General features: G+C 42.8%; 1 pseudogene; it reads left to right on the plus strand.

Annotated features, from left to right (window-relative positions):
- Positions 1-9396: 9396 nt before the first annotated feature.
- Positions 9397-58976, plus strand: LOC120930388 (annotated as a pseudogene).
- Positions 58977-72089: the final 13113 nt, after the last annotated feature.

A 72089-nucleotide genomic window follows, 5' to 3' on the forward strand; every position in this document is an offset into this window, starting at 1 on the left:
CGGTTCCGCCTGTTCCTGACATCGATACATTTGGCGGAATATAAATTGAACACCATTATATTTGCCTGCTGCATTTTGCACAATTTTCGACGCAGGCACTCCCAGACGTACCTAGCCCCCATGGGCTCTGAGGCAGGACTACCCTCAGAGAACATTCCTGGCCTGGACACTGGTCGCGCTGGCTTGGCCCCCCAATCTGCTCGTGAGGTACGCGACAAATATGTTGAGTACTTCATGGGTCGGGGGGCCATTGCTATGCCAGATCATATTTCTTTCTAATTCGGCCCCCAAAAGAAAGGAATATTCTCAGAACTAATAAATAATTAGACCATTGGACTTTATACAGTTGTTTGTCATTACTGCTTTTTCTCTATTTTTCTGTCTTCCAGGTTCTCTCCAAAAATAGTGCACTTCTAGTGCCAAATTTACTTACTCAGATGTATTAACTAACCACATTTGCACATTATTCACTCATCTACAAACTGGGTATTCAGTCTAGAAATAAGAAGCCACTCATTTTTCAGCTTTTGATGTCACAACTATATTTTTTTATTTTAGTCATTTTTCCCCAAAAAATGTGTCTTTTTTGGATGAATATATTTTTTAGGAATTTTCTGTTGTAAATATTTTCTTTTAATTGTTTATTTTTTAGTCTTTATTGACAGTGATTATCAAGAATCCTTATCAAAACACAATGTAATAATAATTTCACTGAAAATATACGCCAGAATTTTTTGGCTTGTCTCCTATATATCTATCTCTATATATATATATATATATATATATATATATATATATATATATATATATATATATATATATATATATATATATATATACATATATATATATATATATATATATATATATATATACACACTTCAAAACATATATTTTTACTACTTTTGCTCAAACTTAAAGGTATTATTTAGTTTGGTTTTCAGTAACCCAGAACAATTTATATGTTTCTTTTTTTGGGGGGTGTTTTTTAAAATATTTTTTCCCTTTTTTTAAAAAATTTTTTTTTTTTTTAGAAGACATTTATTTACATAAAAAAAGTTTTGGGTATTGTTTTTATACAAAACATTTTTGTGCTTTGTATTTTTTGGTGTATATTTGTTTTGGTAAATTTTAACACAACCAAAAAGTTTTGTATTTTTTTAAGATAATTAGTGAACTTATTTCTTTCGGTGATATTTCTTGTTCGTTTTGTGATCTGAAACTGTAAACATTTACAACCAAAAAAAGATCAACACCAAACCAAAATCTAAAAAAAGAACAGCAGTCAGTCATGGATGGTGTGCTTTCACACTGGAACACGCCAAAATTTCTAAATGCACACATTCAGTGAAAAATCGCCAAATGTCATTGGTTAAACAGACAAATGGCCACATGTGCTATCTGACATCATGGGTGATCAATGTCTGTGTTTTGTGGGAGCAAACCCTTCTTCCTCTCAACTACTTGAGGATCGAGGAGGGGTTTGTACCCACAAAGCACAGACAATAGATAGTCTGTGATGGCAGATAGCACATATTGGCACACTGTGTGTGCATTTAGAAATTTTGGCATATTATAAAGTACAAAAATTAAAAATGGTTTTGTGGGCGGGGGATGGGCGGGGGATGGGCTTTTGTGTTTCAGTCTTTGACACGGCCCATCATGTCAATGATATTTTTGAAATTCTGTTCGATGACTAGCATCCTTTGGCGCATGTTGTCCATTTCCGTGCTGCACTCTGAAATGACATTTCGAACATTCTGCTCCATGACGACCATCCTTTCCCGCATATTGTCCATTTCCGTGCTGCACTCCATTACTTGCTGTACAATTATAGAAGCACTTGCACGTGAAAAATGTGCTACACCATCTTCATCCCCTAAAAACAAACAAATTGGCATTCAAAATATGTAAAGAGTTTCCGGCCTATCTGCATATGTTTGGCCCTATTAATGTTGGGGTGACACTGACCTGATGGCCTGATAATTTCAACATCAACAATTTCACAATCTTCTATGACTCCTCCTTCTTCCACCACCTCAGCCTCATCCTCCACGACTCCTCCTTCTTCCACCACCTCCCCCTCATCCTCCACGACTCCTCCTTCTTCCACCACCTCCCCCTCATCATCCACGACTCCTCCATCTTCTTCCAGAACTCCTTCTTTATCCATCACTACCCCTTCAAAATCACGCAATTCTGCTTCGTCCAGTTCCGCCTCATCTTCACCGAATTCTAAATCCAGAGTTAAGTCTTCCTCCTCTCTTCCTTCCACATCCTCCTCTCTTCCTTCCACATCCTCCTCTCTTCCTTCCACATCCTCCTCTCTTCCTTCCACAGCCTCCTCCTCCTCCACATGTGGAGGTGTATGATTTTGTGGGTGTCTGGCCCTCTCTGCCTCCTCCAATTGCTGGCGTCTTCTTTCCCCTATAAGAAATATGAAAAAACAAAAGGTAAACTCATCAGCACACAGATATTGTATATCATAAATCGCACACATTGCATAGACGATACATTTATGATGATTTCTGTGTGTTTATTCTTTCAGCAATCCTCCATTTTTGGCGTAGTTCTAGGCCAAGCTCTGATCCTGCCCCTTTTTTGCAAAGAAGTGACACACATGGATGTCCCCCCAAAACATTAATTCTCGTCGACCCTCCAAATAAATATCCTTTGATTGTTGAGACACAGGTGCTTTGCATTTCCAGATGTTAAAACATCATCTTTATTTGCATTTTGGAGAATGAATCTTGTTTGCCTGTCACATGCACTCAAGTAAATTTCTGTGATTTTGCTATTCAAAAATGTTTGCAAACAAATTTGTGGCCAGTCAGCCATGTCCAGGTGTGTTGTTCCTGGACTAACCTCGCATTTTTGCGAAACAATGTCATATTTCGCTTGTTTACTATTTCACGAAATTTGGTAAAGGTTGTTATTTTACATAAACACAATACAGTATCTACACGGGTTCAAAAGTACAAGCAGGCCAAGGAGGCAGATGTCAAAAACTACATGTCAACACATTATTGCAGACATTTCCCCCCCCCCCTTAAATAATATGGACTTACTTTTACGCAGAATTTTGAGGATCTTCTTCATGTGATGTGGCTCCCTCAATTTTAAATCGGACCAACGCTTCCGGAGTTGCTCCTTGGACCTGGTGACACCAAACATTCTCCTCATTCTTAGATACTGTATCTAAACATTTGTGTTCAGCTGCAGGACGTCCCTCCCGGGACCCACCCTTAATTGCTTTATTATTGCTTTCACCTAGCGCAGATTCCCCTATCCCATTTCCCTTCCTTATACCAATTCTCCTCATTCTCCTTGCCACCTTGTCCATTATGTGTGACTTTCTACGGTTCGGTGTTTTGTAGGGCCCACATTCACCATCATAATCCTTCCTCCTCATGATGTAAACCAACTCCACCATTTCTTCAAACGCCATATTAGTGGCTTTATATCTTTTAGGCCTGGATCGGGACGGTCCTGCCTCTGTCCCTTCACTTGCGCCATGAGAGCTCCGTGCCCGCTCGTGTGACATCGCCATCTTTCCTTCCTACAGAGATTAGGGGCGTGGAAACGAGGAAATGTCCCGTCAGGGGCGGAGATGAGGGCGGGGATTCTTGCATATGCGGAGTGTCGCGAATGCCAACAACGTATTGACGTAGGTTACGCGGAGAATATTCGCGCGATTCCAGAACCTACACAGTTAACGCCATATTTACATTTTCAATTGATTAGGGGCATGGCAAAGGTGACGAGGGCGGCGTTTCATACATACGCGGAGTGGATAAAAGGCGCATGACGTGATTACGTTGGTTACGTGTTCATTCATCGAGCGTAACAAACGAGGATTTTGAGAGAGGCAGGTAAGAAATTTAAACATGGGATCAGCAGCGGGCTATCAAATGTACAGCCATGGGATGGGGGTTTGGTCTGTTGGTTGCACAGTTTTATTAAGCTATTATGTCTCTTGGATACCAGAATGTGATTTCCGTACCCAAATGCTTTTGTAGACATCACAAGATATAGATGTCAAAAATGCCGTACCTCATTACAATTTGTGTAGGGTGTATTCAGATCAGGCCAAGTATTGTTCTGTGTTGGTTGGACAGAGGTCATTAGGAAGTGTCTTTCATGTAATCAATGCTGAGGGGCAGGATATCTACACATGCAATAGTGCCTTGATGAATGCTGTCATTTGTAATAATTGGGTATGGTTGTATCTTTCTATTATTTCCTGCAATGGAACCAAAGGGGCGGCATGTATTTAAAAAATGTTAGCTACAACCAACCAATGGGGCAGAGCTGGCCAGCATTTTGTAAACAAGAGACACTGTGTTTGTATTTCTATATAGGTTCCACTTTTTTAACAACACATTCTATCAATGTAAATGCTGAGCCTTTTTTAAATCGAGTTTTTGGTTTCTTTTTCTTTTTGTAATCTAGACTAAAATTACTACACAAAAATTGGGAAATGGATCTAATGCAGACCCAAGACATAATCCAGCACTTGCTGGATAAATTTAGGGAAATGCCCATCCTGTGGGATTCAAAGCAGCCCACCTACCACAACAAGGACGTACGAGCGGCAGCACTTGAACAGCTAGCAGCATACATGAGGACATGGGTGCCAGAATGCAGTGCCAACATGGTGAAGGATAAACTTGCCAACCTCAGGGGCACATATAGGAGAGCATACAAAGCTCACCAAAAGCAGCTAAGATCTGGAGCAGCAGCAAGACCACCAAAGGAACCCAAGCTATGGTATTTCAGCCAGATGTCATTTTTGCGGGATCAACTGGAAGGCAGGCCATCTATGTCAAGTCTGAATCCCAACCTTCCCTCCATGCTACCTTCCAGCGGGACTTCCCCAGATCACCACAGCCCTGCAGAGTCGGATGAAGAGGGCCTGGCTGACAGAGAGGCAGATCTGCGCCTCTACGATGATGAGGTATAGTAGTTTCATAACTATTTATGGAATAATATTAATTATTGTTTGATTCTTGACTTGATATTGGTTAATAAAATACAAGCTGGGAAGCAAAAATCAAAAGTCGTGGGCAAACAAATAGGTGTCAGGGATGACAACTGCAGGGGTCAGAGGGTGAGTCTGTTTTCAAGTTTAAATTAGCGGCAAAAAAGAAAATTCAAGCATGAAAATGTGAGTGATTATATTTAGAAATATATTACAACATGTCCCTTTTTTTTACACAGGAAGAAGAGACCAGCCAGGAGGTGGCAGATCCTCTCCTCACTGACAGCCAGGCCGAAGGGGTCAGTGGCAGCCAGGAGGAGGCCGGGCCCAGTGGCGTTCAGCAGCTCCCCAGGACAACCACCACCAGCCAGGCTCCTCCCCTCCATATTAGTCCACCAGGCCGAACAAAGAAATTGGGGGCAGTGGAGGAAGCCAGCCTCCAAATGATTAAGGAGGCGAGTGCCATCATGAGGGCCCCCCTCAACCCCACTGAGGCCTACAGTGCCTCCCTGGCACATGATCTAAATAAAGGCACGGAGGAGCAGAGGCAACTGGCAAAGGGTGTGATCAACGAGGCCCTTTGGTGGATGCAGAGGGAGCTGCTGACCCCAGACACTGGGCTATGTGACCCGGCCCGGCTTGCTCAACACCATACTCCTGCTGCCACATCATCCCCACCTGCAAGGGCCCAGGGAAGACCCGCTGTAAGGCAGCCTGGAAGGAAGGTTGCAAGGAAGAGGAGACGTTGATGCCCTGCCTTCCATTTGATCCCCCACAAATGGCATCTTGTTTGGACTACCACAGCTTGGGTTCCTTTGGTGTTATGTGCTGCTGCTTCAGATTTTAGTTTGTGTGCCTCCTGAGGTTGGCTAGTTTAGCCTTCACCATGTTTGACAATGCAAGTTTGCATGTATTTTGCTAGCTGTTCAAGTGCTGCCATTCTGTTTTTGTTCCTTTTTATCATTTGCTAAAATAAAAGCCTTTTTGTTGAATTTAAAAACGTGCCTATTGTTTGTAATACTGTGGGGATTATTTTAGGCATCAAACATTACAAACAAATAAAATGTTTCATCTAAAATATTCACTAACTCATGTGGGGGGGGGGGCATTTGGTGTGCCAACATGGTAGACAATTTAAACAACCTTCAAAATAATCTAGTTAAATATACAAACAAAAGCAAAATCCTAACAATTTGCTATTAACAAATTCTAAATGGTGACATAACTCTAAACACATAAATAAAGTGGGAAAGATAAACATTAAACATTAAAATAAAAAAATTATACATGTGGAGGACCACTAAAAATATGATACGTCGGGCCAATAAAAGATTGCTAAAATCTTACTACATCACAGCTAACAAATGTCACTTTTCAGTATGGAACAACTCAGTTGAAATAACATGAGCTAAATAACTGATTATTTCTAGCAAGAGAAGAATGAATAAAACGACGGCATCAAGTGTTGTTTATTGTGTGGTTTGCTTCAGTGTTCTATTGCTAGAATTAATCTTTCTATTGACGAATGTGCCATATCCCAAACAAACGTGAGTTTTACCTGAACGAGCGCTCCCGTGGCCTCATTTAGTCTGAGCATGCGCGGGGTTTTTGCACGTTGGTTTTGTGTACTCACCACCAAACATGTCCGTTCGGACAGGATTTGAGCGGACGGTTTTAAAACAAGTTTGGAAATAAATGTCTGCTGAAAAACGGCCCGGCGGGCAAATGTACGGTGAAATTCTGTACGCTCGTAACTACACACGACCAAACATGTCTGCTGAAACTGGTCCGCGGGCCAGTTTCAGCAGACATGTTTGGTCGTGTGTATGGGGCCTAAAACTTCCCAGAACCAATCAGACTCATTTTAAAAACAAAACACTGCCCTGGATTTGTTTGTTTTTGTTCTGTGTGTCTCTCTACTTCACAGAAACATGAAGCCAGTTTAAAAGTGAAAGTGAAACTAGAGGCACATTATATGATTGATTTTATCTACTTTTAATCATTTTTAAAAGGAATCCGTTAACTTTTATGTCTCTATACCCTGTAAATAGTCATTTCAGCAAAAACATTTTTTTCCTTTAGTGACCCTTTAAGTACATTTCTATTTTTTTTGAATTGTAAATATATTATATTATTATTATATATTATTATATTATATATTATTACCACCAATACGTCAACATAGTTTTATATGTGTACAAATATAAATTTATATAGATATCACATAATATTTTATGTTCATATTTTATTTAACCCCATAATATCATGACAATGTACAGACAGGGATACATATACAGTACAGATGATAGCACACAAACATATTTTCTGACACATACAGAAAGTGATGATATGCAGTACAGTTTGCAATGAAGGAGGAAGTTCATCTCCCAAAGGCATCTGCCGCAGGCAGGTACATGACCTGATGGTTTCAGCAGCATCTCTTGCAAGGACAACTTAGAATATCATGCTTTTCAGTAGGGAGAGAAGGAGCGAAGAACAATAGAATGGGGTCTTGTGGCAGAATGTGACAGAAATCATAATATATAGGTCAGGAAACAAAAAATAACAATGATAAATACTGCCATGTGTCTTACTGCTTTTTTGCGAGTTAAAAGGCCAGAAGATTTCAAAATAGAGTTTATTTAAAGACCATTAGAAATAAAAATGAAAGCAGAGATATTTTATGAAAAGCTATTAATATCAAACACAGCTCGATATGGAACACCGACATGGACATGTAGTATTGTGCAACATTTTAGGCACTCGTGACAAAATGCTGTTCAGTGAGAATACTTAAAAAAATAAAAATAAAGAAATTCATATTTTCTATGCATCAATTAGCAACCTACAGAGTGCATAAAGAGAAAAAAAAACTAAATCAAATGAATATTTTTGTGTTCACCCTTTGCCTTTAAAGCAGCATTATATCTACTAGATACAATTGCACACAGTTAAATGACGTAAAAACATGTAAAAACAAAAAAGAATGTCAATCTATTGAAATAAATAAAGCTGCAATTATTTTTTTTAAATAACTTTATATACCTGTAGCGCCAGGTTACTTTCAGAACCGTTACATTTAGGGGAGAATTCAAAGAAGTAGTTAGCTCTGAATTAAGTTGATAAATAATTTTTTTTTTAAAATGGCATCAAAAAAGCGCTTTCCTACAAAGGCGCTTTTGGATCAGTTGAGCGACAGCGGCAGCGACACAGAGGTGCTCGCAGAACAGAGCGATAGTGAGTCATGGGGAGATTTGTCATCTGACTCTGACACTGATCCAGAAAGTGATAATGGCGATGATCCTGCACCTGACCTCAGCGATGTGCGCACTTAGGGCCAGATCCACAAAAGGGATACGCAGGCGTATCTACTGATACGCCGTCGTATCCCTGTTTCTATCTATGCGGCTGATTCATAGAATCAGTTACGCATAGATATTCCTAAGATCCGGCAGGTGTAATAGTTTTACACTGTCGGATCTTAGGATGCAGTACCTCGGCCGCCGCTGGGGGCATTTCTCGTCGAAATTCCACGTTGGGTATGCAAATTAGCACTTACGGAGATCCACTTAGCTTTTTCCCTTCATTTGTTTCCGTAAGTGTTAGTTTGCCGTCGCAAAATTAGGGCTGCTTTTACAAAGTGTAAACTTAGTACACCATGTAAAAGTAGACCCTTCTTTCCCGCGTCGCTGTCAATTTTTTTTTAAATTTTTCTTTTTTCCCGCCGCAACTCTTTTTTTTTCTTTTACACCCATCGCGATTCTCGAAACTCGGCGCAACGTAAATCCGCGCAAAGCACGTCCGGAAAATAGCGTCGGGAGCATGCGCAGTACGTCCGGCGCGGAAGCGCGCCTAATTTAAATGGGACTCGCCCCATTAGATTGGGCACGTCTTGCGCCGAACGGATTTAAGTTACACAGCTGCAAATTTCTAGGTAAGTGCTTTGTGGATCGGGCACTTAGGTAGAAATTTTGCGGCAGTGTAACTTAAATAGGAACATTTAAGTTAAGCCCGCTGGCTGTGGATCTGGCCCTTGGTGCCCTATAGACAGCGATACGGACCAGGTGGCGCCCCCGAGATTCCGATTCACTGGATCACTTGGGATGAAGGTAGATGTTGAGAGTGACAACCCTCTGGCGTACCTGCAATTATTTCTCACTGAGGAGGTAATTTTAAAAATTGTCACAGAGACCAACCGCTACCAAGAGCAGCAATCCGCTACGCTGCATGCCAGGTTTTCCAGAACCAGAAAATGGGAACCGGTGACTAAAGAGGACATCTAGCAGTTTCTGGGACTCATCATTCTTCAGGGGGTGGTGGGGAAACCACTTCAGAAATGGTACTGGACCACAAATAAGTTACTGGCCACTCCATTTTTTGGCACCGTGATGTCAGAATACCGTTTTTCGCTCATCATGAAGAATTTACACTTCACTAACAATGAAGAGTTTGATGAGGCCACGCACCCTGCGCCCAAACTAAAAAAAATCTGGGAGGTATGCCAAATGATTGTGACCAATTTCCAGCAGGCCTACTTGCCAGAAAGGGACGTCAGTGTGGATGAAAGTCTGATGACCTACAAGGGACGCCTAAGCTGGATACAGTTTATTGCATCCAAAAGAGCGCAGTTTGGCATCAAATTCGACATGCTCTGTGAGTCATCCACCGGATACATCTGGAATTCGGTCATTTACACTGGTAAAGGCACGAAGTTCAACCCCAGGTACAGCCGCTATGGGATGGTCACATCATCTGTCCTTACACTGCTGGAGCCATTGCTGAACCAAGGTTATTGTGTGACAACGGACAATTTTTACACGTCTCCGGAACTGTATGAGGTTTTGCTGCAAAAAAAAACTGATGCGTATGGTACCGTTAGGCCAAACCGACGTGACATGCCATCTATGTTTGGCAAGAAAAAACTAAAAACCAGAGAAATGGTTGCCTTTCAGAAGGGTAAGATGATGGCAATGCGATGGCGAGACAAGAAGGATGTGTCTCTCATGAGTACCGTGCACAATACCTCCACTGCCATGGTCCATAAAAAACATGGGAAAGATGTGCTGAAGCCGCAAGTCGTGATCGACTATAACAACACAATGGGAGGTGTCGACAGAGCCGATCAGGCAATGACATTTTACCCGGCGATGCGGAAACAGCAAAATAAATATTACAAGAAGATTTTCAGGCATCTTCTCATATCCTTTTTAGAGCAAAGAGTGACATACCTCTTGTTCATTCTGAGTTTATCTGGAAGGTGGCTGAGCAGATTTTTGTCAACCACCAGACACCATCAGTAGCTGCGAACAGACCCGGACGACGTGCTGTTGACGTTGTCAACCCAGAACGCCTGACAGGTCGTCATTTTATGGACTACATACCACCAACCGCAAGAAAGGCAGCACCTACCGGGATGTGCATGGTTTGCTGTTCAAAGAGAGATGGCAATGGAAAGAAAGTCCGAAAAGAAACAAGGTTCCATTGTCCTGATTGCGAGGTCGGACTTTGTCCAGTTCCATGCTTCAAAATGTTTCACACTCGGGATGCTTATTGAATTTCTTTGTTTGACAAATTTCATTATTTTTCATTACATTATTGAATAAAATTATATTATTTATTAGATTATAATTCATGAGTTTGTGTTTCAAATTTATCACATCTGGGATGTCTACTAGAGTCTTGTTTGGTCAGGTTTAAGTAAGTAATTACTAAGAATTGCAGGCCTATAATACATATCACCAAATTTTCATGCAAAAAATTGTACCGCTTTTGGTACAAAATTCCAGACATAATCATACCGCCAAGGGGGTTAAAGGCCCCAAAACATTGTAGTCGGCTAAGGAAACATAGTGCTGTAGTGGAAAGTCACATCATGATGACTTCTCTCCTTGCATCCAAAAAATGTCTAGTGGCACCTTCAGCTCAGACCTGGCAGGAACCAATGGGACCCAGATACACAAATCTAGGGAGAAACAAGGCTAAGTGACTCACCTTTGTATTAAAACACACAAAAGCTGGTGTGCAACAAAATGGCAGCTGGTTTTCCAGACTGATGACTCCAAATTTGAACAATTTGTTCCCTGAAGGCCTGGAAAGTAGGTAAAAGGACAAATGTCTGCACACAAAGTTAAGTATGATGGAGGTTCCTTGCAAGTTTGAGGCTGCATTTCTGCAGATGGAATTAAGGGTTTGGTCAGAAATAATGGTCTCTTCAATGCTGAAAATACAGGCAGTTACCTATTCATCATGTAATACTTCAGGAAGACATCAGCCTAAAATGAATTCTGCAGCAAGGCAATGACTCCAAATATATAGGCAACGTCATAAAGAACTATCTACAATGGAAATAAGAACAAGGGGTCCTTGAAGAGATGTTATGGCCTCCACAGAGTCCTGATTTCCACATGATTGAATCTGTCTAGGATTACATGAAAAGACTGAAAGGATAAGTTCACCTTTTCGGGCAGAATTTCACTTTCATTTCATAATAAATAGAAGAATTTTCTAATGCCATTTCTGACCCAGCCATTCCAATGTGCTTTTCTCTCACCTGCCTTATTTACAGAGGTTTAAAATCTTGTCAGTTTTTTTAATTTTTAAAATGATTTTCAGATTCCATCACTTCCTGTAGATCGTCTCCCAGCATTCACTTCCTGTAGGCCATCTCCCAGAAGCCTTCACTTCCTTGTTGCATCACAGAAGAGGGTGTGATAGTGTGTGTTCACCGCTCTGGACCACACCTCCCTTATTACAATACTACCTTCCACCCACTTCCTATATAATCTGATTGTACAATCTTCTTTATATCTCTCATCAGCTATGTAGTACAAGGGCCTGTCTGATTTGATACAAATGGAAGGGATTGTTCATTGTGTCTTCCTATTCCGTAGTTCTGGTAAATCTAAAGGAAATTCTGCAGAGATTGTACAATCAGATTGCATAGTCTGTGGCCATCTTTTTACAAGTACATAGGAGGGAGTGGACGGAGTCATTCAGTTGTCAGGCCTCTATGTAGCCAAACCTCACATTCCCGCATGCATTTGTTTTGGGTGTTTTGGAGCATTTTCACTCGTCAGGCGACAATCACCCCAGAGAAGCTCAAGAACTTTTTTTTAACATGTAATGACAACAAAAGCACGTTCTGTGTAATTTGCCATGCATTCAGAAACACAGATGTGAATAGATCTTCATGCCCCATTCACACCTAGTGGGAGTGCATGTTTTTTGGCTCATTTTTCCTGTAAAACACATATGGCAGCCTGTTAATTTTATTGGGCTGCGCTAAACATGGCAAAGTAGCTAATGGGACATTGTTGCTTGGTGAAAGTTACACATTTTTACTGCTGCGTTTGTCAGCCATTTTTTCATGTGGCAAAATATGTGTTTGGTGTCCCGTCAACAATTAATGACACTGAAAGTGCAACTAGGTAATTTTAGGTGTAAAAAAGTGGCTATATGCTATACAATCTGATTGTACCATTTCAGTACAATTTCCTTTAGATTTACCAAAACTATATAATAGGAGGACACATCATCTATCCAATCACTCTGTATCCAATCAGGCAGGCTCTTGCAGTTAATCAGGGGTGTCCTGTGGGCTGCCTATACTAAAGTGGTCAGGAGAGAGGCCGTTTTAAACAATTCTCTCCAGGGCCAAGGGTTCTGACCTCTTCTCCAGAATATTCACAAATACTTGAGAAAACAACAAAAATTAGGGAGTTTAGAATGCGGCCTGAGCCCGTCTATAGGGCGGCTGGGGAAGCCAGGCACATGCAGGCATGGAGAGATGCCAGGGATGTGAAAAAGTGTGATGGGTGAAGGTGTACTAATAAGGTCAGCTGGTAAACTCCTTCCTGTGTCTTACTGGTTTCTCAATCCTACATCTAGTGTCAGTTGTCTAAGAATAATATCAAGGGCTAAGGTAAGGCCCTGTTCTCAAAATAAAATAAATCTTGTATTTTTCTGCAAATGAGTTACATTAATGGTATAATGGTACATAGGCAAGCTGGAATTTAGAAAAAAAAGGTGAACTTGAATCAACAGAGACAGACAAAAATGACAGGAGAACTATGGTAATTTCTCCTAGATCAGGGGGTCTCCAAACTGTGGCCCGAGGGCCAGACGTGGCCCTTTGCTAGCTTTTATCCGGCCCTCGGGCACTATCCCTCTCACTGGTATGAGGTACTATTCCTTCCACTGACACCAACAAGGAGGCACCATTTCTTCCACTGATACCAATGATGGGATACTATTCCTCCTACTAATAGAGGCACTACTCCTCCTCCTACTGACCACCAACCCTGAGGCCATATTTATTCTCACTGATGCCAAGCCCATGACATTTTCTGCCCCCGCTGGCCACAGTCTGGCCCTTCTAAAGTCTGAAAGACAATAAACTGGCCTTGCCTTTGAAAAGTTTGGAGACCCCTGTCCTAGATGTTTGGAATAATCAGCTGTAAAAAAAAACTGTGCAAGTGTACACACGAGAATTAAAGTGGTTGTAAAGGCAGAAGTTTTTTTATTTTAATGCATTAAGATAAATAGCCTTCTGTGTGTAGCAGCCTCCCTCAGCCCCCTTAATACTTACTTGAGGTCCCTCTAGCTCCAGCGATGTGTTAGGTATGTGTTGGCCATCCGAGACTCCCCTCCTCATTGGTTGAGACAGCAGCGTGGTGCCATTGGCTCCCGCTGCTGTCAAAGTCTGCTGCTGTGACTCGGCCTGGGTGCCCCCATAGCAAGCTGCTTGCTGTGGAGGCACCCAACAGGAGGGAGAGGTTAGGAGAGCCAGTGAGGGACCTGAGAAAAGGAGGATCTGTGCTGCTCTGTGTGAATCCCCAGCACAGAGCAAGTAAGTATAACATGTTAATTTAATTAATTAATTAAATACTGCTGAGGAGAAAAAGTATTTAGCAGTTTACTTTTACTAAAACAATTGCATTTCCATGTTCTGTTGGGAGGCCAGATATAGTGAATGCGGGATACTGGGTTTAGTAGCACTTTAATGCTGCTTTAAAGGCAAAAGGTGGACATAATTACTATACATTTTATTATTTTTAAAAGCATCCTCACTTTACAGCATTCATTTACAAGAGCCTAACATTTTAGCATTACTGTGTTTAATATTTGTATTTTGCTTTAGGAGATTGGACAGAAAGTTAATTGTGTGTTTAAAAATTGTGTCCCTGATTGTCCACACTGATGCATCCGGTGTCGCAGGGGGGTTTGGCGTTTCCGGACTGCCGTAAATATTTTCTGGCAGTCCAGCTGGTCACGGCAGTTTGGTGGCTGGTGCCGGACGTGTCCAACCCGGCGGCAGTTTTGGAGGCGGCGGTTGTCAGGTCTGTAGAGGCCCTAACACATTTACCCCTTCGAGGTCCCAAAGCTCCATACGATTTGACCGCCTCCATGCACACGACTCTGAGGGCCTGGAGGGCGGGACTGGGACTTGAGAGGTTTCCATGGAATGCAGTCTCCCCACACTACCCCCTATGGAACAACCCTACCTTATCCCACATTACTCGCTACCAGACCCCAAAATATGGGCCAAATGTGGTATTAAACTGTTATCTGATCTCACCACCGGCACGGCTATACACCCCTTCAATCATCTAGTATCCCACAGCAATGTGCCTCCCTCGCATCTATTTCGATACATGCAACTGTCTCATGTGTTTAAAGCCCAAATAATATCCAACGACACGCAAATTGTGCAATCTGATCTAGATAGGGTCATTAGATATGAATGCACCAGAAAGCCGACCTCGGTCCTCTATGCACATCTCCTTAGAGTTTCCTCTCCAGATCTGTCAAAGCTATGTCAGTGATGGACACAGGACATCCCGGGACTGGACACTGAGGATTGGGAGGACATGTGGGACTTCCCCTTCAAAATCTTGGTCTCACATCAAGACCGTCTCATACAATACAAAATATATTACTCCGTATAGATTGCATAAGATGAGAACCTCCCTGTCCTCGGAGTGTTGGAGATGTACTGGGGATCTGGGCGACTTTATACACATCTTCTGGTCCTGCCCAGCAATACAAAACTACTGGTCGCAAGTACTAGAGGTAATACAGGAGGTGGTGGGAATAGATATAGCCCCAACCCCGCAGATATGCCTTTTAGGCTTAGTAGAAGAATAAGCCCCTAGGATGGCAGAGAGAACTTTGATAGGACTCCTGATATTCTATGCCAGGAAAATGTGAAAAATGTGCCCTGCCGTCCATATTGCTATGGAAAACACATGTCAATAAAGTACTACCACTCTATAAGGAAACCTACCAAAATAGAGGATGCCCCAAAAAATATGATAGCGTGTGGGCCAAATGGCAAGCGGTGGCCTCCACGGCAACCGCAGACTGATTGAGCATGTACATAAAACCAGTCCAAGGGTGGATGTGATTTTGATACATTGGGTGACTTTTTTTTTTTTTTTAATAGTAATCTCTATTATGGGTTTATTGGATATCTATTATTGTCTCTTGGGTCTTGACTAAAAGATTTTATCCTTAGTCATTTAAATTGAGCTGGAGCCAATACAGCTCTAGGTTGTTTGTTATTTTCTTGTAGACGTGCTACAGTTGTATGTTACCAATGATGGAAGTAGCCCAATTGCCGGCTGGCACTGACTCTTGCGTGGGTCTAGTCCCAATGCTGTGGCAGGTTTACTGTTGTTTGCTTGTTTGTTTGTTTGTTTGTATGTCTTATACTCAATAAAAAGATTAAAAAAAAAAAATTGTGTCCCTGTTATAATTATGCCATGTTTTAAAATAGATCCACCAGTTTAGTGACCCCTTAAAATACATCTATAGCGAGAGAACCTCTGACTTTATTGCATTTTGAGCAGATAACCTAAAACAAGCATGCAACACTTGAAGTCATATTTAATGGATATCCAAACAGAAATGTAAATGTTATTGCAGTTTCCCAAAGATGATGTGGCTGTATTGTTTTACTTTTTTTCAGGCTTTTTTTCCTTTACTTTAACAAGGCGATCCTGCCAGTAACACACCTTAACGTACACATTTCACTGTACTGTATCTATGAAGCAGCGGCATTTACAGCAAATTTGCAAAAAAGAACAATAAGTTATTAGCTCACTACAGCATTTTGGACTGAGTCAGCAAGTATATATTGTAATTATCAAATAGATATAACAAAACACTTCTAATGGTATAATTACCTAACACAAAAGGGCCAAATAAATTAAGTTCATTATTAGGATTTACATACCCTTTACATCAGAACTCAAAATATTTGTTCCGTGTCAGTGAAGTTCTGTAGCTTTGGACTAACATGATTGCCAAGCAAATATCATTTTAAGGAGAGACCTGCAAAATGCCTTTTTTAACAACACAGCAGATGAAAACAAATTGTCAAGGTAAAGAAAAGTATGGCCACACTGAACAAGGATGTTTAAGACGTTAATCTACTCTGCCCTAGGCTACCTCATTACTCAAGCTGCGGCCTCAAACCGTGTTAACATAACAGTTTACCTAACAGGACAAAATGACCATGTGCAAAGAAATGCAATGTTCAGATGTCTTGCTGGTATTTTATGGCTTAACAAGAAAAGCTTCTTTATTAGCCAAAAGGAGGATTTGATTAGCTACAGGAAATTGAATTTGCAAGTCATGGTATTACTCTTCTTGTTCATTCTACTTTATTGCCTATTTCCTATCAGCTTTATATTAACCACTGAATGGAAACAGTATGCAAAGATGGACCAACAGTACTTGCTTTGAACCCTGTATTTAAAAACTCCCCATGAAAGTAGTAATTTCTGTGAGTAATTGAACTACTTTTCTTTACACTACCTTCGGCACCCAGTAGCTTCAATCAGCCAGCTCTCACAATCAACATCTATTAAGATTCCTATACCTGCCAGGTTGGCAATGGGTTCTATAGTAAGATTTGGATAGATAATATTGTAGGGAAGGGGTTATCAGGCTGTACAGGCATCTGGCTAAAATGGTGATGCAAAGAGTTCAAACTGTCATACACTCAGTAGGCATGCTCTGTAACATTATTTTGATGCAGAGCAGGGGTTAACATACACTATAAAAAAAAGTCAGAATAGTGGAAAAGAGCAAAAGCAATTATTTGAAAAATTGAAACTAATTTGAAAAAATATATATAAAAAGAATATACCACCTTTTCCCACAAGCATTAAAATTAGAAAACATTGTCTTAGTATGCAACAATTGCTGTTTTGCTTTAAAACATTATGAACAGCCCCATTCAGCAATTTAAAGGAGTTGTAAAAGCTTAAGGTTTTTTACCTTCATGCATTCTATGCATACAGGTAAGAAACCTTCTGTGTGCAGCTTGCTATGGGGGCACCAGGCAGGAGGGAGGGGCCAAGAGAGAACACTAGAAGAGAACCATTACACAGAGCAGGTAAGTATAACATGATTGTTATAAAAAAAGAAAACACTTTAAAAAAGGTATTACCAAGTAGGGTTCTATAGGCAAAATAGGAGATAAGGTGTAGCATTCAAACCACTTATAGAGTCCAATTAAAAAGCAAATGTCTTACAAACATGTTTCATAAAAATAAAACAATGGCATACATTCCATTTAATCATGTAGATGAAATTCAACTCATTAGGTCATTATGTTGAGATGTTGGTAGTTGATAAAATGCCCCACACAGAAGTCCAGTGATAAGATAAAGTGCATCAGTCATTCCAATGGTGTTATTTACTAAAGGGAAATAAACTGTAGACTCTGATTTCCATCATCCAATCATGTGCAAGCAAAAATGCTTTTTTGTCTTTTCTATTTTCTCCAGTTCAAGTTTTTTTTTTTTTTTTAAAGATTAAAATGACACCCAAGCACATACAATCCAACGTTACATATCCCCTCACACTCCAGAGTGAGGATAATAATTTAAGAAACAGAGCTCCTGGGTAACTCTAAACTGATGACCTGTAGGGGATTTGAAAGCATGGCATGGCAAAGCTATGTAAAATATAGGGCACTGAGTTTGTCGCCATTTCACAGGCACACGCAATTTCAAGGCTCATAATGCTGGGTATTAGTGGTGGCTGGTGCTCCAGATAGATAGATAAATAGACAGACAGATAAATAGATATACAGACAGATAAAAAAGATAGATAAATAGACAGACAGACAGATCTATCTATCTATCTATCTATCTATCTATCTATCTATCTATCTATCTATCTATCTATCTGTCTGTCTATTTATCTATCTATCTTTTTCTCCCCCTCCCACCAAATATCTGTCTGTATATTTATCTATCTATCTTTCATTCTCCCCCTCCCACCCAATATCTTTGTCTATCTATCTATCTATCTATCTATCTATCTATCTATCTATCTATCTATCTATCTATCTATCTATCTATCTATCTATCTATCTATCTATCTATCTATCTATCTATCTATCTATATATCTATCTATCTCTTATTCTCCCCCTCCCACCCAATGTCTGTCTATCTAACAGATAAATAGACAGACAGATATTGGATGGGAGGGGGAGAAAAAGATAGATATTGGGTGAGAGGGGGAGAAAAAAGATAGATAGATAGATAGATAGATAGATAGATAGATAGATAGATAGATAGATAGATAGATAGATAGATAGATATTGGATGGGAGGGGAGAAAAAGATAGATAGATAGATAGATAGATAGATAGATAGATAGATAGATAGATAGATAGATAGATAGATAGATAGATAGATAGATAGATAGATAGATAGACAAAGATATTGGGTGGGAGGGGGAGAATGAAAGATAGATAGATAAATATACAGACAGATATTTGGTGGGAGGGGGAGAAAAAGATAGATAGATAAATAGACAGACAGATAGATAGATAGATAGATAGATAGATAGATAGATAGATAGATAGATAGATAGATAGATAGACAGACAGACATTGGGCTGGAGGGGGAGAATGAGAGATAGACAGACATTCGGTGGGAGGGGGAGAATGAGAGATAGACAGACAGACATTGGGTGGGAGGGGGGAAAAGAGACAGACAAACAGATATACATACAGACAGACAGATATACATGCAGATATACATACAGACAGACAGACAGACAGATATACAGACAGACAGATATACAGACAGACATATATACAGACAGACAGATATACATACAGACAGATATACAGATATACATACAGACAGACAGATATACATGCCGATATTCAGACAGACAGACAGATATACAGACAGACAGATATACAGACAGATATACATACAGACAGACAGATATACAGATATACAGACAGACAAACATATATACATACAGACAGACAGATATACATACATACGCAGACATTGGATGGGAGGGGGAGAATGAGAGATAGATAGATAGATAGATAGATAGATAGATAGACAGATAGATAAGAGAGAGATTGGTGAATGGGAGAAGCATCTCCTCTCCTGCCAAGCACATGTCTCTGTCTGATCCAGTGGGGTCTGCGGGGTCAGGATTACGATTTCCCACTGGCACAGAACCTGGAAGTGATGCTGCTGCCAGGAGAAAGCACCGCCCACCTACCAACAGAAAACCCCACAGCAAGAGGAATGCCTGCAGGGCGATAGCATTAAGGCGCAGTGCTTTGTGCCGGAATGACTCACAAAACCCTGCAAAGGAAGCATTTTACATGCAATCACATGATTGCATAGACCTCATGCTACCCATAGAGCGCTGTGTCCGGCGGCCTACACAGTGCACTTGGACTTTTTTTAAAGGACCCTTTTTTGGATTTTTTTATATGGTGACTAGCCTTGGGGGGCGGTGCCCGTGCACCCCTATGGATGGGCCACCACTGCTGGGTATCTTTTTACTCTGTGTCACTTTTAGATTTTACCTAAAAATTTTAATTTTTTGCATTTGTGCTCTCTAAAATTAACGTTTGTGTATTTTATACTGAAATGTGTATATTGCGATCATATCCCCTCTTAAACACCTTACCTCCAGGGAGAATAAATGTAATATAAATGTAATATTTGCTGTCATTCCTCATAACTGTCTGTGTATTAGCGTTATTGCCCTTCTATGGACTCTCGCCATTTCAAGCACATACTTCCTGAGGATTGGTGATCAAAACTGGATGGCATGCTCATGAAGTGGCTTGAGTAAAGTGTCTCTTGAGTAAATACTTTTGTTAATGCAAGCTAACAATCTGCTAAGCCTTGCTTACTTCAGCTTGGAATTGCATGCTATTGTTGGGTCTGTCATCTCCTAGGATCCCAGATCCTTTTTGATCTTCAATTCTTCAAGAAGTTCTCTCTTAACAAGTAACTTGCAATCATATACAGTATTTAGCTCCCAAAAGCATTACTATATATTTTTCAATATTAAACCTCATCTTCCATATACTGTAGCTGCCCACCTCTCTATTTTAACAAGGTCCTCTTGTAAAGTTCCTCTTCAGCCACAATACATCCATATGGTCTCTGTCAGACACATTTGCTGTAAAATGCATGTCTTACTGCATATCCCAGCAGCTCCAGTTACACCTGTAGTTGGTTGTGGTGCTTTTAATTTAAAATGTACACTTTCGGTAGGTGCCACAACCCACACAGCAGTGCACAATTTTTTTTCCACACTTATAGTTTTTGATATTTTGTTGTGCAGTCACAGCCTGCATTCAAAGTGAATTGGATGTCCTTAAAAATTACATTACGTTAGAATTTAAACAGAATGGTTTGTCTTGGAAAGTATTGAATTAGCAAGAACTAAGTAGAGTCCAAATAAATATGACACTTATGGCCCCTTTCACACGGGGCGGATCAGTAATGATCCGCCCCGTGAACCTCCGCTTGCTCCCCGCTGAGCCGGCGGATGACAGGGTGGCCCCCGCACACTGTGCAGGAAACGACCTGTCTTTTCTCCGCTCTCCTCTATGGGGGGATCGGATGAACATGGACCGTCTGTCCGTGTTCACCCGATCCGATCCGCCAGACAGATGGAAAAGTAGGATGTCAGCGGGCATGTCACCACTGAAATCCGCGGCTCCATAGAGGAGCACGGAGCGCCCGTTCAGGTCCGCCAAAAAAACTGGCAGGCGGACCTGAACGGGCCGCCTATGTAAAAAGAGCCCTAAGACTTTGGAAAATTATTTATTGTGTCCTATTAGAGTTGCATGATTAGTCGTTAAAAGATCGCAATCTCAATTCAACCCCCCATCCCCCACACAACTTAATACAGCATTTCTAAAATTCAGAAAACAAAACAACAGAGCACACAATCATCTGCCCTAATGAAAAATACTTGCAGCAAATGCACTAACATTTAAAAGGCAAAGAAACAGTGTATTTATAATTGAACCCTCCTCTCCTGGACCGTCTCTGTAAGATGTAAGGGAAATATTTGAGTCCAGAGGCCCAATGACCATGGTAAGCTGTACAGTGATGAAAGCAGACCATGACACATGGAGATGTAGGCGCTAGACGTCTGCACACTTGGGTTGCTATAAGAACACGTTTCAGAGCCACGGCCTCCTTTATCAAGTCACGCCTATGCACACCGTAAGGGAATGGCTCCTCATATAGATTTTTACCAATAAACTAATTAATCCTCTATATAAGTTTGTGTTTATAATATATACACAAACTGATATAGAGGATTATTTTGTTCACTGGTAAAAATCTATATAAGGAGCCATTCCCTTATGACAGGGCTCAAAATTTCAAGTCTTGAGCTACTAGCCAGGCCTTAGGAGTTACTCGCCACCAGCTGCCCCACCCAACCCCTACTCTGCCCTATCCCGATTCTGCCCCTAAACACGCCCTCAGAAATATCTCATGAAATTACACTGCTAAATTTTTTATGCAAAATTAAGTTACAAAAATAAATATTAACAACAACTTTATCAGTGCCCAGGAAAGGAGCCTATCAGTGCGGCCCCATCAGTGCCTCCTCACCAGTGCCTATCAGTGCAGCCTGATTAGTGTCCATCAATGCAGCCTCACCAGTGACCATCAGCTCAGCCTCATCAGACAGGAAAATGTGGTTGGTTAGCAGGCTGGTTAGTAACAAGTTAAGAAAGAAATTTCTCTGGTTTTGTTTCTCCTCCCCCCAGTACACCTCTACCTCCAACACCTCCCCCGGTACACCTCCACCTCCAATGCCTCCCCCAGTCCTCTAATGTGTCCACCCTCCCCTAGATACATATAATTCCTCTTCCCAGCATATCTCTGCCTCCTTACGCCCACCTCCCCAGCACACCTGTGCCTTTAACGACCCTCCCACCCCCCAGCAGGGTTGCCATATTTCAGTAAATTTACAAACAGTTTGTAAAATCCATAATTGTTGCATCAGTTGATGAATTTCAGTGACGGACATGCAGCCTACATGTCCATAATGGACATTCAAGGACAGATGCAAAAAGTACAGATTTTACAAACTGTTCGTAAATGTACTGAAAGTTTGCAACCCTGCCCCCCAGCACACCTGTGCTTTTAACGACCCCCCAGCACACCTCGTCTTCCAATCACCCCTCTCCAGCACACCTATGCCTCTAACCCCCCCCCCCCAATCCAGCACATCTTTGCTTTCAATACCCCCCCCCCGCAATCCATCATACATATGCCTCCAGATCTGCCCCCTCCCCATCATACCTAAGCCTCCAATTCCACCCCCCTCCACTAATCTGTTATACCAATGCCTCCAGTTGCACCCCTCCCCCAATCTATGGATGGAATTGGAGGCATTGGTATAACAGATTGGGGAGGGGTGGAATTGGAGGCTTAGGTATGATAGAGTGGAGGGGGGGTGGAATTGGAGGTTTAGGTATGATTCAGACCTATGCCATCAATTCAAATCCCCCCAAAACTATTATACATATGCCTTCTATTAACTCTAACCCCAATCCAGCACATTTAGACTCTCACCCCCCCCCCCCCTTTCCTCCCAGCACATCTTGTTTAATCTCCCATTATACCAATGCCTCCGGAACGTGCAGCTTCCATTCACAGCACACAGTTATGTTTATTATTTACCATTCTCCTGCTTTTGTCACGGGGGTCAAGCATGATACTCACTGAGGGCGGACCGAGTGTGTTCGAGCCCGCCCACTTAGGACTTCCCTGCAGAGATATGCACCGCCCCACTTAGCTGTGTGACAAAAGGGAGGTGGAGTGGGCGGTCCCAGGCGTCTGTTTTTATCACATTGCAAGCCCACGAAGTGAGCCTAATCTGGGCAGGGATGTGCGGCAGAAGGGAGATGGAGTGGGCGGTCCCAGGCGGCTGTTTTTATCCCATTGCAAGCCCACGAAGTGAGCTTAATCTGGGCGGGGATGTGCGGCAGGAGGGAGGTGAAGGTGCGGTCCTGGCGGCTGTTTTACTCTCATTGAAAGCCCACGAAGTGAGCCTAATCTGGGCAGGGATGTGCGGCAGGAGGGAGGTGGAGGGGACGGTCCCGGGCGGCTGTTTTACTCTCATTGAAAGCCCACGAAGTGAGCTTAATCTGGGCGGGGATGTGCGGCAGGAGGGAGGTGAAGGTGCGGTCCCGGCGGCTGTTTTACTCTCATTGAAAGCCCACGAAGTGAGCCTAATCTGGGCGGGGATGTGCGGCAGGAGGGAGGTGGAGGGGGAGGTCCCGGGCGGCTGTTTTACTCTCATTGAAAGCCCACGAAGTGAGCCTAATGTGGGTGGGGATGTGCAGCAGGAGTGAGGTGGAGGGGGCTGTCCCAGGTGGCTGTTTGACTCCCATTGAAAGTCAGTGATGTGAGCCTAATCTGGGCGGGATGTGTGGCAGGAGGGAGGTGGAGGGGGCGGTCCCTGGTGGCTGTTTGACTCCTATTGCAATAGCCACGCTGCGAGCCTGTGCACAGCGGGGGGACACTGGCTATGCATTCCCGGGACACCACAGCCCTGTCCACACTCGCAACCCTCATTTTTTCACTCGCCAAATGCGAGCAGGCGAGTGAAAATTTTGAGGGCAGCCTTATGGTGTGCGTGACTTGATAAAGGAGGCCACGCCTCCAAAATGCATTTTCATAGTAACCCCAGCATACAGACGTATAGCGGTTGTGGCGCGGCTGGTCCGGACGCATGCGCAGTAGACCAGGAGTGCTGGAGCTGTATCCGGGCAGTTTACCACGTTCATCAGGTCTCGGCTCACAGATTTCCCTTACATATTACAGATACGGCTCATGAGAGGAGGATTCACTTATAAACACGCTGTTTCATCCTTTTAAATGTCAGTGTATTAGCTGCAAGTGTTTTTATTCCTGTCTGAATAAACATTGTTACACTAGGGCAGATGACTGTGCACTCTCTTGTTTTATTTTCTCTATTAGGTGCATGTCCACCACCCCCCTCAGTATAATACTAAAAGAGCTGTAGCACCTTAGTGATTGGAGAATATAATATACAGGGCTCTTTAGCCCAGCTGGGGTCTTCTGGATCAGTGTAGTCACTGGTGGTTGTTGGTTTTGTTGGATTTCTACAATTCGGCCAAATTAGCCAATTATATTTTCAAGGACAGGAGAGAAGCATAACTCTCGTCTGTTCTGTTCTCAAGATAACACAGAATCACTCACAGCAGGTGGGGGCGCAATGACGCATTGAAGTTGACGTCACATCAGGTTTTTGTACGAGCCAGATGCACTTGTTAACTGCATCAGAATAGCGGATGTGACAGTCAAGAAGTTAGAAACAAACATAAACTAAACAGAGTAGAATAATGAATGAGGCAGAGCAATGTGCAAGTAAGCTTGATAAAAACCCAGACATTGTTTTAGTACCAAAAAAAAGGATTTTATTCTGAAGTGTGGGCTTATTTCAGTTTCAGGAATTTGAGTGAAAACTATTAGATTGGGATTTAAAGGCACACAGTACAATTTGTATAGAAAAAGCTAGAAATGTATTAATATGAAATATCATAGAATCAAACAGACGTAAAATCAAAATTTAGAAATTAAGTCAGTAATTGGTACTACAAGGGTAATAACAACAACTATACAGTCTTATTATACACAAGCTTCGTTAAGAAAGCACAGTTAAAGATACAATCGTGTGTTGTATATCCCAGGTAGTGATCCGGAGGTTAATGGAGGGCTTGCTCTACATGTTACACGCTTAGCGCTTCCTCAGGAGCATAGATATTGCATAAATAGGCCGCGTTGGGAGTAAACAAGCGACGATTATGTGTTATCCCCACAGTGGCTGGGTATACCGTTAGTATTGATCCAGCCTATTGTAGGGGTATTATCATAAACACAAAACTATAAAAGTAATGGTGTTGGAGCAGTCAATTGCTGGTAAGCAAAAAGGATTCAAATCCGGGGGTGTACAAACGCGGTGGTTCAGTGCTAAATAAACTGGGCTAGGCACAAGTGGGTAGATAGGTAGATCTACCAGAGCAGTCTATAGATCCTCAATCAGTAGAGCAGAGGAAAATATATAAGACTGGCAAAGCAAAGTCCTGAAGGCCCAGATAGCACAAGAGTCCGCGGGTGTCCCCGATGGAGAGAATGACGCCAATAAGGTATTAACGTGAGGAAGCGCTAAGCGCGTAACATGTAGAGCAAGCCCTCCATTAACCTCCGGATTACTACCTGGGATATACAACACACGATTGTATCTTTAACTGTGCTTTCTTAACGAAGCTTGTGTATAATAAGACTGTATAGTTGTTGTTATTACCCTTGTAGTACCAATTACTGACTTAATTTCTAAATTTTGATTTTACGTCTGTTTGATTCTATGATATTTCATATTAATAAATTTCTAGCTTTTTCTATACAAATTGTTCTGTGTGCCTTTAAAGCCCAATCTAATAGTTTTCACTCAAATTCCTGCAATATCGGGGCGTTGGCACATCTCTAATAGGTGCATTCGCAGTATCACCCTGCGATTCATGCACGTTAAAATAGGCCCTCTTTTTTCATAATTATTTCAGTTTCAAACCAGATGATAATACTCAGCAAACCATATACTGCAAGCAATTTTTAGCCATTGTTTCAGCACCAAAGGGTAACCCCACCAATTTCTTTAATCACCTGAAACATATTCACATACAACAGTATGAGCTGGTACTGAAAAACAAAACCGCTCAATCACAAAATACCTGCAGCCAGACAAAACAAACGTAAATTAAAGCAACATTATTCAATGCATACCCAACAACCTCTCCCAGGCACAAAGAAATAATGGACGCAAAAGCATTTCACCTGGCTAAAGATATGGCTCCCGTGACCACTGTTAAAGAAAACGGGTTTAAAAAATGAATTCAAACCCTTGATAAGCGCTATTGCGCACCCTCTTGTAATTATTTTTCAGAAGTTGCAATCCCTGCTCTGTACAACAAATGTCGTGAAACAGTTGAAACGGAATTGCGAGATGTACATAAGTTTGCAGCAACTTCAGAATTATGGTTCAGCAGAGTAATGGAACCGTACATGAGTATATTGATTTATTTCATTACTGATTATTTTGAGATGAAAAGTCGGTCCCTACAAACTGTGTTTTTCCTGAGGACCACAGTAGTGAAGCTTTGGCGCAGGGATTAAAGGCCAAAAAAAATGGGTAGTGGCACTGCTAAATAGTATGATATGTAATACATTAGTCCACCAATAAGTCCTTGAAGTGAATTCTCTGTATATTGTATGTGGAGGGGGAGAGATGAGGGGGGGATCTGTATAAATTACTTTAGCAGTCCAAAACAACCTTGGTAGCCTTTGAGGGGGCAGTAGTATGTGAATAGGGCTGGGCGTAGGTTACGTTCACGTCGTAGGTAGTGATTCGACGTATCTTAGGCAGTTGTTTCGACGTGATTCTGAGCATGCGCCCTGGGATGCGGCCACGGGACGGCGCATGCGCTGTACGTTATTCATATCTTTATGACGCCCAGTCTATCATTTACATGGGGTCACACCTCATTAGCATGGCTCACGCCCACTTCCACCTACGCTGGCTTACGCCGAGGAAACCCAGCGTAGATTTGGGGGCGAGTGCTTTGTGAATACTATGCTTGGCTCTCTGCGCTACGCCGGCATAGCCTAAAAAAGATACGCTACGCCGGCATAAATATGCGCCAATGTATGTAAATCTGGGCCTTCGACATTAATATTATTTTTTCATTGTTGGAACCAACTGGCCACCCCAATAATTACAATATTTTTATAGCACCAACAGTTTCCACAGCACCCTACCTATATTGTAAATTCACATCATTCCTGTCCTCTTTAGACAGGAGCCCATTGACCTACCAGCATGTCTTTAACCGCTTCCGGACCAGCCGCCACAGTTATACTGCGGCAGGCTGGCCCCCCTGCGTGAGCTGCCATAGCTGTACGTTGGCTCTTTAAGACGCCTCCGGTTCTCTCAGGGGAGAGGAGACTGATCATGTGTTCATGTATGAACAATAATCAATCTCTTTCCCTAGACAGTTACATCCCCCTACAGTTAGAACACACATTAGGAAACACAGTTAACCCCTTCATCACCTCCTAGTGTTAACCCCTTCCCTGCCATTTTTACAGTAATCGGTGCATTTTTATAGCACTAATCGCTGTATAAATGTCACTGGTCCAAAAAAGTGTCAAAAGTGTCCGCTTTGTCTGCCGCAATATAAAAATTGGTGATCGCCACCACAAAAAAAATATATTAACCACTTGAGATCCGCGCTATAGACAAAATACGTCCGCAGCGCGGCTCTCAAGTGCCAAGTGGCCGTTTAAACACGGCCTTTTATGTGCATTACCCGCGCGCGCCACTGGGTGGCGCGCGGCGGGTAAAAACTGTCCCGGCGCATCGCCGAAGACCCGATGCGTGTACCTGGCGGCCGCGATGTCCGCCGGGTACACGCGATCGTCGGTGACACGGTAGGTGACAGCAGGAACGTGGAGCTCTGTGTGTAAACACAGAGCTCCACGTGCTGTCAGAGGAGAGGAGACCGATCTGTGTCTCTTGTACATAGAGACACAGCATCGGTCACCTCCCCCAGTCACCCCCCTCCCCCCACACAGTTAGAACACGCCCAGGCTACACAGTTAACCCCTTCCTCACCCCCTAGTGTTAACCCCTTCCCTGCCAGTCACATTTATACAGTAATTAGTGCATTTTTATAGCACTGATCGCTGTATAAATGTGAATGGCGTCAAATTTGTGTCAAAAGTGTCCGATACGTCCGCCGCAATATCCCAGTCCCAATAAAAATCGCAGATCGCCGCCATTACTAGTAAAAAAAAAAATAATAAAAAAAATCATAATTCTGTTCCCCATTTTGTAGGCGCTATAACTTTTGCGCAAACCAGTCGCTTATTGCGATTTTTTTTTTTTTTTTTACAAAAATACGTCGAAAAATACGTATCGGCCTTAACTGAGAAAAAAAAGAGTTTTTTTAAAAAAAAAATTGGGATATTTATTATAGCAACAAGTAAAAAAAATATATATATTTTTTAAATTGTCGCTCTTTTTTTGTTTATAGCGCAAAAAATAAAAACCGCAGAGGTGATCAAATACCACCAAAAGAAAGCTCTATTTGTGGGGAAAAAAGGACGCCAATTTTGTTTGGGAGTCACGTCGCACGACCGCGCAATTGTCAGTTAAAGCGACGCAGTGCCGGAAGCTGAAATTTCGCTTGGGAACGAAGGGGGTTTATGTGCCCAGTAAGCAAGTGGTTAATAAAATCGCCATAAATCTATCCCCTATTTTTTAGACCAACAATATGTAGAAGAATACATATCAGCCTAAACTGAGGAAAACATTTGTGTAAATAAAAAAATTGTACATTTATTATAGCAAAAAGTAAAACACATTGTGGGTTTTTTTTCAAAATTGTCACTCTTCTTTTGTTTATAGCGCAAAAAATAAAAACCGCAGAGGTGATCAAATACCAACAAAAGAAAGCTCTATTTGTGGGAAAAAAAGGATGTCAATTTTGTTTGAGTACAGTGTCGCATGTGCAATTGTCAGTTAAAGCGATGCAGTGCCCTATCCCAAAAAAAAAAAACGGCCTGGTCGTTGAGCAGCCAAATCTTCCAGGGCTGAAGTGGTAAAAGCAGGGGTCTTCAAACTTTGGCCCTCCAGTTGTTCAGGAACTACAATTCCCATCATGCCTAGTCATGTCTGTAAATGTCAGAGTTTTACAATGCCTCATGGGATGTGTAGTTCCGCAACAGCTGGAGGGCCGTAGTTTGAGGATCCCTGGGTTAAAGTATGGAATGAAACCCACAAAGGCACATTGCAAATGTCATACAAGTTGTGTTGTGGGTGGGATTTGAACTGATGAAATGAGAGCTGCAAGGTAGACGTGCCAACCATTCACCCACTGTACTGGCTGGGCATGGCATTTAGTGAAACACCTGCCTATCTATGTGCATCTCCCTTATTCAAACAAAAATACAGAGATGGAGAAAACGCAGAAAGCTGCTAATGCAAGCATAAACAGTATAGAGATGTCCATACTGACCTCTGTCCTTTTAATTTGTTGATGCTAAATTGTATCACTCTGACATCTTTATATTTTATTGTGTGTATATGTATTTTAATGACCATGATTCTAAACCATTCATAAATGAAATTGCACTATGTTATGCAAATAGTACTCTTGAAACACATACATAAAAGGGATATATGCAGATTAAGATAGCATCAGCTGTGTTTGAGGGATCCATCTTTCACAAACATCAAGAAACTTGAATAAATCTCCCTGACTAAAATCTGTTACATGTTGTAAAATTTGTCTTTGAAGCAGAATGTCATGCAGTATACATCAGGATGTTTTCTTTGTACAGGCATATCGCTATTGATTTTTAGCTTGGGAAATGGAGCTGTAAAAAGACTGAAATGCACAATTAAATTAATTGCTTGTTGCAGTACTAAATGTTTTTGCTTCTTTTAAGAATAATAATCCAATTAAAACTTGGAAGCGCAATACAAAAGGAGGAAGGACTACATGTAAAGATAGCAACACCGCTTCCATGATAATCATGTCATTTACTGCTCTTATTTCAGTTAGTTAGTGATGGTTCATTTTGGATTCAGCCTGTGGGATGTATACCATCCATCCAGCTGCTATCAATCTACAGTTTGTAGCAGCTACGGACACTTCAACATTAATTATACTGACAGTGTGACTAGAATCGGTTAATTACTTATTTATACACAGAAGCACCAACATATTCTATGGTGCCATGAAGAGAACATTTAACTACCGTATTTGCCAGCGTATAAGACGACTGGGCGTATAAGACAACCCCCTAATTTTCCAGCTAAAATGTTGGTTTTGGGATATACTCACTGTATAAGATGACCCCTCACTGTGCCATTATACATGCCTCACTGTGCCATTATACATGCCTCACTGTGCCATTTATACATGCCTCACTGTGCCATCTATACATGCCTCACTGTGCCATCTATACATGCCTCACTGTGCCATCTATTCATGCCTCACTGTGCCATCTATACATGCCTCACTGTGCCATCTATACATGCCTCACTGTGCCATCAATACATGCCTCACTGTGCCATCTATTCATGCCTCACTGTGCCATCTATACATGCCTCACTGTGCCATTCCATTCCCTTCCATTATTCAAAAGCCGCGCCTCCTCCTCAGGCTGTTCCGTGATAGGCGGAACACTAATTTTCCCAGCAGAGCCTCTGTTCAGTGTTCCGCCTATCACGGATGTCCTCTCGTCCGAGGCCGAGGCTCAAGATGAGAAGGCATCTGTGATAGGCGGAACACTGAACAGAGGCTCTGCTGGGAAAATTTGTGTTCTGCCTATCACGGAACAGTCAGAGGAGGAGGTGCGGCTTTTGAATAATGGATGGCCGCCGTCTGACAACAGGTACCCGGCGTATAAGACGACCCTCGACTTTTGGGGCATGATTTTGGATGCAAAAAATCGTCTTATACGCCGGAAAATACGGTATTCTCATAAGCCCCTGATTTCAGAGTAATATACAGTCTTGTGTCTATACCCCTTCTAGATTGTAAGCTCTAACGAGCAGGGCTCGCTAATCCCTCCTGTATTAAATTGTATTTTAACTGTACTGTCTGCCCCCATGTTGTAAAGCGCTGCACAAACTTTTGGCGCTATATAAATCCTGTATAATAATAATATACCAAAGTCATATAAATGCTGAGACCAAATGTGGACAGAGGTTTTTCAGCCTAGCAGTATATTTTTCCGTTTGTGTGAGTAATCCAGGGCACCAGGGAAGCCCACAAAGCCACATAAAGATGGTGTTTCTGGTGGTATATAAACACTTTGCTTGTACACTGTAGTACAGTGCCTTGGAAAACAATTCATACCCCTTGAAATTTTCCACATTTTGTCATGTTACAACCGAAAACATAAATTAATTTTATTGGGATTTTATGTGATAGACCAACACAAAGTGGCATATAATTGTAAAGTGGAAGGAAAATTATGAATGTTTTTCAATTTTTTTTACAAATAAATATCTGAAAAGTTTGGCGTGCATTTGTATTTAGCCCCTTTACTCTGATTACACTAACTAAAATCTATTAGAACCAATTGCTTTCATGAGTCACCAAATTAGTAAATAGTGTTCACCTGTTATTTTAATCTGAGTATAAATACAGCTGTTCTGTGAAGCCCTCAGATGTTTGTTAGAGAACCTTAGTGAACAAACAGCATCATAAAGGCCAAGGAACACACCAGACAGGTCAGGTATAATGTTGTGTAGAAGTTTAAAGCAGGGTTAGATTATAAAAAAAAATCTCAAGCTTTGAACATCTCACAAAGAACTGTTCAATCTATTATCTAAAAATGCAGAGTATGGCACAACTGCAAACCTACCAAGACATGGCTGTCCCCCTAAACTGACAGGCTTGGCAAGGAGAGCATTGACCAGAGAAGCAGTCAAGAGGCCCATGTTAACTCTGGAGGAGCTGCAGAGATCCACAGCTCAGGTGGGAGAATCTGTCCACAGGCAACTATTCGTCATACACTCCACAAATCTGGCCTTTACAGAAGAGTCTCACTAAGAAAGCCATTGTTGAAGAAAGCCATAAGAAGTTATTTTTGCAGTTTGCTAGAAGCCATATGGGGGACACAGCAAACATGTGGCAGAAAACTGACACTGCACATCACTCTGAACACAAGATCCCCATCGTGAAACATGATGGTGGCAGCATCATGTTGTGGGGATATATTTATTCAGCAGGGACAGGGAAGCTGGTCAGATTCAATGTTAAGATGGATGGAGCCAAATACAGGGCAATCTTAGAAGAAAACCTGTTAGAGTCTGCAAAAGACTTGAGAGGGGCAGAGATTCACCTTCCAGCAGGACAATGACCTTAAACATACAGCCAGAGCTACAATGGAATGGTTTAGATCAAAGCATATTCTTGTCTTAGAATGGCCCAGTCAAAGTCCATACTTAAATCCAATTATGAATCAGTGTCAAGACTTGAAAATTGCTGTTCACAGATGCTCTCCATCCAACCTGACAGAGCTTGAACTATTTTGCAAAGAAGATTGGGAAAAAATGTCACTGTGCAAAGCTGGTAGAGACATCCCCAAAAAGACTTGCAGCTGTAATTGCAGCGAAAGGTGGTTCTACAAAGTATTGACTTAGGGTGGCTGAATACAAATGCACGCCACACTTTTAACATGTTTATTTGTTAATTAAAAAACATTCATCATTTCCTTCCACTTCAAAATGATGTGCCACTTTGTGTTGATCTATCACATAATATCCCAATAAAATACATTTACTTGTACGTTTTTGGTTGTACCATGGCAAAATGTGGAAAATTTCAAGGGGTATGAATACTTTTTCAAGGCACTGTACATGGTAACACAGACACATATCAAAAATATAAAATATCGGGGCAACATACACCTTAAAGTGGTTGTAAAGGCTCAAAGTTGTTTACCTTCATGCATTCTATGCAGCAGGCCCTCCAGCCCCCTAATACTTACCTGAGCCCCATCGCGACACAGCGATGTGCACAATGGTTTTGGCTCTCCAGGGACTCACAATCCTCATTGGCTGAGGCAGCCAATCACAGCCAGTGAGAAAATGAGGAGAGAGAGGTGCACTGGCTGTGATGGACTGTGCGTGATGTAAGTAAATAGACACACAGAGCAGCGGATCAAGAGTGGACCTGCTTGGATGCCCCCAAAGCAAGCTGCTTGCTGTGGGGGGCACTCGGTAGGAGGAAGCAGCCTGTAGCACCGCCATGGAACCCAAGAAAAGGAGGACCTGGGCTGCTCTATGCAAAACCACTGCACAGAGCAGGGAAGTATAACATGTTTCTTATTATTAAATAGCACTTTAATGTTAGTACATACTCAAAATACATCAGTGCTGCAGTTCTTCCTACAAAGCCTCAGTAGGCTACAGGCATCCAGAATCAGTTTCCACCTTATAGGGTAAAATAAGCACATCCATATTATAATAATTGACTGCTGTCCATGAAAAAAGACATGTATCTGGAAGATGGCCTTGCATTAAGTCAGGCCTCGTACACACGACAAAAAGCTTGCTGGGTTTTTTTTTTTTGCCGAGGAAACTGGTCGTGTGTACACTTTTCAAAGAGGAAGCCGTCAAGGATCTCGTCGGGCCAAAAAGAAAGCATGTCTTCTTTTTCCTCTGTGGGAATGGGAAAATTTGGCTCGCCGAGATCCTCGGCGGCTTCACAAGGAACTCGACGAGCAAAACGATGTGTTTCGCCCGTCGAGTTCCTCGGACGTGTGTACGAGGGTTTAGATCATCAGATGAATAGGGGATCCTTATCATTTAGGAAGACCAGGAGACTGTTTTTTACATTCTAAGATCTGCTAAAATTAGATTATCCTGGCCTTGCCTAATACACTCACTAGACATTTTTTTGCAGCACTAAAATCTTTTATGTGAACTATGAAGTAGGCCTATAATAAGGAAAACAATAAGTTGCGCTAAGTAAAACAAAATAAATGAGTATTCATATTGAAATAAATAAATATAGTGATATAGATGAGTGTACTCCAGAGGGCTTGTACCTCTGTATACATACACAAACACTCTACAAAAAAATATATATAAAAGTGACTTAAATATATTCAAGCAAGTAACAAAAGTACATGAGATGTCCTGATCGGGACAACCGTAAATGTCCAGTGGAACTGAATTCACAAATTGAGTGAACCAAAGCAGCAAACAGTTTCAATATATGGTAAACCAAAAACAGTCTCAGATACTGAGAAACGATGTCCAGGTTTCTAATAGCAGGGGATAGATGTGTGAGGGCAGGGGGTGAAGCCACTCTACACCACCACCACGTAATATCTTCTCCAGTGCAAAACCAAACATTAAGGGGGGACCCTTACAGATTTGTTGGACCTCAGGAAATAAGGTCTGATGTGCTTATGCAGATACAAACCTCTGCATAGGTTATGGATGGACAGGGTCCTCCGGATTGCAGCCCTCTCAGGATCTCCTCCTCTGGGATAAAAAAGGGGGTGATGTCATCTGCTCCGGTGGGTGTTAGTCCATGGATCATAATAATTAGCAAAAAAGAGGCAACATGTGTGTTATCTTCTTAAAAACGGGGGGGGGGGGAGTTTATTGTAAAGCTCCAATGCATTTACACAAACATAGTTACAAAAAAGTTAAAATAAAGCAGGCATAGCTAAAATCAAAAACGAGCGCCCGTGCTTCCGGGGTCACGTGGGAGCGTGGTCACATCACTGCGTAGCACCGTCCTGACCAGTTTCGACAGAATTGTCGTTTTCAAAGGGCACGGGCGACGCATTGAAATCACCACAATAAATATAGGAAGAGGCTCAACCAAGCCTCGTTTCCGTTCACCGAACCGGAAACAGGCTAGAGACCAAGCCTCATTCCAAGTGTCAATATGGGCGGTCCTAGAGGGGAGAACTAATCACAGCACCCCCTCGTCCAACTCGTCCAGACACATGACTTCCTCCTCCCGAGACTGTTAGATGATTGGTTGCATCGACGCCTCACTCAGAGTATCAACATGGGCGGCCTCCAGAGAGGGACCTGTCACGCCACCTCCCATTCAGGCCGTCCTGTTAAGAACCATAACTTCCACCCTACATGCCGACTGGAAGATTGACAACATCCGCGGCATGCAGGGGGATGCGAACGAATGGTACCAATAAATAGAAGAAATACATAGAAGTAGCAGAATGATGCGGCATTCCATATCAATAAACTGATATCAGGTCTTACATGCATTCCATACCATGGAGTCAAAAATGGACCAAAAATGTAAAATGTATAAATATTATAATGGTTACCAAACTGTAGTCTAGACCATCATATAAGGTGTCCCCACTCACTGCCCTTTAGGGTCAAATCAATCCCCAGGTGGGTGATTACCAGGTAGTTAAGAAGCCACAGTAATTGAACGGGCACCAGAGGGAATGATATGAGAGATGGAATCTCTTATGGGTAAGGGAAGTTGGATAGATAGCAGCTATTACTGCAATTGATTTGGGGCACTCATGTATAGAGTCGTTACCGGTCCATATACTCAAATATGGAGTCACTTCAGACCTGACCTCCGTTGTACAGTCAGGTAATATAAATCATGAGTTATCAATAAAGGCATTAATCTCAATGTCTACATTCAAGCCCAAAGGTTTTAAACATTTAACTCTGTAAATCCAACTCATTTCAAGTTTGGAGATGGCCCGCTTATTTGAGCCCCCTCTCCAATTGCATTGCAATTTATCAATGGCTAAAAATAAGTCCCTGTCAGATCTCTGTGATGAACTTCCCTATAATGTTTGGAAACAGAGTGCTCTTTGTATCCCTTCCTAATATTAATGAAGTAGGCCTGGGACAGGTAATTTTTCATCATTTGGTTGGTCGTGGACTCTGAAAAAGAGGTAAAAATATTAATAACATTTCCAGACAGAAAAAATAATAATTTGACTGCTGAGAATCATAGTTCACATCCCTAACCATAGTCTTTTAACTACTGCTGTAATCCCTTGCCCCTAAATAAAGCATCAGCCAAAATTATATTTGAAAGGGTAAGACCGCAGCTTTATTTTGATTTAAACTGCATGTTTAATAAAGAAATCTTTATTAAACCAGCAGAAATCCATGATGGTCAAGGATAAACTGTGAGCACCCAACATCCTCATAACATTTTAACATTAATTAACATTATCTAAATGTCTAACTTTACCACACGTTTCATTTTCAGACAGGCATCCAACAAAATAAGGTTAACTAAACTGCCAATAGGACTGTGAACTTTTAAAAGTATGGGGCAGGTTGGCACATTCAGGGCTGCTTGTTGGGCTCCAAAAGGTCAGTAGTCCCACTCCTCACACTTCTTAACCACTTAACGACCGCCCACTGTATATATACGTCCTATTTTTAAAGCTGAATATCTCGGTAACGGCAGCAGCTGCTGCCAGAACCGGGATATCCACCTTTACAGTGGGCTGCCGTGTAAACGATAACGGCGGTCTCCGCGGCGGATTCGCCGCGAGATCGCCGTTATCGGTGGCGGGAGAGGGGCCCCCCCCCCCTCCCGCCGCTTTTCCGCGCCCTCCGCCGCTTACCGGAGCCGTCGGTAGCGGCGGAGGAGATCGGATGTTGCCGCCTGGAGAGTGAGGACTGTAGTGAGGGCAAGATGGCCCCCACCCGTCCTCATAGCTCTGCTGGGCGGAAGTGACGTCAAAACGTCAGTCCCGCCCAGCCTCTTAAAGAGACAATTTTTTTTTGTCATTTTTTTAAATGACAAATTTTCCTTTTTTTTTTTTTCTTGCATTGAAGCCTAAATATGAGATCTGAGGTCTTTTTGACCCCAGATCTCATATTTAAGAGGACCTGTCATGCTTTTTTCTATTACAAGGGATGTTTACATTCCTTGTAATAGGAATAAAAGTGATCATTTTTTTTTTTTTTTTATTTCAGTGTAAACAATAATAAAATTAATAAAAATACATAAGAAAACAAAAAAAAACATTTTTTTAAAGCGCCCCGTCCCGACGAGCTTGCGCGCAGAAGTGAACGCATACGCGAGTAGCGCCGCCATATGAAAACGGTATTCAAACCACACATGTGAGGTATCGCCGCGATCGTTAGAGCGAGAGCAATAATTATAGCCCTAGAGCTACTCTGTAGCTCAAAAAATGCAACCTATAGAATTTTTTAAACGTCGCCTATCAAGATTTTTAAGGGTAAAAGTTTGACGCCATGCCACGAGCGGGCACAATTTTAAAGCGTGACATGTTGGGTATCATTTTACTCAGCGTAACATTATCATTCACAATATATAAACAAATTGGGCCAAATTTATTTTTGTCTTATTTTTTAATTCTAAAAAGTAAATTTTTTCCAAAAAAAGTGCGCTTGTAAGACCGCTGCGAAAATACGGTGTGACAAAAAGTATTGTGATGACCGTCATTTTATTCTCTAGGGTGTTAGAAAAAAAATATATATAATTTTTGGGGGTTTTAAGTAATTTTCTAGCAAAAAAAACTGTTTTAGTCTTGTAAATCCCGAATCTGAAAAACAGGCTTGGGGCTTAAGTGGTTAAACCCTTTTCCTCTTCTTATTCTGTACTTTTCTAATCCTTATGGTCTTGCCCAGGAGAGGGGAATATACTAAATTGGTATTTTCCACTGATTCTAGCATGAGTTTAGCTTTCTAGCATGAGGCCTTCATGACTTCAGAGAATCATAGTTTAAAATCCCAACCATAGTTATTTAACAATGTATGTGATCAATGCCACTAAAACAAAGCACCAGACAAAGTTATCCTTGGAAGGGCAAAGCCACAGCTCTGTTGGGTTAAAACTGCATACTTATTAAACATCTCTTCGACTCCTTGTTGATTAAGTGTGAATAGAATGGGGATTGGCCTCAGCTCCTGTTCTCTACCTGTAGAGAACTCCTCAGGCACCTTTCACCCTTTTCAGGGACCCAAACAATAAGTAGGCCTCACACAGTCTATTTCAAATCTTTTAGCTTTGGAGGACCAGACGATGTAGGGTTTATTTTTTTATTATTAAAATAGAATATATAAGTATATATAGTAGTATGCCACACACTAAATGTAGTATTTCTACAATTTCTTGAAGACTTCATTGGACAAACCACATTACCATTTAACTTTGGTGGTAAAAAATAAATAAAAAATAAAGGATATTTTTTTATGATTAAAATTGAAGTAATCATGCAGCACAGCCCGAAAACATGGGATTCAGATACTCGGGCAGCCTCATGTCTCCCTTTTTGCTTTTTTTGCCTATCCTTCACAACCTTTTATGTCCCCGGGGATGGACCAGCCAGGCATTTTTCTAGCGGACTGCCCATGGTTTCACGCAAGTTCCTCTCGGTCCTTTCCGATCTGGGCTACTCTCTGGCAAACACATGAAGCTCCTCAATCAGAGTTTTTTCAGTACCTTCAACTTCAACTTGGATATCATCTCTCCGTCGCACCTCTACCTTCTCCTTTTGGTAAACATCCTTCAAACACATCTGCCAACATTCCCCTGGGTTTGCCTGCTCTCATTTCCACTATATACACATCCCTGAACAGTAGAGCATCCCCTACTTCGCTCTCATATGTTTGTCAGTGGAAACAGGACCTGGCGTTTGAGATAGACCTAGTAGACTGGAATAAGGCCTGGTCCTTCATAGCAAAATGCGTAGGCATACAAAGTACTCATATGTTGGCACTGGGTCCCAGCTCATATTGCCCATGCCAGCTCCAGTGACCACTGCTTTCAGGGTTGTGACCATTGCGGGGATGCCCTTATTTGAGAGGGTTTTGGTTCTGTGTATTTGTCCTGTTACACACCCTATTTCACTTGCCTAGCCGCAAGGATGCTAAATTATCTTTGCTGCACTGCCCTATCCCGAGCCTCTATATCTGCCAACAGATGCTGCCAATCTACTTATTTTTGTCTGCCAAGAGGACAATTGCCCAAGCTTGGAGGAAGCCTATGGTTCCTTTTCAGGGTGTTAGTGATTGTAGGATGATGGCTCTAATGCTCAATGAACAGATGTCTAGAATTCTCAAGGATTTCCATGCCAAATTTAAAGATTTGGAATCCTTGGCTCCAATATGCCTTCCCCTCCCTTCCTCCAGCTAGTATTGAATGCCTGTGACTGACACGGCTGATGATCCCGAGTCATATATCCTCTTTGTCTATCCTTTCTTTCTTCTCTTTCTGTTGGCTCCTCTCTTTTTTTCCTATTTTCCTTCGCTTGTGCTTTTTCCTCCTTTTCCTTCTTTGGAGGCTCACGCCCCCGCTCCATTTGTCTATGGCTGCCCTGCGCTCCCTAAGTATGAATTTATATTGCATCATTCTCAGGGATTTAGTTTGTCCAGGTTTGACATTGACATCCTTGTGGATTTTCCTGGACCCCGTCTAAGTTGTCTAGGTTTTCTTTTTTTATGTAACCACTGCTTCTGTTTTCTTTTATCTGATTGATAGTATGTGAAGCACTACTCTGAGTTATATTGCCAATCCAAACCCCTGCGTGGGCAGATTGGATGCTTTTTGTTATTCTTCTAAAGTGTATTATTTATACCAGAAAATAGTAGTAATATGCCACTCAAGGCATAACGAGTAATTCTCCAATTTCTTGTGGGCATCATTATCTAAAATATATCCCCCTTAGCTTTGGAGGTCAAAAAACAACCTAAGCATTATATTTCCTAGAAGCAGGGCCGGCGCAACCACCAGGCGGACCAAGCGGCCGCTTGGGGCGGGCAGGTCCGCAGCCTGGGATGGGGCGGAAAGATGATTTTTTTTTTTTATTGTCCGGACTCCCGCAGACTCGCAAGCGGCGGGCGCGCTGCACACAGCCGCAGAGTCCGGTCCGCGGCGGCGGCGATCTATAGTGGTGGTAGGCACGGCTCAGGCTGCCTGCGTCCAATAGCAGGCTCCACCGCTGCGGCGCCGTCCTCCTAGCCTTTCCCCTAAAGAAGGCGACGGCAGCCCCAGAGCATGGCGGGAGTTGTAGTTCTCCAACAGAGCACAGGCACACAGACTTCACTTGGCCCTCTGGTGCCTGTGCTCTGCAGTGACTACAACTCCCAGATTGCACTGCAGGGCACTCAGAGAGAGGGAGAACGTCACATGTTGCTTCTCTCGGTTCACGATTGTCCCGCCTCCTGCTCTCCGCTCTGTGAAAGGTAGGAGTGGAGAGGGAAGGGAGGAAAATATATGGAAATGTGATGGATGGGGTGTGGGGGGCAGTGCTGTGTGTGTGGGGGGGGCAGTGCTGTGTGTGTGGGGGGGGCAGTGCTGTGTGTGGGGGGACAGTGCTGTGTGTGTGGGGGGGGGGCTGTGCTGTGTGTGGGGGGGGCAGTGCTGTGTGTGGGGGCAGTGCTGTGTGTGTGAGGGCAGTGCTGTGTGGGGGGGGGGCAGTGCTGTGGGGGGACAGTGCTGTGTGTGGGGGGCAGTGCTGTGTGTGTGTGTGTGGGGGGGGGGTAGTGCTGTGTGTGGGGGGGCAGTGCTGTGTGTGGGGGCAGTGCTGTGTGTGTGAGGGCAGTGCTGTGTGGGGGGGCAGTGCTGTGGGGGGGACAGTGCTGTGTGTGGGGGGCAGTGCTGTGTGTGTGTGTGTGTGGGGGGGGTAGTGCTGTGTGTGGGGGGGGCAGTGCTGTGTGTGGGGACAGTGCTGTGTGTGTGAGGGCAGTGCTGTGTGGGGGGGGGCAGTGCTGTGGGGGGACAGTGCTGTGTGTGGGGGGACAGTGCTGTGTGTGTGTGGGGGGGGGCTGTGCTGTGTGTGGGGGGGGCAGTGCTGTGTGTGGGGACAGTGCTGTGTGTGTGAGGGCAGTGCTGTGTGGGGGGGCAGTGCTGTGGGGGGACAGTGCTGTGTGTGGGGGGCAGTGCTGTGTGTGTGTGTGTGGGGGGGGGGGAGTGATGTGTGTGTGTGGGGGGGGATGTGTGATGGGGAAATACTGTGTGGGGGGGGGGTATGTGATGGGGGGCAATAATGTGTGGGGGGATATGTGAAGGGGGGTGCATTACTGTGTGGGGGGATATGTGAAGGGGTGCATTACTGTGTGGGGGGATGTGTGAAGGGGGGGGGGGCATTACTGTGTGGGGGGATATGTGAAGGGGGGTAATACTGTGTGGGGGGGATATGTGAAGGGGGGGCAATACTGTGTGGGGGGGATATGTGAAGGGGGGGCATTACTGTGTGGGGGGATATGTGAAGGGGGGGGGCATTACTGTGTGGGGGGATATGTGAAGGGGGGGGCATTACTGTGTGGGGGGATATGTGAAGGGGGGTAATTATTGAAAGAAATATTTTTGCAAGGGAGGTGGGTGGCCGTTGGGGGGGGGGGGGGGGGCAAAATGGAGCTTCGCTTGTGTAGGCAGAAATCCTTGCACCGGCCCTGCTAGAAGTAATATGCAACACACAGCATATACAGTATTTCTAAAATGTGTTGTAGAAAGCAACAGCGAGCTGTAGGGAAAGGGGAATTGAATGTAAAAGTTGTTTGGTTATTCACCACTAGAAATTCAGGATACCTGGATACAGAATATTAGGCAAGTTTTAATATGCAAGGTATATGGTCTGAAATTTAGTTTGTAGGGCAAATATTTTAATCAACTATTATATATGTATGCCTACACAAGATTGCAGTGATTCAAGACCAGTGAGTGCCTTTATTTCTGTTTTGGATTTGTATGGATTTCTTTGTGGGTGATGCTGCACAGAAAATGTATATGAAGGTCTTCATCAACGGAGGGCACACCCTGTGGTTGAAGATAATACATTGACAAGGCTAGCTATACATAACCAAATTCAGATCATTTGTATAGGGAGAACGTATCACAATTTATGATATTTGTCATAGCACCTACCTCCCTCAACATTATCTTTTCAAATCAAGAATGGTAGGACATATGCCCTGTTTCCAGGACCTAGGGATGAGGTTCTTCGTTGCATTCAACATGTGAGGGGGTGACATTATTCTTGTAAGATTTAATAGACAAATGTATATTATGAAAAAAATAATGGAGGAGGATAGGTTTTATCATCTTGAGGGTACGTTTCTGTATCCAGGGTGAGATGTCTTTCCAGAATTTTTTAATTTTAGGATAGTACCACCATAAATAAAGGAACAAACCTTCCTGCGTACAACCCCTCCAGCAATTGGAGGATGCTCCCAGGAAAATTCTAGCCAAACCAGTAAGGGTTTTGTGATAGGAATATGATTCTTGTGTTTTTGTATAGATGAGACATGGAAGAGTTTAATTATGTTTTGCAATTGCGGAGGTATGCCTAACTCTCTTCTAAATTCCTGTACACCACCTGGGCATTTACAGAGTGTGGTGACTATTTTTGGGACTAGGAACCATACTAGGCCACATGCCCATTAACATGGGGGAGGTCCACCTGACATGGTGGTTGTGCTGGTCTGTGGGCAAGGGGCTTTCAGGTTCCAATAAGCCCCCTAACAATAAGGGGGGCACCCAAATACCACCCTATGTGAATAAGTATGTAGGTAACCCTACTCATTCACCAAAAAAGTATCATGATGAACGGCCCCCACCAAGACAAAATCCTGCTGTCATGTCTGATTGCCAACGACTGCTCAGTGGCAAATGACATCTCCATTGACTGACAGCTGAGTATAAATACATGGACGGGTTTCCCAGGTGATGTCATTAACCAAATATGGACATATATTGACATCATGCTTATACTTAAAGCGTAACTTCACTTTTGCTGAGAAAAAAACATCCCCCCCCCCCCGGGTGATCTAGATACATTGCAGGGATTTTAACAAACTTTGTTGCAGATTCCTACCTTTTGTTATTTTGAAGAAATCCCTTTGTATTTCTCTGTGCTCATGTGGGAAAGTGAGTCTAATGGCAATGGTTTCATAATTACTGTATCAATCAGCTGTGCACCTCCAGAATTCGAATGAGGAAAGCTGCTGGGTCCGCATCCCTTTAGATGTGTTCTTATTGGGATTATCTCACCAAAAATGAAATTTTTGTTCGAGGGGATGCCTGAAATCTGACTTGTATCTTAGTGCAGACTTCTGGAAAAATCAGTGAGCCAATCACACAAGCAGGAAATTATGTTTCTGGGGGGCATTCTGTACACATTCTGTGTCCAGAACACCTCCAGGTAGCCATATTGCATTGCATTTTCAGAAAATTACAGAGATACAGATTGAAAAGGAAAGGTCATTTTTAATAAAATTCCATTACAATATGACTTGTGTTGCAATGGTATATGCTATATTATTTTTTCTTTATTTGAATTTGTTTCCCCCACAAAAGTGGAGATAACCTTTAAAGGAAAAGTCCAGCCTGAGATTTTTAGGCTGGGCTTCTCCTCTGGGTCACAGAAGTGCAGTTCGTTTTGCACTCCTGTGACCCATTTTCATCGGAGAGCGGTCTGAAGTCCGCTCTCCACTGACGTCACTGCCATCAGTTGTGGCAGCGCGTCATCCTGACTTCCAAGTCTGGATCCGCCAGCTGCCTTGATTTATGGCAGTCTCAGCATCTCAATGAGCCGCTGAGACAGCTGCTTCCCACCCCTCCACAGCTCAGCGCTCCAATGAGAACTGAGAAGTAAAGCAGAAGCGATGCTGACTGACAGTCAGCATCGCTCTACTCGGGGGGAGGGAGAACCAAGCCATCGGCGGTGTTCGGTGGCCGGTTCTCAGTGCAGAAAACAGACTTCTCTTTTAACTTTTATTCCACCACAGGCAAGAAGTCCTCTTGATCAGATCATGTCACCCACTGGCCCATTAAACATCTGTTCTCAACTGCTCGCCACAAAGGACAGCTTCCAACCTCTTTACTGAATGTAAATAAAGGGTATGATAATTTTTGGTCAATGATTACACACAAGATACCCTGTGCTGTAAATAAAAAGGGTGAGTCATGTTGTATAGCCACACCCTCAAATGATGTCACAAGGTGTGGCTATACGACAATCCTGAATAATGTGTACAAGCTATTGAGAAACCTATCAGGTGTTTGAAAATTGCGCAGTTTGTATAGGAGATACCGCTACACGATCTCTTTGGATGTAACACTATGTCAGATGCCAACTTTACTTTGAAAGATTGTAAGTGCATTTCCTACAGGGGGACTTGTATTTAAATAAACAGGATTACACTTTGGAGCACTTGTGTTTTCCTTCTCCATGTGAATGAGCTTATCTAGCGGAAGACCCGACCCACCAGTCAGCAGCTGTTCCTGTGTCTATTATCAAGAGGAGAAGTCTGCAAGCACTAACGAACCACCGTTACATGTCGATTGCCCAGCATTGTCTGGTAAGAATTGAATTTATAGGGGGATTTATCTCCAATCTTCAGAACTGTACCGGTGGAAGTAACAGGAATATTTTAATGCTAACATTCCAGTGATTGCTTTGCGTCTGGGGATTTAATCACGGTTCAATAAGCATTGTGGACTGAATACATTACATTGCATATAGAAGGTGATCTTTAATCTTGATGGTTGAGTCATTTTTTTGTTGCCCATAGTTTTATCACAATACCGTCTATGTCAACATATCGTTCGATATTATTGGTTAATGTAGCGCCGCCTACACAGAATTTAGGTTTTGTGTTTTTTATGAATTTTGGTCTGCTTACTTTGAGTAAGTGTTTATGGCAGCAGCTTTTTTGTTATTTGTTACTTCGTATTTTGACTAACTCCATAAGCACTTAATATTTGTAGGAGGTTTTAGGGCATCTACAATTTTTGTTATCATACCCTGTGATGTAACTGACCAAATATGGTATGTCAAAATTTGGCCAATGACGTCACAACGTCACTTTGTTTACACTCAGCTAAGGGGCCAGTAATTATTATTCAAGCAGTCATCAGAAGTGGATGTGTCAGCATGTTTTTTTTTGGCAGGTTATTGACATCGTAGTTCATCATGATTACAGGAGTACATAGTAACCCTACTAATTCACCAAAAAAATTGAATAGTAAATCTCTTGATGTATTCCTTGTTGTAGCTGACAGCTCTGACAGCAGAATGTAATCAAAGGGACCAAAAACTTCGAAAAATGATGGTCATTACCACACTATACCATTGAGATCACCTGGGATGACTGTTGACTAGTATATGTAGCGGGTGTCTCGTTTCTCCCCGTGACCTTCGCAAGCTGGCTGCCACGATGTACACAGGCTTTGCAGCCTGAAAGAGGGAGAGAGCTGCTTGTCAGTTCCTGCATGAGCTTTTCACCCCCCCTCTCACTCCTCACTGACTCACACAGAGCTGTTCACTCCCCTGTGTTCCTATTGGCAGGAGGAGGAGAGCCAATTAAAGGCACACTTACAGGAGCCAATGAATGAGACTTTAACAAGAAGCAGCAGCTGAAAAGGACTCTGTAATATGAAGTCCCAGCACCGAGCAACCTAACTGACTCTTAAAGGGGCAGGACTAAAAATCCCAGCATACTCTGCTGGCAGGAAAGGAGGCAGGGAAAGAGATCAGACCTGAGAGAGAGATGCTGTCGCTCAGATGATCTCCCCACATGCTTCAGGCCTCTGCCGCCAGTCGGGACATTCAGCCTAAGAGAGGGGGATCCCAGGTGCACATCCAGGCACACCTGCAACGACGGTGAAGCATTCCAGTGTTAGGTGACCAGTCTGGTCACCAGAAGAGCCTGACTGTTTCAGGGCGTTCGTTTGGGCCTTGATCGCAGGATTGGGTGAAGGGGCTTTTTGCAGGAAACAGGGACACTGCCCCACAGAAGGAGTTAATTGAACATTGTATACATACATCATTGCTGGTAGCCATTCTGCTGACACTTGGAGTGCCACAGGGATAAAGGATAAGGCCACCCATTTATGGGGACACTGTATACAGACATCATTGTCCTCTTACCTTGCTGAGAAAGATCCTGCCTGCTTGATTTTATGGGCCAGTTGTGTTGTTTGGCCCTGTCCAGGAGTTTAAATGCACCAACGAAAGTGGCTAGCTGAAGACACAAAATCGTATATTTTCTTCAAAAGGACTGAATCTACTAGTGCCATACGGATCCGCATACACATATTCAGGGCTCTGTATATGCAGTGGGTGTGTGTGGGACAGCTTATCTAGGAGGTTGGGCCTGTGGTGTCAGGGAATAGAAGAGAGAGGCCTGACACAAAGGGGGTCAATTCTCAGTTCTCCTCCTGCCTGGACTCATGGAGCCAACCTGAGTAAAGGTAACCAATCCAACTTAAAGTGGCTTAAAGTGGCATATTGTGCTTTATTTGCCATTCAAGTGTGCCTCTGCTCTTGGGGACATTCTAGTGTTTGGAATCCCCTGAAAGCAGCCTGAATATAGGATTGAGAGCTCTATTGCTCTTAAATTGCAGTTATTGTTCTCTAGTTGATTACTTGAATTTTTACTGTTACTGTCTGTTATTCTTACACAGAAATATTGCAGTAGGGACAATTTCTGTGTTTTATTATAAAGTGTGTGTTTCTCATTGGTCATTGCACTTCTACTATTGCCAGGTGTGCCAGAGGGGGCTGAGGCTGTTATTGGGGTTGAAAGCAGAGTAACGGGGGGTAACGCTACATACACAAGCCTGCAGACAGCAGGATAGTGGTTACTAGGATACTGGTAGCTGCCTGCGTCTTAGCAACCAATGGCGCTAGTGGCCTATACAGCAAGATGTTGTAATTTATTGGTGGTTGTAACAACTGATTTTTTAGCCTGGAGGTCTGTGAACCATGAACAGGCAGGGTTCCGAGCCAACCCTGCACAGCCTCCTACACAAAACTCACCCCTAGTCTAGGATATATAAAAATATGCACCTAAATAATGTTCCCTGCAGACTTAAGTTGAAGGTACACAAATGTGATCTGCACTTGAATGCTACCTAGATGTTAATTCACTCTTAACAGGCTTGCAAAGTCTTACTTTATAGACTACATTATAAATATGGAAATAATGCTTGGGCTTGTTGCCAGAAGAGAATGAAATCACAAATTTTGAACGTTTACCTATTCCTGAAAACTCACTGACGGTATTACTTTTTGCTTTGGCAAAAGCATTTGTTTTCATTATCATTTAATCAGATCATGTTCGTAGTGTTCCTTAAAACATTTCTACAATCTAAAACTTGCCATGGATATTAATATTAATTGACCTTTCTCTACCTTATCTCTCTCCTGAGCACCTCCTGTTTTTTTCACTTATTTGACATACACAGCATTTACATAGTCTGATTATCTTATCATTAAGGCAAGAGGCAAACAAGATGGAAAATCAATCTTCCTTTAGAGTCCCTATTAGAGGAAAGAAGCTATGAGACTCTTGGAAGCGTAAAAAATAATTTGATGTTTCAAGTTTCTGTCCTCAACATTTATTAAGCCACTTTATGCATTTGTGTGAACTCATCAGGATTTCTTATCACTGTCAACAAGAAACAGTTCTTGTAACCTTATTTCTAAATACTTCTTTGCCATGGACTCAGCTAGTGATCAGATTCAGTTTAGGGACAACGCTGGGTTCATGGGTGACCCAGCATGTTCAAGGTTAATGGGACCAGATGAACTAATGCAGCAATTTGACCACCCAAATTTGCTTCACTTGAAAGGGGGGCATGGCGCAGCCATAGTGTAGGGGTATTGGAAACTGTTGCAGGGCAAGAAAAGGTAAATCTGGCAATTTGCTGTAACCTCTGCAGTCCTTAATTATTCCCAAAATATTCAAAATATACACATAACTCTGCACCACAGAGCTTGGGCTTGGTGGGAGCAGCACCTCAATAAGACAACTCAGAAGCAAAATACCTGCACTCCTCATCCTCCTCAAGGGTGCATAGTAGTCATTTTCTTTTTGTATGCTGTTAATGTACCCCAGGGATAAGCAATTAGCGGACCTCCAGCTGGTGCTAAACTACAAGTCCCATGCCTCTGCCTCTGGGTGTCATGCTTGTGGCTGTCATAGTCTTGCTATGCCTCATGGGACTTGAAGTTCTACAACAGCTGGAGGTCCGCTAATTGCATATCCCTGATGTACCCTTTTCCTTCTCCTTCTCTTCCTCAATGGTGCATAACAGCCATTTTTTTTCAGAACTGCAAATTTACTTTTTATCTCCTCCTCAGGGAAAGCATGGCAGCTGTGTTTTTTTTTTAGGACTGGTAATGGGGTGTTTTCCTCCTTTTCTTCCTCAAGTGCAATAGCAGCCATTTTTTTGAAGGACCACTAATACATAATTTTCCTTTGCCTCGTCCTCAAGGATGCATATCAGCTATTTTTCAAGGACAGTTTATGTGCCCCTTTTCTCCTCCTTTTTCTAAAAGGGGTTGTAAAGGTTCATTTTTTTTTCTAAACAGGTTCCTTTAAGCTTGTGCATTGTTGGTTCACTTACCTTTTCCTTCGATTTCCCTTCTAAATGTTTTTTGTCTGAATTTCTCACTTCCTGTTCCTCCTCAGTAAGCTGTTCTGGCTGACTAACCACCGCTCGAATGATGGTGGCAAGTTTACTGAGGAGAAACAGGAAGTGAGAAATTCAGACAAAGAAAAAAAACATTTAGAAGGGAAATCGAAGGAAAAGGTAAGTGAACCAACAATGCACTAGCTTAAAGGAACCTATTTAGAAAATAAAACACAAACCTTTACAACCCCTTTAAGGGCATATCAGCCATTTTTTGATGACTGATTGTGTGCCCTTTTCATCCTCCTACTCTTTTTCTGGGGTGCAGATAAGCCATTTTTAATTTGAGGGCTGCTTATGTGTTCCTTTCTTCTTTCTCCTCTTTAGCTAATTCTACTATAGCTCTGCCAACTGGATATAAGGAGTTGTCAGAATTATTTTAGCATTAGGATCCCCAGGGCAGGCATGTGCAATTGTTCGGAGCCTTTTTTACTTCAGCTTTACAGAGCAGAAACAAATGTCCCCTACAAACAGGGCAGGAGCATCAATGCAAACTGGATGCTACCTTTAGAAAAAAGTAAGTTCTGGGTCTAAATTCCACCTTGTGCAAAAATAAAAAAAGTCTGCTCGCCATTTCACAATGCAGGGTGAAAGCAAGTATCAGCAAATGGAGGGAGAAATTATGCAGCTATGCTAAAAACAAGCATCTAAACCCCTTCTTGTCCTAATGCGAAAATGAAAAAAAATGTTGCCCTCCCTTCCACAATGCAGGGGGAAGGGCATGTAGTAGCAAAAAAAATAAGCATTGAATTTTATGCATTTCCTCTGGTCTTTCTTTCAGGAATGAAACAAATTAGATGGGAGGTCTGGATTGTGACATTAGCTAATAATATCGAAATCAGCCGGCGTTAAATAACCCCTGCACACAAAAGACTTCAAAAACGGGACACAACTTGTCCCTCAAATGTCCAGAGTTTTTCAGTAATTATTAGTGTTGCTCACGAATATTCGTATTGCGAATATTCGGCTCGAATATGGCATATTCGAGTATTCGCAATATATTTCGAATTTCGCAGTGAATATTCGCTATTGCGAATATTCACATTTTTTCAATTTTATTTTTAAAACAGATCACATCCTATCGACGTCTAAAAGCATTGCTGGTATGATTAGAGACCCTGGGCTGAGTAGCTAAGCTGAGGCGATCCTTTTATGTTGCCGAATATAAAAAAAAAAAATTGTGAATTTTCGCTAATGCGAATGCGAAAATGATTGCGAATTTTCGATAACTGTGGTAGGAGAACTCTGATTGTCTCTGATGCAAAAGGGGGGGGGGCTTTGTGTATGTTTCTGTTATGAATATTTGTATGTTTGATATTATTTTTTTTTGTAAGAAGGAAAAAATTGCGCATACCTTAAAAAAAGGGGAGAATACAGCAGCAACTCAAAAATTTTATACAACATAAATTAATACAAGACAGAAAATGGAGTCGCTCTACAAGAATAAAAAATATGTCTAGTGACAAGACATGTGGGCAAATTATAAAATAAGCAAGCGCAAATAACTTGTGAAATACACAGTGAAACAAATATATAAAGAAATATAGTCCCAATAATAGAAAAATAATCTTTTATAAAAATGTCTTTGATATGTGAAGTGAAAAAAAGTCCAAATCATGCAGCATGAACGTGTTCAATCTTCAAGGTGTTTGATTGACAAACGGCTGTGACAGATGGATAGAGTAAAGAATCACCACCAATGCAAAACACTTTTTATTTTCTATTGTAAAATATCACGAATATTCTGAGCCAATCAGAGTGCTCCTTCCGCATTTGCCGAATATTCGCAATTATTTTGTATTGTAAAATATCAAGAATATTCTGAGCCAATCAGAGTGCTCCTTCCGCATTTGCCGAATATTCGCAATTATTTTGTATTGTAAAATATCAAGAATATTCTGAGCCAATCAGAGTGCTCCTAGCGCTGTTGTCGAAATTTCGCCATCAATATCGCATTCGCATTTTGCGAAATTTCGATAAAATATCACGAATATTCTGAGCCAATCAGAGTGCTCCTACAGCATTTGTCGAAATTGCGCAGTAAATATCGCATTCGCATTTTGCGAAATTTCGAAAAAATATCAAGAATATTCTGAGCCAATCTGTCACGTACCTGGTAGGAGTCCGGTATGACGAGGTCAGCCCCTCTTGTATCTCCAGCCCAAACCCCTCTGAGGTTGAGACAGACGGCGGTTAGGGCTAGGAGGAACACGAGTGCCTGTAGTGTTGATAGGCTCGTGGCCGGAAGCAGGTGAAGACTTGCAGATGCTGAAGGCCCAGTAGGAACAGGACACCGGTGAGGTTGAGGGAACCAGTTGGTGTAGAGGAACTCCAACTGTCTCGCAGGAACAGAACAGGAAACTAGCAGGAACTGCTGGGTTGCAGCGGTCGGATGACTAGCCGGGTCAGAGCACACACGGACAGCAGAGTACCGAATCATCAACAGGAGCCGGGTCAGAGGGAAGCCGGGTTCGGTAACAGACGGGCGGCGTGGTAATCAGGGAAACAGCAGAGGCGAAGTCCAATGGGAAGCCGGGATTAGGAACCAAACGATCAGGTAAGTATCAGAATCCAAAGGAGAGTCAGGGAAGCCAAGTCAGCAACGCAGATCCAAGTATAAACAGGTGTCAGGAAACAGGGCACTTGCTGAAGACCAGTCAGCACCGCCAGGCTGTCAGATCCCCCTTTAAGTAGCCAACGGGAGGAGTCAGGAACGGCGTTTGCGCGTGCACGCCGTCCGTTGCGCCCGCGCATGCGCAGAAGCGCGCTGAAGTGGCTGGTGTATCCTTTGTGCGCGCGCATGCGCGCCGGAATTCCGAGACGCTTGTTGCGTTCTAACAGTGCGCGCATGCGCACGTGCGTGCGCCAACAGTCTTCTCTTACACAATCAGAGTGCTCCTACCGCAGTTATCGAAATTTCGCAATTATTTTTGCATTCGCAATAGCGAAAATTCGCAATCATTTCATTTCGATAAAATATCACGAATATTCGATTTTAGCGAATATATCTCAAATATTCGACTATATATTCGAGATATATCGCGAAATCGAATATGGCGTATTCTGCTCAACACTAGTAATTATATACAGTATAAATTATTTAAAGCGAGCATGTGGACAATGTAGATAATGTTGGTATTCGCAATCTGATAAAAATGTTAATGAGATCACAGATCTATTTTTTTGAGGTAATTCTCAGCTACACATTCCTTTCAAAGAGATGAGTTCCTATGTCATTCTACTCTGCTAAGTGAATTCAAAACTCAACTAAACAGTCATTGTTCTGTTGTTAACCTGTGTCCGCTGAAAATCTGAATGACGGCTACAGCACGGGCTCCTCCCATGATTACGCTTCCTGTGCGCCCCCTTGTGCCCCCCGCGGGCCATGCGCTATGTGATTACTGAGTCCAAAGGGCTTGTGTTAAAGAGATATCGGCACTGATAATCAGGGGACTGATTATCAGTGTCCTAATTATCAGTGCAGTCCAAACTAGTGCTTCCAATCAGTGCCATCAGTGCTGCCACACAGTGCCCCTCGGTGCCTCCTCATCAGTGTTACAAATCAGTGCTGCTTATCAGTGCCCATCCATGCCACCCATCCGTGCTCATAAGTTCCACCGATCAGTGCCACCTATCAGAGCCCATCAGTGCCACCTATCAGTGCTCATCAGTGCAGCCTATCAGTGCCCATCAGTGCAGCCTCATCAGCACACATCAGTGAAGAAGAAAAATTACCTGTTTTAAAATGTAATAACAAAGTGTGAAAAAAAATGTCTTTATCGTACACCACGGGACACAGAGCCTTAGTCATTACATAGTGGGTTGTATGGTCACCAGAGGTGATTGGACACTGGCACAACCTATGAGAACAAGTTTCCCTCCATATAACCCCTCCCATACAGGAAGTACATTTTTTTGCCAGTGTCTAAGAAGATTGGATGCGATGAGAATGAGTGCTAAAGGAAGCTCTGCCATGGAGGCCCTTTGGGCAAAAGAGCTATACTTCGGGTCCATCCAAGATGCTTAATTTATTACGCCCCAATTGGATGGTATCCGGGCCTCACGCACAAGGTATCACCTGTAATGTCTCTCTTTGGAGGATGGGCTCTAGGGTCCAGCACTTTTGCTTTTTGCAAACGCTAAAAGTCCTGGCAGAGTCTTTTACAAGGCCCAGGGAAGAGGTATTCTTTAAGTAGGAACCCATATCCCTGAAGGTGATGGGTGAAGATTGGTTTTGTCTGGTCTTCAGCAAACCTGCGGCGTAGACAAGGTAAGAGAAAAAAGTATTACGTTTTGTCTTATAAACTTTTTTCTTGTGGGTGTCTTCTCTAATCACGCCACTAGATGGAGTAAAGAGTTGAAGTATTACTCACCAGAACAAAACTGCCAGTTCCGACCAGGTCCTATCCTTCCTGCAAGTATAGCTGTATACTCCAGCACACAGCTTCACCCAGGATGCCATTTGCAAATCCGTAGGCGTGTGCGCGCTTTGGAGCACTCTTTATGGGGGCATGAGGGTGAGGGCGGTCGCGGATGTGCGCGTGCGTGCACATGCGCGGCATTTCACTGTGCAGGCAAAACCTCATAAAAGAGGCAGCAGAGCTGCAGCTCTCCCCTAGGTGGGACACAGCAGCTTAAGGACACGTAAGGTCTCTAGGTGGTTGGTTACTGGCAAAAGAGGACACCCACTTAGCATGAAATTGTGTGATTAGTTGCATACTGTATGTAATAGGCTTAACTAGCACAAGAGTATATGCAGTTGATGGTACCTAGGCTTTGTTGTTGGTAATATGTCTTCCCAAAAGAAAAATAAAGGGGTTAAAAAAGACAAAAAAACATTGCCACCTAAGATGAGAGCCGATACCCGGCCCCCTTTGATACCTTCCCCCCCGGTAATTTATGAAACACCTGTGCAGGGTGAGCTATTGACTCCGGCAGGGGTCGCCACCTTTCCTGAGGTGTCTGGGTCTGCATTTTTCACTGAGGACACTTTGGCAGTAGCCCTTAGCAATTTAGAAGGGAGACTTGCTTCATTAATTGCTAAAAACTCGCAAAAGGAGAAAAAGCGAAGCAGGGTGCCTTCAGTTGCTTCAGATCTCCCGTCAGAATGGTCTGATGAGGATGAGGAGGACATGCCTACATCAGAGGATAAGGACGAGGACTCTGATAGATCTGACGCTTCAGAAGAATTTTTTTCTACTTCCCGGGCTCAACAAGTGCAGGTGCAATATTACACTGAGACACTTCACTCTGCATTTAAGTTGCCTCTTTCAGAGTTAACTGACTCATCTGTGCCCGCGATGGGGTCGTTAAAATCCCCACAGACTGCTTGTTTCTTCCCGGTTCATCCTTTGTTGGAAAAACTGATTTACGCAGACTGGAAGCATCCAGACAAGCGTTTCTCTCCGCCTAGCAGGAAATGTTTTAAAAAAATGGAGCCTGCCCTCAGTGGTTGCAGTGATTTCTTGTGTAAACAAGAGTTTAACCTGTACGGTTGACAATGTGCAGGTATTTAATGATCCTTCTGAGAAAAAATTGGAATCTTTATTAAAATCTTCCTTTCTCCTGGCAGGCGCAGTAACCCAACCTGCCGTTGGCAGCAGTGGGTATGTGTCAAGTCCTAAGGGATCAAGTGAAGGAAGGGTTAAAAGACCTGCCCTCTGAGCAAGCCAAATTTTGGGAGAATATGCCCAAGGCTTTATGTTTCGCAGTAGACGCCATTCGGGATTCTATACAGCAAGCATCTTGCCTTACACTCCAGCTAGTGCACATGCGTAGAATTCTTTGGCTGACGCACTGGTCAGCAGAAGCCCCATGTAAAAAACTTTTGACCAGTTTCCCCTTTCATGGGGAACAGCTTTTTGGGGATGATTTAGAAAAATATATCCAAAAGATATCAAGCGGCAAGACTACTGTGTTGCCAGAGAAAAAGAAAAACAAGCATCCTTGTTTTAAGCGTTCTCTCTCCCAAGCTTCGAAGGCATCGGCCGGGCAGTGGCGACGGCATCTGCAGACAGCGACAAAGGCTGCCATGGAGGCCCTTTGGGCAAAAGAGCTATACTTCGGGTCCATCCAAGATGCTTAATTTATTACGCCCCAATTGGATGGTATCCGGGCCTCACGCACAAGGTATCACCTGTAATGTCTCTCTTTGGAGGATGGGCTCTAGGGTCCAGCACTTTTGCTTTTTGCAAACGCTAAAAGTCCTGGCAGAGTCTTTTACAAGGCCCAGGGAAGAGGTATTCTTTAAGTAGGAACCCATATCCCTGAAGGTGATGGGTGAAGATTGGTTTTGTCTGGTCTTCAGCAAACCTGCGGCGTAGACAAGGTAAGAGAAAAAAGTATTACGTTTTGTCTTATAAACTTTTTTCTTGTGGGTGTCTTCTCTAATCACGCCACTAGATGGAGTAAAGAGTTGAAGTATTACTCACCAGAACTCCGTGCAGTGTCAGGTCATTTAGACAAGCACACTCCTCACTGCAGAGCTCTGCCAGTTCCGACCAGGTCCTATCCTTCCTGCAAGTATAGCTGTATACTCCAGCACACAGCTTCACCCAGGATGCCATTTGCAAATCCGTAGGCGTGTGCGCGCTTTGGAGCACTCTTTATGGGGGCATGAGGGTGAGGGCGGTCGCGGATGTGCGCGTGCGTGCACATGCGCGGCATTTCACTGTGCAGGCAAAACCTCATAAAAGAGGCAGCAGAGCTGCAGCTCTCCCCTAGGTGGGACACAGCAGCTTAAGGACACGTAAGGTCTCTAGGTGGTTGGTTACTGGCAAAAGAGGACACCCACTTAGCATGAAATTGTGTGATTAGTTGCATACTGTATGTAATAGGCTTAACTAGCACAAGAGTATATGCAGTTGATGGTACCTAGGCTTTGTTGTTGGTAATATGTCTTCCCAAAAGAAAAATAAAGGGGTTAAAAAAGACAAAAAAACATTGCCACCTAAGATGAGAGCCGATACCCGGCCCCCTTTGATACCTTCCCCCCGGTAATTTATGAAACACCTGTGCAGGGTGAGCTATTGACTCCGGCAGGGGTCGCCACCTTTCCTGAGGTGTCTGGGTCTGCATTTTTCACTGAGGACACTTTGGCAGTAGCCCTTAGCAATTTAGAAGGGAGACTTGCTTCATTAATTGCTAAAAACTCGCAAAAGGAGAAAAAGCGAAGCAGGGTGCCTTCAGTTGCTTCAGATCTCCCGTCAGAATGGTCTGATGAGGATGAGGAGGACATGCCTCCATCAGAGGATAAGGACGAGGACTCTGATAGATCTGACGCTTCAGAAGAATTTTTTTCTACTTCCCGGGCTCAACAAGTGCAGGTGCAATATTACACTGAGACACTTCACTCTGCATTTAAGTTGCCTCTTTCAGAGTTAACTGACTCATCTGTGCCCGCGATGGGGTCGTTAAAATCCCCACAGACTGCTTGTTTCTTCCCGGTTCATCCTTTGTTGGAAAAACTGATTTACGCAGACTGGAAGCATCCAGACAAGCGTTTCTCTCCGCCTAGCAGGAAATGTTTTAAAAAAATGGAGCCTGCCCTCAGTGGTTGCAGTGATTTCTTGTGTAAACAAGAGTTTAACCTGTACGGTTGACAATGTGCAGGTATTTAATGATCCTTCTGAGAAAAAATTGGAATCTTTATTAAAATCTTCCTTTCTCCTGGCAGGCGCAGTAACCCAACCTGCCGTTGGCAGCAGTGGGTATGTGTCAAGTCCTAAGGGATCAAGTGAAGGAAGGGTTAAAAGACCTGCCCTCTGAGCAAGCCAAATTTTGGGAGAATATGCCCAAGGCTTATGTTTCGCAGTAGACGCCATTCGGGATTCTATACAGCAAGCATCTTGCCTTACACTCCAGCTAGTGCACATGCGTAGAATTCTTTGGCTGACGCACTGGTCAGCAGAAGCCCCATGTAAAAAACTTTTGACCAGTTTCCCCTTTCATGGGGAACAGCTTTTTGGGGATGATTTAGAAAAATATATCCAAAAGATATCAAGCGGCAAGACTACTGTGTTGCCAGAGAAAAAGAAAAACAAGCATCCTTGTTTTAAGCGTTCTCTCTCCCAAGCTTCGAAGGCATCGGCCGGGCAGTGGCGACGGCATCTGCAGACAGCGACAAAGGCTAAGGATCAGGACCAGGTCCAGAAGTATAGGAAGCAGTGGGGCCAAAAAGCTAATAAGCAGAGCCCCAAAACTTCCTCATGAAAGGGCGCCCCCGCTCGGCCGGGTGGGGGGGCGGCTCCAGCAGCTTTCAGCAACCTAGAAGACAGAGGTCCAGGACAGATGGGTAGTATCTGCTGTATCCCTAGGGTACAAGCTGTAATTTCAGGAGATTTCACCCCATCAGTTCAGAAGTTCTGGGGTCTCCAAAGATCCAATAAAAAGAGATTCTTTGTTCCGAGGTTTGGATCATTTGTTGTCTCAAGGGGTAATCAAAGAAGTCCCCCTAAAAGAGCAAGGTGCAGGGTTTTACTCAAACCTTTTTGTGGTTCCAAAACCAAACGGAGACGTCAGACCCATTCTGGACCTGAAAGAGCTAAACCAATTTTTGGACATTCGCCATTTCCTGTGGTCGCCACCCTGCAAGGCGGAGAATATTTAGTGTCGATAGACATCAAGGACGCCTATTTACATGTGCCTATTTATCCCACTCACCAAAAATGTCTAAGGTTCGCGTTTTCAGTTCATGGCTCTACCTTTTGGTTTGGCAGTTGCCCCGGGTATTCACAAAAATCCTGGCTCCTGTGTTAGCAAATTTGAGAGCGCAGGGTATAACGATGTCAGCCTATCTAGACGATCTACTTGTAATAGATCAGTCAAAGGCAGGACTAGAGCACGCAGTGTTCAATACAGTGAGATACCTGGAGCAGTTAGGATGGGTTATAAACCTACAAAAATCCACTCTTCAGGCTCAAAGAAAAGTAGAGTATCTTGGCATGATCATAGATACATTCCAAAGCAGGGTATTCCTCTCAGAACCACAGGTAAAAGCCCTAAGAGTTAATCCACAGGGTCAGGACAAAGAGGAGACCATCTATTCGCCTGTGCATGAGGCTATTAGGAAAGATGGTGGCCTCCTTCGAGGCAGTTGCTTACGCCCAGTTTCATTCGAGACTCCTACAGGGCGGCATTCTGGATGCCTGGAACAGGAAGAAACAAACTTTGAATATTCCCATGAGTCTGTCTCCACAGGTGCGCCAAAGCCCATCAACATACTAGAGATTCGGGCAGTATACTTAGCTCTCAAGACCTGGACACATAGGTTACAGGGTTACCCTGTTCGGATACAATCCAACAATGCTACTGCTGTATAGTGTATAAGTGTAGCGCTCTAACGATACAATAAATAATCAAATAATTGTATCTAAAATTAACATAGATAGTGATTACTCACTATATACAAACAATCTGTGTACAATACATAGTGATATTTCACTATGGCAATACTAATGAAAATACAACAGGAAAAGATGAGTCCATAAAGAAATGTGAAGGTGATAAATAAATTAATAGTCCACCACGTGTCACACGGATGTCTGGAGCACAGACTATGAAGACAATCGTGAAGTGATCATATCTTCTTATATAAAACATGTTGACCCGCCACCAGTAAAATTGCAGGCTTACCGGGTCTTATGTGCAATACCTCTTGTCTTATTTCATATTGCACACGTGAGAACTGTATAAACAAAGTTCATTGAGGGCAAGTCTGTGCAAGTGTCATCACTGCTCACCTCCTATTGTGCTGAATCTGCCTCCGTCGATGATCGGGTGCTTCGAGTCACTCTCTACAAGGATACTCCAGCCATCCATAACAGTATTCATGCCTGTTTGACTCATAGAGATTTTATTTCTTTTGAGTCCACTTGTTCTGGTAAGCCTGCAATTTTACTGGTGGTGGGTCAACACGTTTTATATAAGAAGATATGATCACTTCACAGCCTGATGGATCTGTGTCTCCCACCCTTCATATTGAGAATTGCTCTGGGACATCCCACTATGTAATAACTAAGGCTCTGTGTCCCACATCATCAACATAAAACGTGAGACAAGGGAGACTGAAGAGGAAACTAAACAAATCCTGCAAATGCCGAAAAATAACAAGTGAAGGAAGAACCAATGGAAGACGCTGATGGTGTTTTAAAACTTGGCGTCCCACAGTGCAAAGCCCCTGCAGTGAAGAAGCCCCCAGAGAAGAAGGATGTACCGCTCCCAGAGTTGCTGGAATCTCTGCGGATCTCCGGAGAGGATGCACTCTTCTTTGTGCAGCTACCGGACACTCTCCCAGGACAGCCACTTAGTCAGGAATCTCGACCTGTCCGCAGTGAAGTTCAAACTGAGGATGGGCATGTGTTACTTGTCAAGGACAAAAGTCAGGAGACCCCAGACGTAGAAGAGATCTGTTCATTGCGTAATGTGTCCGAGGGACAGATCGGAAAGCTTGTTGTGCGTAAATCGGGCAAAGTGCAGCTTGCTCTGGTCAAAGTTACACTTGATGTCACCTTGGGGACTTCCTCTTCCTTCTTGCAGGAACTGGTATCAGTCAGTGTTGGGGAAGCCCGACGTGGTGAGATGATGGTTCTTGGACATATTCAGCATAAACTTGTCTGTTCATCAGATTTTAAATCCTTACTGGAACAACGGCAGCAATGAGACATGGCTTAAATTAGAATAAACTGTTTAACTTATTACTGTAAAAAAAAAAAAAATCCTACTTTTTTCAAACTTTTCGATCTTATTTTATTTGTTTAGCAAAAAATAAAAAACTAATGTTTTTTTAATGGTGATCCAAATTCGACCAAAAGAAAGGTCTATTTGTGTGAAAAAAACAATAAAAATGTCATACGGGTACAGTGTTGCATGACCGCGCAAATGTCATTTAAAGTGTAACAGCACTGAAAGAAGGGGGTGGAAGTGTCCCGTAGGCAAGTGGTTATACAACACAGCACGTCCGGTGTTTTCGCTATTAAACAGCTACCTGGGATCCTGAGGCGGATAAACAGTATGTAATGGGAGGGCCCGTGGGACTCAGAGGCTTTTGCAGGGTGTGGGGTACTCCTGTTTCAGCTTCACCGATGACTCTTGTGTCTAAAGTCATCCTATGAAATAAGAAAGTTAGTAGGTGCTTGCGCCTCCCTACCAAATTAAATGTGAAATAATTATGTGCTATCCCGTGACATGAAATACTGATATAAATACCATCAATAGTAGAGTAAAAAATATTAATAAATAATGATACAAAAAATGAAAAACAAAACAGCTGGAAGTGCACGTGATGGTGCTGTAAGTATCACAAAATAAATTAGTAAATGAATATATTAATAAATAATTAGTCCATATGTAATATTAAATAGTCCATATGCAATATTTTCTGAGTGTTGCATAAAAATGCTATTGTGCTAAATTCAAAAAAGTACTGAAAATTCTGTGCAGAGTGCTTTGTGCCAATTTCAAACACTATCTGTTCCACACTGTGCCCCCTTCATCCGTGCTCTAATGTGGCCCGCACTCACCAGATCATATCCCCCTCCTGGGGTAGAAAGCATTCACAGTGTGTGCCCTGTGCTGCACTCTGGCAAATCCTTGTTCCCCTGTGTGTCTCTTTCAATATCCTGTTTAGGAATTTGACAATATAAAACAACTGCTTGTTGGAATTTTCAGCACTTTTTTGAATTTAGCACAATAGCATTTTTATGCAACACTCAGCAAATATTGCATATGGACTATTTAATATTAAATATGAACTAATTGTTTATTAATATATTCATTTACTAATTTATTTTGTGATACATACAGCACCATCATGTGCACTTCCAGCAGTTTTGTTTTTCATTTTTTGTATCATTATTTATTAATATTTTTTACTCTATTATTGATGGTATTTATATCAGCATTTCATGTCACGGGATAGCACATAATTATTCCACATTTAATTTGGTAAGGAGGCGCCAGCACCTACTAACTTTCTTATTTCATTTCATATCCCACCTAGTAGGGGCAGCCACCTCAGGAATTCTTATTGTCATATGGACTAGGGCTATTAGGATTTTTCCTGCTGCATATGTTTTAGATATTTTTTCTGTTGCGCGGATTCTTTTTCTCATCTTCATAAAGTCATCCTATGTCCACTAGGGGCATAGGATGACTGAGAAATTATATATTGGATTACAGGAGACTGGACAGTAATCATAATTCACAATGTATTCCAGGATATCTTGAAATATTACAGGTTGTTGATTCTAAACCCAATCGGTCAATAGAAAGAGTGATTCATTCAATGGGGGAACACAGACTGTTAAGGTGTTTAATGTCGCCTGCTACGGTCATGTAAATGAACCTTAGTCTGGCTCTCAAGAACCTTTCATTGTGTGATGCTAATTGACACTGTATTGTGTGAATTTCTATTGATGATACATGTATAATGTATAGCAGGTGAGAAGAGCTTATCTCGGAGTAACCTTGTCTGGGTAAATGATTAGTAATTAGCTCATGTAGATTATTTTGGAGTCAGAATGGCTGTCTCCTAAAAGATGTGTATTGAGCTTATTGTGTCATGTTGTGGGTGGAGTTGGGTCATTGTTCATTGTGGTTCCTAAACTGTATAAAAGAAGCCTGAGTTTCCATTAAAGTCTTTCCGTTTTGAACCAGAGAACAGAGCTGTGTGTCTCGTTTCTGGGGAATCCATATGGGCCGTGTTCGTCTGCTGGATTGTGGAGTGTTGATAAGCTGTCGTGGGTTGGTGGAATGGAATATCGTAAACGGCGTTAACCCCTGACCGTTACACAGTACATACCACACCAGTCAGATGATAATAGCCAATGCTGGACTCCCACAGACTCTGCAATCTGTAACAATCCCTCTCCAAACCTTGCTGTCAATGGGTAGAAGTGGTGAGTTCCCCCCCAGTCCAAATCCAGCATAGTCTCCAAGGCAGAGTTGTTTTCTGACTCACAGGAGCATGTCCCTCTGAAAGGGCTGCTCCATTTTGCAATCAGCTCCTGCCCACAAACCATTCACCCTCAGAATGATGCTGCTGCACTGCTGTTCAACCCTCAGACCAAGATCTCCACTTTCCTCACAATAACATCAGGGGAAGGAACAGTCTCCTTGTGCAATATAAAAAACACATTTTTATTAGAAAGCAAAAATCCTACTTACAAAGCCACTAGTCTTTCAAGCATTTAAAAGGATACTAATGCAGTAAATACTCCTGTTCAAGGCTGGCTCCCAAAGACAGAAACCCAAATGTAGATGTTTCCTTGGAACATGCTCCCACCAAAAATCCAATGTGTTTTGAAGGCTATAACCTTCTTCATCAGAGGGTGGGAGACCCAGAGCACATGTGTAATTTAATAAGAAAACATTATAATGTTGACTAAGTGCATCCTGCACCCTGTTTCAGAAATCACGCCTAAGGGGTTAATTTGCACACAGCCAGTAGGAGGAGTGGCCTATAAAAAGGTAGTAGGCAGGGCTTTTTTTCATCGGGAACGCGGGGGAACACAGCACCTTTAGCACTGAATATATGTAATGGCTATTGTTGCTGGGGTGGTATTTTGTAACAGGTGGTCTATTGTTGCTGGGGGGTACAATCTTGCACTGGGGCTCTATTGTTGCTGGGGGATCTATTGTTGCTGTGGTGGGTCTAGTGTTGCGGTGGGTATCTATTATTGCTGGGGGTAAATTATTGTTGCTGGGGTGGTCTATTGTTGCTGGGGGGTCAAGTGTTGCTGGGGGTGTCTATTATTGCTGGGGGGATTTATTGTTGCTGGCGCCTCTATTGTTGCTGGGTGGGTCTAGTGTTGCTGGGGGTGTCTATTATTGCTCGGGGGATTTATTGTTGCTGGGGGGTCTATTGTTGCTGGGGAATCTATTGTTGCTGTGGGAATTTATATTGCTGGGGGGATCTATTATTGCTGAGGTGGGGGTCTATTTTCACTGCTGCAGAGGATTTATTTTATTACTTTTCTTGTTATCATCAACGCATACCATACAAAAGCACCACAAAATAAAATTAGGTTCTGTATTCTCTAAACGGACCGGTACTGGAGGTGGGTAGGGGTGTGAAACAAGGGGCGGGTGCTCGGGGTTAGTAGGGGCGGAGGTAAGTAGTGATTTAGAAGGGGAGAGTTCCTGCACCTATTTTCTGAGAAAAAAGCCCTGGTAGTAGGGTATATAGTCAAAACTGCTCCATGGGTTCATCTGATGCAGGGATCCTAGTAATACGAAAGCTCCCGCTGTATGGTAATTCTGTAGTTGAAATGGCATTCTTATCCAGGAAATCTCCAGCAGTGGGATAATTCATATGACATAAAAGAGAGGCTTCATGGTGCCGTACTCCAGTTTTTAGGCACTGACATTTAAAAAAAGCTGGTAAATGGTACATCCAAACAGCCACAGCTCAAGCCAGCCAGCTGGTACTTGGTGATGTCAAGAACAAGTTCTCCACCCAACGCGTTTCCCCATACATGGCATTGACTTCCCAGGGTTAGGTGGCCTTAACAAATGTCCAGAAACAAAGGCCTGTTTTAAGTCATGATGAATCACAGAGACAGGGGGCCACCCCTTCGCGAATGCATCCTTCTTGGTCAAGGCGATAATAAGATAGATGACAACAAATTGATAAAGCAGCTCCCTGAAGATTTTGTTGACAACGTTTTTGAACTGGGGCATTACACAGACCAAAGGACATAACCAAGTATTCATAATGCCCAGCTCTAGTGCTAAACGCAGTTTTCCATTCATCGCCCTCGCGTATTCGGATCAGATTGTATGCACCCCTAAGATCCAACTTAGTGAAAATAGCGGCACCTTTCAATCTGTCCAACAGTTTCGATAATAAGAGTAAGGGGTATTAATTGTTGATTGTCAGAGCATTTAAGCCTTGATAGTCAATGTAGGGTATTAAAGTCCCATCCTTCTTGGCTACAAAAAAGAACCCTGCCCCTGCTGGCAATGAGGATTTACAAATTAATCCTTTTTTTTAGATTTTCCACAACATACTCAGACATGGCCTGGGTCTCCAGAATAAACAAGGGATAGGTCCGGCTCCTGGGCAGGGTTGCTCTGGGAACAAGGTCAACGACACATTTAAAAGGCCTGTAAGGTGGAATTACCTCAGCCAATCTTTTGCAGAGTACATCCCGGAACTCGCTATATGCAGCAGGAAGAGCAGAAGATACTGATGTGGTGGCCACAGGAAGTCTCTCCTTTGGGGTAAACTTGAGTAGGCAGGATGAGAAACAAGAGGAACTCCAAGCCAATAGTCCAGCTAAGGTGTGGAGAAGGGAGCTGTAGCCAAGGAAGACCCAATTAAATAAGGCCTTAGGTAGAACAAGAAAGGATATCCACTGCTGGTGGAGTACCCCTACAGACATCTTGACAGGGAGGATCTGGAAGTGGATGGGCCCCCCCCCAGAAAGAACAGTGCCATCAATCCCTGAGACCACCAGTGGAGTGGTGAGAGGTGAAAGAGGAATGTTCATGGAAGATGCAGTTCCCCAGTCTATGAAATTGCCAGCGGTTTCAGAATCCAGGTAGGCTGAGACCACATGAGGGGAAGCATTGACATGGAGGAGCACAGAAAGAAGGAGATGGGATGATGAAAGTAATTTTACTGGTTCCAATACAACCTTCCAGATGTATTAGACCCCAGCGTTTCCCAGGCGGAGAGAGCAGGTGTCCTAAAAATTACCTTTGCCCCCACAGTAGAGACACAAGCCCATAGTGCTGCACCTAGCATGTTCTTCAGGGGATAACCTAGTCTGGTCTAGATGCATAAGTTCCACAGCTGGCAAGGGATGCTCCATGCATCGAGAAGAGGGGAGCTCAGGCTGGCTAAGGACAATGAAGTACTTGCTTCTTTTTTCTAGGGTCATCTACTGGAAGCAAATATCGATCTGATTTCACAGGGAGATGACATCATCCAGACCAGAGGGAATAATTCTTCCCACCAACTCATCCTTCACTCTGTCAGAGAGGCCTTGTAAAAAGGTTGCAACTAAGGCCTTGTTATTTCAGCTCAGCAGTTAAAATGAGAAAGTGAAGGGCATACTGTCCCACCGAAGAAGACACTTGGCGGAGACATAAAAGGACACTGGCTGATGAAGGGATACCACCCGGTTCCTCAAAAATATTTTGAAAGAGTTTCATGAATGCACTTTTTAATATTTTGGATGTTCTAAACCCCAAGGGATTGTAACTCGCATTGTTATACATAGTGTCAATGACTTGTCTTTCTACTCAATTTTCCTTCATATATTTTTGACCAATAAGACTTATTCCATCATAGTGATACAAGCCAATAGGAATGTATAGGAAGCTGAAGGTATTGGGCCAGCTCTAGACACTAGCAGGAAGTGGCAAAATATGCACATTGTATATTCACATGGGCCATCATGCTGAAAAGGGTAAACAATGGAAAATGCTAGGTAAAGTCTAGGTGCTTGCATTTTAGTTCTTCAGCAGTACCATTAGAATAACACAAGTTCTTCATTAATAGCCTGGCCATAAATGAGGTTTAGGAACTCTCTGGACAAGTCTTTTCTAATATAATCTCAGAAATGTTCAGTATGTTTTGTCTTTTAGTGCTTTTATTGCATTTTGCCTGATTAATCAGATGTATGGAGGTGACTGGGTGATGCAGATACCACTTGGAGATATCTACCTTGATTATATTTGCTTGTATGTTTATGCTACAGTGGGAACTAAGTGCTTGTTGAATCGATACAAGAGGGGCACTGACAAATTTCCACCAACCTGTGTTCACTGCTACACCTATAAATCCTTGAAAATGTGAATGACATAATCAAGCATGTTACTATCTATTTTACTGGATTTCAAACATTTATAGCTTGAAAAGACTGAACAATATGTATCAATATTTCGGTAGGAATTTTCAGTACTCAATGGGCACCATCAAAAATTTATGAACTGCATCCTTTCAACTAGCTTAAAATCAGTGTTTAACCTTCCAGCATCCTCACGCTATAGAAATCTTAAGCAAGCCACAAAGAGAATGGATGCAACACATTAACCCTCCAGCTAGTATCATCTTGTAGGAAAACCTTATAGCTATGATTTTCAAAGACAAATATCTATCAGAACATTAAAAGAGACCAGTGCTCCACTACAGCCATAACAAACTCGATTTGCTTTTTTTATGTTTTTTTTTATTTTTAACATATATATGAAAAAATGGATACAATGGCGTTTTACCAAAGCTTGGGTGGCTCACAATGGCCTATAATGGGAGCGTTGTTAATTCCAGCCCCTAACTATAAAAATGGGTTTCTATCAGCCATTTTGACAATGTACTTAACAATGGTAAGAAAAGCATAGGGAGTGCTGATAAAGTACATAGGGACAGATTAGTGTAAGGCTTGTAGGCCCTGCGGTTTAAATAAAGTAGACGTAAATCCTTTAGGAAATGTATTTTAGGTAAAACATGCTTGTATCTTTGGAAAGGTTTTTTACTTTTCGATGCTACTGAATGCTGATGTGTGTTCTCCACCTCTGAAAAGCAACAAGCTTTGTGATCTGACAGCTCTTATGTGTCTAGGGACAACTTGAACTTTGTGGTTACAGAGACATGGTTCAAGGAATCAAATGACTAGGAAATACCTGTAAGTATAGTAAGGTACACACTATATAGGAAAGACAGAGTAAAGCTAACATTAATTAAAAACAAATAAAATATTTAAAACACTGTTGGTTCACCTTCCAACCAGAGAGGGATCTTCCTTTAGAATTGGTGTAGTTGTTTTGACCTGTTTTTGTTGTATGATTCAGAGCATGCAAGGATTGTTTGCTGCTCTGCACAGTGTTCAATTAATCTGCATTTTCTTAAAAATACCAATTAAAACAATTGAAACAGAATTGGTGTAGTATACTGACCTACAGGTTCTAGTGATCATCAATGCCTTTGATTTGATATTAAAACTAGGGAACATTTTACAGTAAAAGACTCCCCCTTCCCACTGAACTGTCATTTTAAATTTTCTTTTGCATTGGAACACATCCTTCATGGCAGAGCTCACCTGCCCATGTCCTTTTTTTAAACAAAAAGTTGCACATTGACTTTAAAAACTAGCAGAAAAAAAAGAAGATTCAGCACCCATAAATAGGGATGAGCCGAACACCCCCCGATTCGGTTCACTGGAAGAACATGTGAGCGAACCTAAACTTTGTGCGAACATGCGAATACCATTAAAGTCTATGGGACCCGAACGTGAAAAATCAAAAGTGCTAATTTTAAAGGCTAATATGCAAGTTATTGTCATAAAAAGTATTTGGGGGACCGGGGTCCTGCCCCAGGGGACATGTATCAATGCAAAAAAAAGAAAAAAGGTTTAAAAACTGCATTTTTTTTCGGGAGCAGTGATTTTAATAATGCTTACAGTGAAAAAATAAAAGTGAAATATTCCTTTAAATATCGTACCTGGGGCTGTCTATAGTATGCCTGTAAAGTGGCGAATTTTCCCATGTTTAGAACGTCCCTGCACAAAATGACATTTCTAAAGGAATAAAAGTAATTTAAAACTGCTTGTAATGCTTGTAATGCCGGGTCCCGGCAATATTGATGAAAATTATTGAGAAAAATGGCATGGGCACCCCCTATTGGGTCTTGTATGGATATTAAGGGGAACACTGCACCCAAATTAAAAAAAGAAAAAGCGTGGGGCCCCCAGGCCCTATATACTCTGAACAGCAGTATACAGGTGGTCCCAAACCACAAAGGGACTTTAGGTTTGTTCTTAAGTTGAATCTGTAATTTGGAACAGGTACATTTTTTAAATGTATCTCCAGCCAAAAAAATCTATTTTTAAGATTTTTGGATAGCATAGGGAAGAGTTATCACCCCTGTAACATTTGTTTTGCTGTCTGTGCCCCTGTTCAGAAGATTTCACCTCACTTTCTGTCCCAATGACAATTGGATGTTGAAATTTTTTTTTTTTTTTTAGAGAAACAAGGATTGGTGATAGAGCATCAGTGGAGACACCTTTTTCCCATATTAACTCTAACAGGAGAGAATTTCCCTTCCTAGGGGTAGATTTCCTCTCACTTCCTGTTGTCTCCCTCCGTTTGTAAGTAGGAGTCATTTGAAAGTTGGATGTTTGAAAGTAGGGGACCGTCTGTATATACTATATCGCCTGCCCTATATACTCTGCAGAACGATGGGCCATAGGTGTTGGTGGTACCAGAACACTGTAAGCCCTCACAGTTACTCTTGGTGGGCACTGGAACGGGTCCTGCTGTGAAATATGAGATCAAAAATTGTAATTACACGCCCCTGTTAAACAGGGGCAGAAAAGTGGGGTCTTAGGCAGTGGTGGTGGTGCCACAACACTGTAACCCCTCACAGATTCTCTGTGAAATATTAGAGCAAACATTGTAATTACATGCCCCTGTTAAACAGGGGCAGAAAAATTGGGCCTTAGGTGGTGGCACAACACTGAAAAGCCTCACAGATACTATTGTTGAGCGCAGGAACGGGCCCTGCTGTGAAATATTAGATCAAAAACTGTAATTATGCGCCCCTGTTAAACAGGGGCAGAAAAATTGGGCCTTAGGCAGTGGTGGTGATGCCACAACACTGCAACCCCTCACAGATACTCTAGTTGAGCGCAGGAACAAGCCCAGATGTGAAATATTACAACAAAAATTGTAATTACACGCCCCTGTTAAAAAGGGTCAGAAGAATTGGGCCTTAGGCATTGGTGGTGTGCCCTGAACCAAAATATTCTTAGAAGCTTTATACAGTAGAAAATAAACGTTTTTGGGACTTTAAATGAGGCTAGAACCAAAGGGGTAACTGCCTCCATCCCTATTATCATTTGTTAAAAAGGGGGGAGAACGGGTAGTGGGACTTTAAATAAAGCACACGGCAGTAAAATATAGAAATATGAAGTTAAGCGACTGGGAAAATCATGTTTATTTATTTTTATTGAACTCATATAACATTTTATGGGCATACATCCTCTAAACATTAGCCTTGGAGTCATTTTCGATACAAAATACATAGCGATCCACAGTCAAATAAACATTGTTACAATACATATACACTTAACATCTGGTATCATCATATACCTAGAACAAGAACTTTGTTGGTCTGAAAAATTCCTTCTGTACATAAAATATGAGAACATTGAGGAGGAATAGGATAGTCACTCAGCATAATAGGATAGTCACTCAGCATAGGCAGTCTTCAAGGGATCCCATATCCATAGAAAAATCAATTGGTTACATCAGCATCAGGTGCTTAGTAGCTGGTAAATGAGAAAAAGAATGAAAGGGCGCACCAGCCTAGTGCATTATCCTTTGGATGGATTTTGTTAAAAAATAAAAACTACTCACAAGCGTAGCTGAAAGGTTCACAATGTAAAGAGTTTCCACAGGTAGCAGCAATGAGTCAGACCCAAAAACACTCCAAATGGTCATAGAGGGTGTGATGAGGACCACTGCCGGCTGACGCGTTTCGAAGGACAACCTTCTTCCTCAGAGCCCAGCATAGTCAGTCTTCAGGGGATCTCACATTCATTGTAAAATTATTCGGTTACATCAGCATCAGGTGCTTGCTAGCTGGTGATCCAAGACTGATTCATTTTTATGAATGTGAGCCAATCAACAGAGTCTGTGGACAGGCCCAATTTTGTAACCTAACAAAGCCTCCAACAGCACTGAATGTGCGTTCAGAAAGAACGCTGGATGCAGGACAGGCCAGTAGCTCAATTGCATATTGTGCAAGCTCTGGCCAGTGGTCCATCCTCCAGTAACCCAGTGGATTTTCTGTTGGAAAGGTCTCCAAGTCTGATCTTGCCCCTAGGTATTCCTGCACTATGTAATTCAGACACTAGCGATGGTTGCTGAAACCGATTAGACTTTGGGGCTGTGGACTGAAGAATTGTCTGAAGGCATTGGTCACCTTCTTCACTGCTGTGACTGAACATAACCTCAGCAACACATTGTCCAGCACCAGGAAAATGTAACCTCCCAGGCTCTGGAAATGCAATACACAAACCTTTCTGCAAGGCCTCCCGAAGATGTTTCATCCTCTACTCCCTCTGCGAAGGATGGATAAGTTCTGCAACCTTACCCTTGTAATGTGGATCAAGAAGGGTTGCTAGCCAGTAATGATCCCTCTCCTTGATACCACGAATCCTAGGGTCCTTTCGCAGGCTTTGCAGGATCAGGGAGGCCATGCAGCGTAAGTTTGCTGAGGCATTCGATCCGGAGTCCTCTGGGTTACTAAGGATCATATGATCCGCAGCCACTTCCTCCCAGCCACGTACAACTCCATGGGCTTCTGGGGGCTGAAAACGATCCCTTGAAGACTGCTACTGATGCTGAGTGTTATGTTCCACCTCCATGCTGACACAATCCTCCTCCTCCTCCTACTCTTCCTGTGTGATTGGCGGGCCCCCAGGAATACTATCTGGATAAAGGGGGCCTTGAGAGGTAAGGAAGTCCTCCTCTTCCTCCCGCTGTTGTGCCTCAAGTGGCCCCCGCCTCCCCTATATAAGAAATGTCACAGCTTCAGCCGCTCATTCGCTGTGCGGTGAGAGGAGGTCGGCGATGCTGCGCTCTGGGATGGATCTTCTCATCGCTGGACTGGAGATCACTCGCACCCGTCGCTGGATACAGACATCGCTGGATACAGACAACGTTGGAGCAGGAAGCTGGGAAAGAGTGTCACCGTTGGATTTTTTTTCTTTTTTTTTATTAATAAAGGACTTTTTTCTAGGTGTGTGTGTGTGTGTTTTTTTAACTATTAACACTTTCTTCGTGAACTGGTAGGGGTACCCCATTACCAATTCACATAGAGGGGGCATGATCTGGGGGTCCCCTTTGTTAAAGGGGTCTTCCAGATTCTGATAAGCCCCCCGCCTGCAGACCCCCACAACCACCGGGCAAGGGTTGTGGGGATGAGGCCCTTGTCCCCATGGGGACATCCTCCCCATGTTGAAGGCATGTGGCCTGGTACGGTTCAGGAGAGAGGGGGGCGCACTCTGTGCCCCCCTCTTTTCTGCGGCCGGCCAGGTAAACGTGCTCGGATAAGAGGTCTGGTGTGAATTTTTGGGGGAACTCACGCCATTTTTTTTTTTAATTTGGGGGTGGAGTTCCCCCTTAAAATACACACCAGACCTGAAGGGTCTGGAATGGATATTTGGCGGGAACCCCACGTCATTTTTTTTAAAATTAATGGCGGGGTTCCCCTTAATATCCATTTCAGACCTGAAGGGCCTGGTAATTGAAATTGGGGGTACCCCCACGCTATTTTTTTTATTTTTTATGAATGGATTCGGTCTGAATTGCCAGAGCAGACAATTCATTATAGCCGCAAAGCCGGTTTTAAAAGACTTTTTTTCCTTTCAGAAATGACACTTTGTGCAGGGACAGTTCTAAGTACTGGAAACATGCGCTATTTAACATGCTAACTTTACACCCCCCCCCTAGGTACGAAATTTAAAGCAATATTTCACTTTTAGCATTATTAAATTCACTGCTCCCGAAAAAAACCTATTCTACAGACACCAAAAGCCTTCAATGACAGATTCGACATAGAGAGAAAAGATTCGACATAGAGAGACATGAAGAGTCGACATTTTTTTTTTTTTTTTTTTAAAGATTCTATCGAATCTTTTTTTTTTTTTTTTTTTTTTTTTAGAACATTCGACAGACACCATAAGCCTTCAATGACAGATTCGACCTTAATTTGGATTTTCGGACTAATGCATTTTTTTTACGAAAAACAAAATAAATAAAAACGAATTTCGGGAGTAACTAAATACATTTATTTTTTGGACGAAAACGAAATTACGAAACCAAATATTTCAGTGTGCACATGTCTAACATGCACTGCAGCTAACTGATTAACCTGTCTGCCTGCTCAATATAAATGACACTCTCTCTCGGTCCACGCCCAGCAACACACTACACAGGGCCGTCGTGCTGGCAGCCTTATGTAGTGTGGGACTTAGTCACCCTGAGCCATAATTGGCCAAAGGTACCCTGCCTTTGGCCCAATTAAGGCTCTCTTTGCTGACAGCGCTGGGATTGCCCCAAAGCATGCAGGTCATAGTTCATGCTTTGGCCCAATCATCATACAGCAATGCACTGCGAGTTCGCAGTGCATTATGGGCATGACGTGACGCTCGAATTTGGAGCAAACGCCCCATACTGTTCGTTTTTCGACAAACGAACGAACAGCCAATGTTCGAGTCAAACTAATGTTGGACCCGAACATAAAGCTTATCCCTACCCATAAACTTCAATGGAGTTCGGTGCTATGTTCAGCAGATCTTTTCCTTGGTTCAGTGAACCTCCTGTGCTCTGAACTTTGCCAGATTCACTCATCCCTACTGATGAGTATTGCCAACAAACCTTATTAATTGTTATGTTTCTACAGCTACATGTTTAATATGTTATTTAACAGTCGCTTTGCATTTTTTGTACTTTGTACTTAAGAAAACAAACTGCAGTATTAAAAGAATATGTATACCGTATTTATCGGCGTATAACACACACTTTTTTCCCTTAAAATCAGGGGGAAATCCTGGGTGCGTGTTATACGCCGATCCCGCTGTCTGTGAGGGAAAGAGGAGCGAGCGCCGCGATTTATACAGTGTACTGTGTACTCGGCTAGGCTCGGCTCCGCTCGCAGTCACGCCCAGTCCCGCCATTGGACCTCATAGGAGCCTGGGCAAGGGGCGGGACTGTGAGAGGAGCCGCGTACAGCCGAGTACACAGGACATCCGGTTCTGTCTA

Source organism: Rana temporaria, chromosome 3 (assembly GCF_905171775.1).
Source record: "Rana temporaria chromosome 3, aRanTem1.1, whole genome shotgun sequence".
Classification (NCBI taxonomy): domain Eukaryota; kingdom Metazoa; phylum Chordata; class Amphibia; order Anura; family Ranidae; genus Rana; species Rana temporaria.